The sequence below is a fragment of the Sceloporus occidentalis genome, unplaced genomic scaffold, assembly GCF_023333645.1.
Source record: "Sceloporus occidentalis isolate IW3139 unplaced genomic scaffold, rSceOcc1.0.p SCAF_19, whole genome shotgun sequence".
NCBI classification, from domain to species: domain Eukaryota; kingdom Metazoa; phylum Chordata; class Lepidosauria; order Squamata; family Phrynosomatidae; genus Sceloporus; species Sceloporus occidentalis.
The window spans coordinates 5131877-5203965 of NW_028316999.1; the positions used below are offsets into that span (position 1 = coordinate 5131877).

Sequence of the window (72089 nt, forward strand, 5' to 3'; positions counted from 1 at the left end):
TGGTGCATGGAAAGGGTTAAAATAACAGCATTTGGAATACCCTGGGGTGTCTAGTTTTCTAAAATATATGGTTTGAATGGGTTAAATTGAGTTAACCGGCTTCAAAGATATTCCAAAGAGGAGAGGGAGGCACAATGACCAAATGACCACCTGAATTACGCATGCCCCAAAAGTAGCCTTTTACCAGCCAAACAATCTGACAAACCCATGCATGTGGGGTATCGCTGTACTCAGGAGATGTTGCTGAACACATATTGGGGTGTTGTTTGACAGTGACATATACCAGCACCTGTATATCTATAACTAAAGTACAATTTGTGTGGAAAAAAAAATAAAAAAAATTACTATTACAAAGTTTGACAAAGTGTAGTTGTATAATTGGTGCATGGAAAGGGTTAAAATAACAGCATTTGGAATACCCTGGGGTGTCTAGTTTTCAAAAATATATGGTTTGAATGGGTTAAATTGAGTTAACCGGCTTCAAAGATGTTCCAAAGAGGAGATGGAGGCAGACTGACCAGATTTGTTAAAAAAGATTTGGAAATCATAAAACGCTGCTTGTACTTATTGCCCTATAACTTACAAAAAACAGCAAAAAAACATAAAAACATTGGGTATTTCTAAACTCAGGACAAGTAGTAGAATCTATTTAGCTAGTTTTTTTACTTGCTTTTTTAGGTGAGTAAAAGATTTTTCAAATAAAAGTCATAAAATGTGTTTTTTTTTCAATTTTGCACCATGTTTTTTTTATTTTTTTTATAGTAAATAAGATGATATGATCAAAATAATGGTATCTGAAGAAAGCCCATCTTGTCCTGAAAAAAACAATATATAACTTATGTGGGTACACTAAATGGGTGAGGAGAAAATTACAGCTGAACACAAGCACCACAAAAGTGTCAAAACAGCCTCGGTCCCACAGGGTACAAAACGAAAAATGAGCCCGGTCCTTAAGGGGTTAAATTAAAACATCGGGGGGGTTTTGTTGGTTTTTTTTTACTTTATTTAACATCCTCCATGTTAAATAAAGTTAAACAAACTTTATTTAACATGAAGGATGTTAAATAAAGTAAACAAAAAAAAAAAAAAAACCCTGGTTGGGGCTGCCCGGCCCCCTAGAGTGGCGGACCCGGTCGCAGTTGCTGCGGGCTTAACTGGCAGGTGCCCCTTATGCCCTGCGTTAATGCGGCCGCATAGGCCCAGTCAGTCCGGTCCTGACTGAGTCTATTTTAAGGTAGGGGCCTGGAGCTGCAGCTCCATCAGCCCCTACGTCAATCCAGCCCTGGGCCTGCCCGGCCCACCGGGAAAATGCCCGATGGCCAGTCCGGGCCTGAGTATATTCTAGGAACCTCAGGGCTCAAACCAGCAACCTGAAGCTAAGGAGTTGATGCACTTACCATTGTCAATACTAGGAGGCTCTGTGGGTACCGCAATCTCAGTATCCCCACGTCCCCTGGACTATGTGCTAAAGGCCCTTATGTATCCAGGCTTTTGTGTTTTGCTCACTTTCTCAGTACCTTGTTTTGGATCCTTGATTGCCTGGTATTTGACCTTGACCAGGACTTGGAATATGTATTTGTCTTATCCTTGTACCATGCCCTGGTTCCCTCCATGTATGACCTTAGTTAGCCTTACCATGATTACATCTCTGCTATTCGCCCTAGTGCCTGTCCTGCTGATCAAAGATGTGCTCCTGGTGCTTCCTGTCATAGCCTCCTGCTATCTGCCAGTCTCCTAATTTGTATCTGCCCTGCCATAGTCACATGTTCACAGGTCATCCTGTGACAAAGGCCTCTTGTGTCTTCCAACTAGTTTAGAGCAGATGGCTCCCAAGAGCAAAGCTAATCTGCAATTAGAGGCACACAGGTCTAATTGTCCTGCACAGGTGCCTTTCAGAGTTCCTGCGGCTCACCCGATAACTGCAGTACAACTATATATATTACACACACACAGTATTATACACATAATGTTGTTTTTGTCTTGTATGCGTTTCAAGGGGATCTAGACACATTTTTTCTGTTTAGCGGAATTGTACTTGTTTATTTACTAATTTATTAATCATCTCCTAATGTCTTGCTACTTGAAGACATTATTGCTCTGATTTGACAAATAGTGATTTTTAATTGAAATTAGCATGCATTGTGTGGAGATACAACATTGTGTGTTAAATGTGAACACAGTTGAAAAACTTAGCAAATGTTATATGACTGTACCATAGGAAGTGAGTGGCACTAGGTAGACAGGTCGTTTTATAGGACCCATTATTGCCATGAATCTTCAGCAATGGCTTGGGTCCCACACAGAAGAGGGAAAAGAGTGTTCATATATGATGAAGCAGTTGCTTACTTGCTTATGGTCAACATTGGTGTAAAGAGCCCCCTTAGAGGATGTGGGATTGCCTTACTAAACCTAGTAGCTGCAGTCGAGGAAATCAGTAAAGAAATCCACATGCTCTAGAGAAAAGTGTTATAATAATTTTCTTGTTTTAGAACTTGCATCCATTCATCTCATCTCCTAAAACAATGACATCTTTAGTTTAAGTTGATAATGCATATCCATTGGGATGAACAAAAAGTTAGTAGTTGAGTGTACAGGAGTTATTCTGTTAAACGTCACAATAAGCGTCAGCTGCTGATTCACTAGCGGTATTGGATACCATAAAAATAATTGATTATGATTTCTGTAAAGTTTGAAAGGAAATAAAGAATATTTGTTTTGCATTCATATACTTGTACATCCACATATTCCATACCAGACAGACTACTCATCAAGCTTAGGAAGTCACATCAGAGCTTTTATTAAAGTACCTAAAGTCACATTATAAAACAAAATCACAAATACCTGGCCCTAAAATAATAATTCAGCAATTTGTGTAGGGATGAGTTTCTAACATCTAAAAGGGACAATGTCTGCGTCACTGGCAAACTTTCTTAAAAACCTGTTTGCATACAACGTCTCCTGTAGACAGAACACAGAGAAATAATTAAAGTCTTATTAAACACTTATAGGAAAATAATACAATTTTCGTCTTTCAAATAATTTCATTTTAATGTATTCATACTAAATGTTGTACTATACAACTAAAAATGGAAAAGAAAGCTATCGGTCCTTGAAAAAATATCATATATATTGTATGGGTGAATGCAAAATTAAAAAGGAAATTCATGGATATATTACGTTAAATGTATTTATATAGGGCCAGTGGAGCATGAGCTTGTAATGAGTAAAATCTCAGTCTTCCTCTTCAGGTGCTCAGCAGTACGTGAATACCTTTTTTAGGAGACGGGTCTATGTAGAGTGCCATGGCTGAGGTGAATGGCATGGGGGGGGCGGCGAACAGTTACAGGAGCGTTCATGGGCCTTGCTGTCTGTAAGCTGTAGAATGTGGAGGTTTCATCAGGTTTGTGGTGGGGTTTTTGGGTAGAGGAGGTGTGGGAGGCATGTCAGGGTTAAATGTTAACAGGCTGTGGACAGACATAAGAGAGGGTTGGAGAAATACCATGTTGAACAAAGATGGGAGAACACTCGGTCGATTTGATGACCGTCATGGTGAGAGAGGGAATTGGTGGAAGACATCGAAAGGTGCATAGGTAGTGGCCCTCGACGCAGAGAAGGCTTTTGATAGGGTCAACTGGCCGTTTCTTTTAGAAACATTATATGCATATGGCTTTAAGAGGGGGTTTATTGAATCAATACTGTCACTATACTCCAATCCGAGTGCCAATGTGATAGGACAAGGTTTTGGTTCAGACTGGATTAAAATATATAACGGTACTAGGCAGGGTTGCCCCTTATCACCCCTTCTATACATTTTAACTACTGAACCTCTTGCGTCTAGGATTAGAAACAAAGATATTAGAGGCTTAGTTATAGGAAATACTGAAAATAAGATTAGCCTGTATGCGGACGATATTTTAATATCAATGTATGATCCCGTTAACTCACTAAGTAAGCTGATGGAGGAAATTACAACATTTAGCAAGTTCTCCAATTATAAATTAAACGCAAAGAAGACTCAAGCTGTCATAGTGAATTTATCAGAACAGATAAAAATGAGACTAGAGAAAGAATATGGTTTTATATGGGAGACTATAAAATTTGAATATTTAGGAATCATTATTCCCCTTAAAATAATGCAAATAATAGATATTAATTATGGGAAACTTCGTGATCAATTAATAAGACAAACAGCAGAGTGGAAAGGGCTATTTATATCTTGGTTGGGAAGAACGAATGTCGTAAGAGCATATATAATCCCAAAATGGTTTTACCTACTGGGGATGATTCCTATTAAATTGCCTCCTTTATGGATTCAAGTGTTTCAAAAAAACATCGAAAAATTCATATGGGCAGACAAAAAGCCCAGAATATCAAAAAAAGTTCTCTATGCCAGCAGAAACAAGGGAGGATTAAACGTACCAAGTTTAGGAAGATATGCTCAGGCTAGTATATTAACTCATATAATGAAGCTACAATATAAAAATAGCCCTAAGGAGGATTGGTTCTCGATCGAACAAGAACTGATAGGTATGGCAAATTTAGAATGCTTACTCTGGAAACATCAGGATAAAATAAAATCAATTATAAATATACTCCCCATATCTTTAAAAAGCGCTATAGAGTTCTGGATCCGTTTTAAACACCGCATAGGACTTCATGATAAAGTTATTCTGTCGGCTCTGCTGGAAGCCCTTCAAAACAACATTCTACAATTAAGTTTTAGAAACTGGGAGAATTTTAGAAACAAGAGAATAGGCGATATATACACTTTAAATAAAATCAATTCTCTTTCCCGCCTTAAGGAAGATTTTAAACTGGGCAACTCTGAACTTTTTACTGTGTATAGAATTAGCCACTATCTAAAGACCCATTTATATGAGGGAGATAAATTATTGATGAGCCAAAAAATAATTGACATGTTCTCGTCAGAAGTAACTACTAAAGGTATGAGAAAGTGGTATCTCTTGTTGGAAGCATTGGAAACCCCTTTTGAAAACTCTGCTCTAAAGTCTTGGCAACAAGACTTTAGAATTTTAACAGATCAGGAAAGTTGGATAACTATCTTAGCGGAAGTCAGCAGATTCTCTCATTGTTTAAACATGGTATAACTCCATTATAAGATTACATTAAAATGGTATATGACACCCGTGAAATTAGCTAAATTTAATCGGAATGCCACATCTACATGCTGGAGATGTGAACTGGAAAAGGGCACATATGCTCATATATGGTGGAAGTGCAATCTGATACAACATACCTGGAAAGAGCTATTTAACCCCTTGGCTGCTAAGCCATTTCCCACCCTGGTGCTAAACTGGTTTTCGGCATTTTGGTGCATCTCACGTTTAAACGCGTTTAGAAGTAAATTTCTTGGGAATAAACTATACAAACCATATATTGTTTTTTTCAGCACACCCAGCAGATTCCAAATATACAATTTTTGTATGTGTATGTCTCATTAGGTTTGAAAAATAAAGCCAAAAAATGGGAAGAAAGTGTAATTTTTCACTTCCGACTCAATAAAAACTAGTTTGTAATGTTATTTTTCTAAACGCTAATATCAAAAGCTGTGTTGCTAAATATTTGTAGTAGGTAACCTGTCTAAAATAAACAGTAGACTGTGTTTTTCTAATATTTTATAGCTAAAAGTTTAATTTATTAGACTATCACAAAATACATCTTTAAATTTAATGCATGGCTGCCGTCAATTAAACAGCTCTAGCTGCCCGGGATGTTAAAATATGCCAACAAAACGATATATTTTTACAAACTACACTCCCAGCTGCAGCAAATGAGGTCTTAGTTGTATTTGTATCACAAATCTGACATGCACAACAAATAAGTGAATATCACACTTCTCAAAATAAAAAAAAAAATTTAAAGCGACAAGTTCATTTATGTCTTGCGCAGTCCAGTCTTGTGCTACGAATACATGCAGCCCCTCATTTGATGCGCCAAGGTGTGTAGTTTCTGAAAATATATACTTTATGTACCATAATTTAACTTTCCAGCTGTCTAGAGCTGTCTAGAGCTGTCTAAATCCAGGCATCACCCCTAAATGTTTTAAGACAATTTTTTTAACAAGATTCTCCAATCTGCCATATCTGAAGTTAAAGTGGTCTAGACATCTGGGAAGTTAAATTAGGGTACATAAAGTACACATTTAAAGAAACTACACCCCTTGGAGCTTCAAATGGTCTTTTAGTCATCTGTTTGGACCCAGTCCGTGACACCCTATATGCCCTGAAATTCATAATACCCCCCATACACCACTATAACTCATATACATCAGTGTATGTGAGACTGTCCGAATGCGACGGTGGTGTCTGTTGGCACAACCGGCCCGGAATTGACGTGGTTTGAGTGTATGTGAGATTGGCCGATGACGGAGGTGGTGTCTGTTGGCGGCAACCAGCTTGAGGCGGTCAAGGTAGTGGTGGGTGTGAGACTGGCTGAAGGTGACGGTGGTGTCTTTTGGCACAACCAGCTTCAGGCGGTCATGGTAGTGTTGGTTGTGAGACTGGCTGAAGGTGACGGTGGTGTCTTTTGGCACAACCAGCTTCAGGCGGTCATGGTAGTGTTGGTTGTGAGACTGGCCGAATGCGACGGTGGTGTCTGTTGCCACAACTGGCATGAACTGAACGTGGTTTGGGTGTATGTGAGATTGGCCGATGACGGCGGTGGTGTCTGTTGGTGCATCCAGCTTGAGGCGGTCATGGTAGTGGTGGTTGTGAGACTGGCTGAAGTCGACGGCGGTGTCTTTTGGCACATCCGGCCTTAGGTGACTGTGATATGGGTGTATGTGAGACTGGCCGATTGCGACGGTGGTGTCTGTTGCCACAACTGGCATGAACTGAACGTGGTTTGGGTGTATGTGAGATTGGCCGATGACGGCGGTGGTGTCTGTTGGTGCATCCAGCTTGAGGCGGTAATGGTAGTGGTGGTTGTGAGACTGGCTGAAGGCGACGGTGGTGTCTTTTGGCACATCCGGCCTTAGGTGACTGTGATATGGGTGTATGTGAGACTGGCTGAAGGCAACAGTGGTGTCTTTTGGCACATCCGGCCTAAGGCGAACGCGATGTGGGTGTATATGAGACTGGCTGAAGGCGACGGTGGTGTCTGTTGGCACAACCAGCCTGAAATGAACGTGGTTTGGGTGTATGTGAGATTGGCCGATGACGGAGTTGGTGTCTGTTGGTGCAACCAGCTTGAGGCGGCCATGGTAGTGGTAGTTGTGAGACTGGCTGAAGGCGACGGTGGTGTCTATTGGCACATCCGGCCTAAGGCGACCGCGATGTGGGTGTATATGAGACTGGCTGAAGGCGACGGTGGTGTGTGTTGGCACAACCAGCCTGAAATGAACGTGGTTTGGGTGTATGTGAGACTGGCCAAATGCGACGGTGGTGTCTTTTGGCATAACCGGCCTGAACCGAACGTGGTTTGGGTGTATGTGAGACTGGTCGAATGCGACAGTTGTGTCTATTGGCGTAACCGGCCTGAACCGAACGTGGTTTGGGTGTATGTGCGATTGGCTGATGATATGAATGTATTTGAGACTCGACGAAAGCAACGGTGGTGTCTTTTAGTATAACCGGCCTGAACCGAACGTGGTTTGGGTGTATGTGAGACTGGTAGAATGCGACGGTGGTGTCTTTTGGCACAACCGGCCTGAACCAAACGTGGTTTGGGTGTATGTGAGAATGGCTGAAGATTGAGTGTTTGGGTGTGTGTGAGATTGGCTGAATGGGACGGTGGTGTTTGTTAGTACAAATGGCCTGAACCGAACGTGGTTTGAGTGTATGTGAGATTGGCCGATGACGGCGGTGGTGTCTTATGGTGCAACCAGCTTGAGGCGGTCAGATGGTAGTGGTGGATGTGAGACTGGCCAAAGGCGACAGTGGAGTCTTTTGGCACAACCGGTCTGAACTGAACGTGGTTTTGGTGTATGTGAGACTGGACAAATGCGACAGTGGTGTCTTTAGGCATAACCATCCTGAACCGAACGTAGTTTGAGTGTATGTGAGATTGGCTGAAGGCAATGGTGGTGTCTTTTGGTGCGACTGTGATATGGGTGCAGATTGGCTACTGTGATATGGGTGCATGTGAGAGTGGCCGAAGGCGACGGTGGTGTCTGTTGGCTCATCCTGCCTGAACCGATCGTGGTTTGGGTGTATGTGAGATTGGCTGAATATATGAGTGCATTTGAGACTGGACGAATGCGACGGTGGTGTCTTTTGGCATAACCGGCCTGAACCGAACGTGGTTTGGATGTATGTGAGACTGGTCGAATGCGACGGTAGTGTCTTTTTGCATAAGTGGCCTGAACCGAAAGTGGTTTGGGTGTATGTGAGACTGGCCAAATGCGACGGTGGTGTCTTTTGGCATAACCGGCCTGAACCGAACGTGGTTTGGGTGTATGTGAGACTGGACGAATGCGACGGTGGTGTCTTTTGGCATAACCGGCCTGAACCGAACGTGGTTTGGGTGTATGTGAGACTGGTAGAATGCAACGGTGGTGTCTTTTGGCACAACCGGCCTGAACCGAACGTGGTTTGGGTGTATGTGAGAATGGCTGAAGATTGAGTGCTTGGGTGTGTGTGAGATTGGCTGAAGATATGAGTGTATTTGAGATTGGACGAATGCGACGGTGGTGTCTTTTGGCATAACCGGCCTTAACCAAACGTGGTTTGGGTGTTTGTAAGACTGGTCGAATGCGACGGTGGTGTCTTTTTGCATAAGTGGCCTGAACCGAACGTGATTTGGGTTATGTGAGACTGGCCGATGACGGTGGTGGTGCCTGTTGGTGCAACCAGTTTGAGGCAGTCATGGTAGTGGTGGATGTCAGACTGGCCGAAGGCGACGTCCTTTGGCACAACCAGGCTAAGGCGACCGTGTTATGGGTGTATGTAAGATTGGCTGAATGCGACGGTGGTGTTTGTTAGTACAACTGGCCTGAACCGAACGTGGTTTGAGTGTATGTGAGATTGGCCGATGACGGCGGTGGTGTCTTATGGTGCAACCAGCTTGAGGCGGTCAGATGGTAGTGGTGGATGTGAGACTGGCCAAAGGCAACAGTGGAATCTTTTGGCACAACCGGTCTGAACTGAACGTGGTTTGGGTGAGAACCCTGTGGATTCCTGTGGGACTTCCCGGTAGGCAAACAAGAGATGGGGCAGGTGGCGCTCCCAGTTCTTGTGCTCTGCGACAAAGGTCCGAAGCATCTGCTTCAGAGCGCCATTAAATCTCTCGCATAACCCATTGGTTTGCTGATGGTATGGGGAGCTATAAAGGGGTTTAATGCCGCACAACTTCCAGAGCTGTTGGGTTACCTCTGCGGTGAACTGTGTCCCTTGATCGGACAGCAGCTCCTGGGGAAACCCCACCCGGGAGAATATTTGCAACAGCGCCTCCGCTATGGTTTCGGCTTGGATGTTGCTTAATGCTACAGCCTCAGGGTACCGGGTGGCATAGTCCACCACGGTAAGTATATATTTCTTCCCCGTGGGGCTTGGCTTAGCTAACGGGCCAATAAGATCTACTGCAACCTGGCTGAAGGGTTCTTGCACTATGGGCAGGGGTCGTAATTTAGCTTTCAGATGATCCCCTCTCTTGCCTACCCGCTGGCAGATCTCGCAAGTGCGGCAGTAGTCCCTAATGTCCCCGGAGATACCAGGCCAAAAAAAGTTCTGGGTGATTCTATACCTCGTTCTTCTGTGTCCTAAATGTCCGGCCAAGGCAATGACATGTCCGATGCGTAGTATGTCTGCCCTATATTTCTGGGGTATCACTAGCAGCGGCCTGGGCGCTTTACCAGTCTGTTTCCCCCCATCCGCGGCACTACAATAGAGTCTGTCCCCTTTCCAATGGAACCAGTAGTCGTCCATCCCCCCAGGCTTACTAAGAGCCTTCTGTCGGTACACTGCTAGGGAGGTGTCCTGTTGTACTTCCTTACTGAAGTCTGTCGGGGAGTCCCAGGTGAGGAGGTCGGGGCCAGAGTCAAGGTCAGTGGGTCTTACCTAGGTCTCTTCGGAGGGAGGTGGCTTGGTTTGTTGGGCTTGTAGCCGGGTGGTTACAGGGTGTGCTTCCGCAGGCTTGGAGGGGCCAAATGTGGAGGTGAGATGGCCTAAGTCGTTGCCCAGTAGAATTTCCTCTGGAAGCCCAGTCATGAGTCCCACTTCTAGGGTGCGGGCAGCTGCCCCCCAGTCCAGATGCACCTGAGCCGTGGGGATTCGATCTACTTTGCCCCCTGCGACTCGTACCGCCACAAATTTTCCAGTTCTTACCGGGACTGGTACCCTCTAGGGATCCACCATGGTTAAGGTGGCTCCGGAATCACGGAGCCCCCTGGCAGCTTTTCCATTGAGTAACACAGGCTGGCAGTGATGATGGCGGTTGTCCCCCGCAATGGCTTGTATGATGTCAGCCTCGTGTAAAATTCCCCAGTCTTCTTCCTGACCAACACATTGAACCACTGTGCGCCGGGGCCTTCCTCGATATGGTCCCGATGGCTGGGGTTGCTGGGGACAGTTCAACATAATGTGTCCCGTTTGGTTGCACGAGAAACACCTCCGAGCTTCGGCTGGTGGGGGGTAGCGAGGACTTCTCATGGCTGTAGCTTGCGGTGGGGAATGGGCTGGCAGAGTGTTGGTCAAGTTAGCCCGGCGCGTGTCCTGGTACTCATCTGCCAAGCTGGCGGCTTAGGCTAGGTCTCGGGGGTGACGGTCCCGGACCCAGTCCCAGACATCAGGGGGAGTGTGGTTAAAAAACTGCTCCAGAAGGAACAACTGAGTCACCTCTTGGGCGGTCACTGCTCGGCTTCCTGTAAGCCAGTTTTGCACTGCTTTCTGCATCCGATGCCCCCATTCTTGGTACATCCTCCGTCCTCCGCAGGCTACGGAACTTGAGTCTTTGTGCCTCCGGGGTGATGGTGAAACGAGCTAGTAATTGTTCTCGCACTCGCTCATAGCTGTTACAGTCCTCGTCGGCCACTGCTCGGTAGGCTTCAGCCGCCCGGCCAGTGAGCTTGCTGGCAAGGATGGTTACTTTATCTGCGTCTCTCACTTGTTGCAACAGACATTGCCGCTCGAAGTCTTGGAGATATCCTTCGATGAAGGATTTGAAGGCTGCATAGGGGAGCTTTCGGCGGTTACTCGCCTCAAAGTGGGACATCTCGTCTCTTTCCCCTGAAAAACATGCTTGTTGGGGATACCTTAGCGCAGTCACCTCTGCTATCACCCGGTTCACTATCTCTGTGGGTGGATGGGGCCCGTAGCAGGACAAGCAGAACAGAACATCCCTCTGGAACTCATCCTGGTCTGCTGGGGTAACAGGGCCGGCTTGAGCCTGGTCGTCCGCCATAAGTTCCGCAATGAGGGTATCCCTGGTTTTGTTGCTGGCAACCTTTCCATGAGCCTCCAGGAGGTCTTTCAAAGTATTCCGCTTAAGTTTAGCATACCGCTGGTCCATGCACTCGTAGGGTGCTCTCCGTCTCGGCTTCTTGGTCCTGGTAGTGGTTTGGATGTCCCGTTTAGCTAGGAGCAAATCCCACCGCTGCCACCAATGTCACGGAGCTGGCTAGTCCGACCGACTACCTCCGCTGTCTTGTGCTCCCTTAGCCTGGGACACCACACACTTTCCCCGACGTCTGAGTAACATAACCGCCCCCTTAAACTGGGGGATTCAGGTCTCCCAGGAACAATAGGGGAGATAACGGGATTAGCCTCTGATATCTTCCACCGATATTCAGGCTGGAGCCCTGGCTGGGCACCCTGCGGAGATAATCCTGTCTGGTACACATAGTGGGACAGGAGGCTATTCTAGCCGCCCAGCAGTTCCAAAAGTAAAACCTGTATTTCCTGGTACTGGGCCTGGCGGTGTGAGCGGCAGAGGGCAGCTTCTGGGCAATAGGAAAAAGGGGTGAACATAGAAACTGGGTTCCAGGGGAACGGGTGGTTGGGCTGTATAATATCCACAGCGGTGTGCCTGAAGGGACGAGTCCGTCACAACCGGCCTGAACCGAACGTGGTTTGGGTGTATGTGCGATTGTTCGAATGCGACGGTGGTGTCTTTTGGCACAACCGGCCTGAACGGAACGTGGTTTGGGTGTATGTGAGAGTGGTAGAATGTGACGGTGGTGTCTTTTGGCACAACCGGCCTTAACCGAACGTGGTTTGGGTGTATGTGAGACTGGTCGAATGCAACGGTGGTGTCTTTTGGCATAACCGGCCTGAACCGAACGTGGTTTGGGTGTATGTGAGATTGGCTGAAGGTGGTGATTTTGTCTGTTGGCATGATGGTGATATGAGTGTATGTGAGAGTGGCTGATAACGACAGTGGTGTTTTTTTGGCACAACCGGCCTAAACTGAACATTGTTTGGGTGTATGTGAGATTGGCCAAAGGCGGTTGTGGTGTCTGTTGGTGTGACCATGATATGAGTGTATGTGAGACTGACCAAAGGCGCAACCGGTCTGAAATAAAAGTGGTATGGGTGTACGTGAGACTTGTCGACAGTGACGGTGGTGTCTTTTGGCACAACCGGCCTGAACCGAACGTGGTTTGGGTTTATGTGAGATTGTGTGAAGGTGGTGGTTTTGTCTTGTGGCATGATGATGATATGAGTGTATGTGAGACTGGCGGAAGGCAACTGTAGTTTCTTTCGGCACAACCAGCCTGAGTCAAACTTGGTTTGGATTCATGTGAGATTGGCTGAAGACGACGGTGGGGTCTTTCTGCGCAACCGACCTAAGTGACTGTGGTGTGGGTGTATGTGACTCTGGCCGAAGGCGATGGTGGTGTTTGTTGGTGCAGCCGTTGTAAGGGGACCGTGATATGGGTGTATATGGGTCTGTCCGAAAGGCGACGGTGGGGTCTTTCTTTTTAACCGACCTACCTGACCGTAGTGTGGGTGTATGTCAATGTGGCCAATGGCGACGGTGGTATCTGTCGGTGAAACCAGCCTAAGGTGACCGTGGTAGGGGTGTACGTGAGTCTAGCCAAAGGCGACGGTGGTGTCTGTTGGCACAGTGACCCGAACGTGGCTTGGGTGCATGTGAGACTTGCCGAAGGCAACAGTGGTGTCTGGTGGCACAACTGGCTTTAACCGTACATGGTTTTCTAGACTGGCCGAAGGCGACGGTGGTTCCTTTTGACATAACTGGCTTAAGGCAAACTTGGTTCGGGTGTATGTGGTATTGCCTGAAGGCGATGGTGGTGTCTGTTGGCACATGTGACCTAAGGTGACCGTGGTAGGGGCGTATTTTAGACCGGTCAAGGTGACTTTGCTGTCTTTTGGCACAACCAGTATGAGGCGAACTTGCTTTGGGTGTATGTGAGATTGGCTGAAGGCCACGGTGGGGTGTCTGTTGGAACATGCGGCCTAAGGTGACCTTGATATAAGTGTATGTGAGGCTGGCCGAAGGCAACGTTTGTGGCTTTCTGCGCAACCGACCTACCCGACCGTGGTGTGTGTGTGTGTGTGTATTTGAATGTGGCAGAAGGCGACTGTGGTGTGTGTTGGTGCAACCGGCCTAAGGCGACAGTGGTAGAGGTGTATGTGAGACTGGGCGAAGGCGACTGTGGTGTCTTTTTCATATGGAGTCTGAGGCGATCATGGTAGGGGTGTATGTGAGTCTGGCACAACTGGCAAAAGGTGACCAAGATGGGGGTGTCCGCGAGTTTTCACTTTGTTTTTCCCCAAGTTTTCTCTCATCTGCAGGAAATCAGCAGGGATCACTCAAGGCGAAGGGGCAGCCTCATACTGCCAACATATCTTACTCTTAAGTGAAAATAAGGAAAGCAAACTTCACCAGCAGTAGACGTTTGGACCATACAGAGATAATGAAGTAATAATGTGGAAATTTAAAAGTAAAACTGCATTCTAAAACATTCCACATGTAATCAATCAACCTCTTAGTGCCCAGAGGGAAGGGCTATTCTTCAGACATGGTTCCCCAGAGGTTTCCCCCATTAAATAGGGGTTTTCCTCTCCTGAGTGTTGAAGAATGACTCTTTGTGAGTCCAGAGGTGGCAATTTGTTTAAAAAATCTTTTGCTTTTGTCTTCAGGTGTTGACTTAATAATAAAGTTTGTTTAGTCTCTTAGTTCTGTTTGCGTTTGAGTGCTTCTTTAAAAATTTTCCTGGAGGGGCAGGCTGTGTGGTGATAAATATGGCACATTCAATCTGTGGGCACAGATGACACAGACAAGGTGTCTGGGGCACTGACAATTTGTTTGGGGCAAATATGTCACAGTCAATCTGGGGACAAATATTGCACTAACAAGCAATTTGGTGGCAAAGATGGTGAGGCAAGCTGTTTGTTGAAAATATGGCAAGGGAGAAACTCGCATAGAGCCGTGACCTTAAACCCAATGAACACCTTTGGGGTGAATTGGAACGCTGATTGCAAGCAAGACCCTCATATCCAACATCAGTGAATGGGCACAAATTCCCACAACAATATCTTGTTGAAGACCTTGCCAGAAGAGGTGTGGGGGGTTTTAGAACTAGTGTGTGTACTAACTCTTATCCAATAGATGTGCTCATATATGCATGACGAGTGTACACACATTAAATGTAGGTGACAGTACATAATATAACACAGGTTATGCATACATAAGAAGGCGGTTAAGTTCCAAAATAAATAAAAAAAAATATAGATACAGTATTTCCAGATTTTATGACATTACCGTATTTGCTCGATTATAAGAAGAGGTTTTTTGTAGAGCAAATGCTCTGAAAAATACCCCTCGTTTTATAATCGGGGTCGTCTTATAATCAGACCTCAAATAGGTCTTACTATGAGACTAAGATCCAGATTCCCCGCAACGCTGCAAGGGACCTGGATCTTCCTGTCCCCCCCCTCCCCAACTTACCAGTGCTTCTGACTCCCGGTGTGTAGCGATTCACGTAGACAACTTCCGCTGCAGCTGGAAGGAGGTGCGGTTAGCAGCGGGGGTTGTCTGCGTCCATCGCGCAGACCTTCCCCGGCTGTCAGAGATCAGAGTTCCCCTCACCGGGGAATCTGGATCTTAGTCTCATAGTAAGACCTATTTGAGGTCTGATTATAAGACGACCCCGATTATAAAACGAGGGGTATTTTTCAGAGCATTTGCTCTACAAAAAACCTCTTCTTATAATCGAGCAAATACGGTAATGTCATAAAATCTGGAAATACTGTATCTATATTTTTTTTTTTTTTTTTTGGAACTTAACCGCCTTCTTATGTATGCATAGGTAGAGTGCTCTATGATATGCCTTTTGACCCCCTTAATGTCACTCTGCCTCCAGAAATGCCTTTTAACCCTCTATACACCACTCTGCCTCCTTAAATGCCTTATACCTCCCTATATGCCACTCTGCCCCATAATATGCCTTTTAACCCCCTAAATACCAGAGTGGCATATAGGGTATAAGGCATTTCTGGAGGCAGAGTGGCATATAGGGGGTCAAAAGGCATTTCTGGAGGCAGAGTGGCACATAGGGGGTCAAGCCTGGGGGCAGATGTACATAACTGGGGGGCAGGTTGGAAAATAAAAGGAATTAAAAACAAAATTTTTCTCAATCATAGCTTTTATTAAAAAAAAAATAGTTTACATAGTTTACATGAATTAACATTTACTGGTAAAACTTTTTTCCTATAAGGTCGTCTTATATTCAGGCTTTTTCTTTTTTTTTTCCCTAAATTAATATATCAGGGGGGGGGTCGTCTTATAATCGAGCAAATACGGTATTTCCTACCAGATCGCCAGCTTTTGAGAGCTACAGCTCTGACCACCCTCATCATCATACTGGCTGAGGGTGATGGGCATTTCTTAGTCCTGTGACACCACAGTTACTGATCCCCGCATGTTTCAGGTATTAAGTTGGTTGTTGATTTTTCCTTACTTGCCTGCTAGTCTCACAATATATAAGCTTGCAGTGTGTTGCCACATTTTTTTTTATACAACCCAATGTTAGAACAAAATATTGATTTGCCACAGTAAGGAAGGCGATAGATTAGCAGCAACAGAAATAGGGCACTGGACCCGGGCAAACAGGCATTGGCAGATGAAGCCCTTTGAAACTGGACTGAATTTCCCCAATATTCTTATGCACACCTGTTCAATTACTTGTCAACACAAATAGCTAATCAGCCAAACTAATTGCAGCAACTCAATGCATTTAGGCATGCAGACGTGGTAAATGCAACTTTATGAAGTTCAAACCGAGCATCAGAACGGGGAAGAAAGTGGATTTAAGTGACTTTGAACGTGGCATGTATGTTGGTGCCAGATGGCTGGTCTGAGTATTTAAAAAACTACTGATCTACTTAGATTTTCACACACAACAATCTCTAGGGTTTACAGAGAATGGTCCAAAAAAGTGAAAATATCCAGTGAGCGGCAGTTGTGTGGACGAAAATGTCTTGTTGATGTCAGAGGAGAATGGGCAAACTCGTTGGAGATGACAGAAAGGCAACAGTTACTCAAATAACCACTTGTTACAACCAAGGTATGCGGAATACCATCTCTGAATGCACAACAAGTCAAACCTTGAAGCAGATGGGCTACAGCAGAAGACCACCACACTGGGTGCCACTTCTGTCAGGTAAGAATAGGAAACTGAGGCTACAATTCGCACAGGCTCACCAAAATTTGACAATGAAAGACTGGATGAATGTTGCCTGGTCTGATGAGTCTCGATTCCAGCTGCGACATTCAGATGGCAGGGTCAGACTTTGCCGTAAACAATATTAAAAAAGCATGGATCCATCCTGCCTTGTATCAATGGATAAGGCTACTGGTGGTGTCATGGTGTGGGGGACCTTTTCTTGGTACACATTGGGCCCCTTAGTACCAATTGAACATCGTTTAAATGCCAACCTGAGTATTGTTGCTGACCATGTCCATCCCATTATGACCACAGTGTATCCAGCAGGATAATGCACCATGTCACAAAGCTCACATCATCTTGAACATGACAATTAGTTCACTGTACTCCAATTGCCTCCACAGTCACAAGATCTCAATCCAATAGAGTACCTTTGGGATGTGGTGGAATGGGAGATTCGCATTAAGGATGTGCACCTGACAAATCTGCGTGATGCCATCATGTCCATATAGACCAAAATGTCTGAGGAATGTGTCCAGAACCTTGTAGAAACTATGCCATGAAGAATAAAGGCAGTTGCAAAAAGGAGTCCAACCCGGTACTAGCATGGTGTACCTAATAATATGCCCAGTGAGTGTATATTATACATATTACAATTCCTGGTTTTGTCCTCAATATTTATCAATGAAAAATAATATATAATATGATAAAATGATAATTTAAAAAATTACCTTGTCCACAAATTGAAGGTTTGGCTGGTAGGGTAAATGGGCACCTATCTCAAACTACACAGGAACAGGTTTTACATTTTAAACAACGGAAAGAATAGTAGAATGCCTAGTTTTGGCACCAATATTTATCAATGAAGATAAAGAATAGTATATGATAAGATAATAAAAAATATTTTGTGTTTTCCCTAAAATTGGTAAAAAATGCCTGCTGCAGTCCCTACAGCTGGATTACCCTTAAACAGTACATTTTCTGCACTAAATTAAATTATTATTATTACTTTATTATTATTATCTCAGCCACTGCTAAGCTCACTGTCAATGATTGCTTTCTTCACTCAGCTGGTGTTGTTGCAATGCCTCGACATTGAGACATCCAGCAACACCAAAAACAAATGTAGGGGCATGGTACGATCTCTCCTAAGAGCAGTCGTGTTCACTGTATTGAAATGCTTGATGCCTTTTAGTTATTGTGGCACCTAGGTGTTAAAAAATATATTTAGGAGGTGTAATAAGGAGGGCATTTAGATCGCTTTCTAGGAGTGTTTCAAATCGCCACCTGTTAGAGACAGATGGCAGCACCCATTCAAATAAAGGAGTTCCCAAGAGGTCACTGTAGACTCTTCTGAGAATCCTGCAGGTCGATTACCGGTAATGCAGCTAAACATGTAGGTCAATAGAGCCCAGGTCACTATGTGATCAATGAAAAAATGTTTTTTTGGGGTTTTTTTAAATATGAAAATAGTAAAAGAAAAATGTAATGAAAATAAAAATGTTCATCATTTTTTATAGTAAATTGCAAAATGATCAAAATAATGATATCTAAAGAAAACCCTTTTTGTCATGAAAAACACAATATATGAGTGTGGGTTCACTAAATGGGGGAGAAACAAATTACAGCTAAACATGAGCACAGCAGAAAAAAACTGCCATTGTCAAATAAACAAATAGCTCTGTCCTTAAGGGGTTAATGGTTGTTTATTAATTTAGATTATTATTATGTTGATTTTTTTTTTGGAGGATGGATATCCTCCTCTTTTGGTCTTTTCTACCAAGCCATTATTGGGATCTCCCAGGTATCCAATTCCTATATATAAAAAAACTGAAAATGCTTACTTTACAACATATTGTATACCCTGCTAATATTTTACTGGGTGCACCGTCAAATACTCCTGTCCTCTGTGTACATTATACATGTGCAAATGGGCCAAAAGTCGGACACATTTTTCAGGTTTTTGGCCCAATAACCAATAGACACAATGATTTGGCATATGTTTATAACATAACATAAAACCCATGTGGCATTCATTGGGTATAAACAAACAAAGAAAAGATATAACATGAGTAACAGAAAGAGTGTATACAGTGAGTGTATGGGATATGTCTAAAATAACAAGGTCAAATTTCCTGCAGATCTAAGATATAGAGAGGTAGTGCTAAATATGTGGAAGCCATGTACACCTGGTACACAAAACATATATAAAGAAAACCAAGAAAATACACATTTCTTATATTGCTATTTAAAGGTTTTAACACAACTGATATTATAGCTTAATCTAACTCAGGTTGTATGGTCATGTCCAACAACATTTCAGGTGCACAAATCAAGACACCTTTAGTAGGGGACTTCAAGCCACTCAGCTAAAATATATTGCAAGGTGGCCTCATGGGAGCTTTGATTATCGCAGATAATCACAGAACTCAATCTCACAGTTTGCTGGACCAGTCAGGGGAGACCAGAGGATCTCCCCAGCCCATGATCCCCATTCTCTAAAAGCAGAACAGTGTGGATGTTTGGAAGGACAGTGCCTGAAATCCATGACTGTCCATTGAAAAACGTAATAGTTGTATGGTACAGTTCACAAACATTAAACATTTTTTCTATTTTACTTTGTGACCCTGTCCTCAAGGGCAACATATAGCAAAATCTTCAGCATGACACAAAATACATTACTGGGTTAACAATCCCACACAGTCTCACTAACAAATAATCCATAGTAAAGTAGTTCCCAACCGGGCGCGTCACTAGAAGCCTCAGGGCCCCGGTGCGGCATCAGCACGCAGCGGCCATTTAGATTTACATTTCCAGCAATCTGATGGCCGCATAGTGATGGGAGCAGCGTGAGGGGTGAAAGGTCCGTACGAGGGGGCGGAGCTTTCACCCCTCACGCTGCTCCCATCACCAGACGGCCATCGCACACGGCCGCTGGGTGCTGATGCGGCCAGCCGGCGCTACTTTAATATTTTTTTTTTAAAATTTAAAAGCCGATTCAGCTTGCCATATTAAATAAATAAAAAAAAAGAGAATTAAAGTAGTGCCGGCCGGCCGCATCGGCCGTTTAGATTAGATTTTGGCAATTGTCCCCCTGCCCAGCCCGCTCCTTCCAATCCCGCTCCGCCGGCCGCCAGGCCCACGAATCTGCGGGCCCACCGGGAAATTTCCCGGTATCCCGGTGGGCCAGTCCGGCCCTGCTTGGGCCCCCCTGAGTGGCAGAACTCCAGGGCCCGGTTGCAGTCGCGACCCCTGCGACCCCGGTAGTTCCGCCACTGGTTCCCAAGTACTTGAATATGCATTATTTACATGTAGAAGTAAAATAAAAACAGAATTTCATAGTTTTAGAATAAACTGCAGCTTTTCTGCTACAGCACAATGGCCCATCACCAGTCTCATTTTTAAAACACTTTTGGCAACTAAAAGGCAGGAACAGTAGAGCTTTCGGAAAATGCTTCCTTGGACTCTGTCTCATTAAAACCCCTGAAACTTTCACATGACCCAATGCTGGAGCTGGTTGCATTTGTAAGGGGTAGAAATTACCGTATTTGCTCGATTATAAGACGAGGTTTTTTTCAGAGAAAATGCTCTGAAAAATACCCCTCGTCTTATAATCGAGGTCGTCTTCTAATCAGACCTCAAAAAAATGTCCGCTGGGGCCAGGCTGCTTACCGGTGCTTTGGTCGCGAGCAGCGTCTCTTGTACTAGCAGCAGGAGAACAGGAAGCCAGCAGAGTCGTCATTCTTCCTCTGGGGGCGGGTCCAGAGAATTTGGAAAGGGAAGCAGCCGGGCCTCTGCAGAAGTCTGCGAGTGAGAGATTTGCAGTTCAGGTTAGGGGGTGGGGTTTTTCGAGCAAGTATGTGTGATTAATGGAATGAATGAGTATTTAAATGTTTGTGAATGAGTGTGTGTGTGATAGCATGGATGTGTAAGGGGGGGGGTGGTAGCATGGCATAGGGGCTGTAATCACACTCCTATCATCCCCAGGTTCCAGCATGTACTGACTGCCTGTGCTTGATAGGAGTGTGATTGTTGTTAGCAGTTATATACCTCCAGAAATGCCTTTTAACCCCCTGTATGCCCCTCAGCCCCATGATATGCCTTTTAACAAGGCATATCATGTGGCATAGTGGCATATAGGAGGGTATAAGACATTTCTGGAGGCAGAGTGGCATATAGAGGGTTAAAAGGCACATCATGGGTCAGAGTGGCAAATGCGGTAAAAGGCATTTCTGGGGGCAGATGTGCATAACTGGGGGGGCAGGTTGGCAAATAAAAGGAAATAAAAACAAAAATTTTTTCTCAATCATAGCTTTTATTAAATATGAAAAAATAGTTTGCATGAATTAATATGTACTAGTATATATTATGTACTAGTCTTATATTCAGGCTCTTTCTTTTTTTCCTAAATTAATATTTAGATTTTGGGGGGTCGTCTTATAATCGAGCAAATACGGTAAATAGAACATGCAGCTATTGTACAGCTGCAGGGAAATCATATGAACCATTTCAAATTACCTGGATATATATTTGCCCCTTTCCCCATCCAATCGCTAGATGCAAGGCAGGAGATCTCTTCCGTCAAACACATTTCCCGACACCATCTGTCAGCACCAGCACTAGTTTGGCAAGGAGGGTTCTCATGAGATGCCTCACAGAAAGTAAGCCCATTGATTTCACGGAGGACACAGGAAGCTGCAGCTTCTCTCTAAAAAGTAAGTAACTGATTTGTTTTATATTTTTTACATTTTAAAAAAATGCATATTAAAATATTTACAAATTACTTTAATATGCATTATTCTCTGGTCAAGCTGTCTATAGGACTTTAAACTGTGCCTTTACTTTTGAACTTACAGACATCCAGAAAGTCATGCAGCACAATGAGTGGCAAAAGTTAGAAGAGGAACCTATCAATCTTGTTAAAGCAATACTTTTTCAGTTACTGTTAGAATTTTGATTAAAAAAAATTATTTGGGTTATACTGTCAATTACATTTTCAAGCTAAATATAACTTTATATCTGCAAACACATTCACTCAAACCTTTTAAAACAGAAAGAGAATAAACAATGCAAACTTATTTACTTAATTTTAACAATGTACCCTATTAATGGGTCACTAAAAACTTACAATAAGAAAGCAGGCAGCTAGCATGACTGCTTTAACTTTCACATCAAGGTCCATTGGAAACCAAACATCAAAGTTGTCTGCATCTGTTAAGGCTTCCTTTACAATACCTGTCCACTGTTTGGAAACTCGTCCAATTGTAGAGGTTTCATCTAAATTTGTCGGGTAACGTTCAAAAATAAAATAAATAATCCAATATTTAAAAAATAAATATAGCTTAATGCACACTCATAATAATCGCAAGCCAATTTATGAAATAAATTATAACATGATTTTAGAATTGATATATATTATTTTATATAGCGCCGACAGATTCCACAGCACCGTACAAGATGAAAATCTTACAGATAACGACAAGTATAATACAGCAATTGACATAAGATACAAGAGGAATGAAGGGCCCTGTTCTTGCAGGAACTTACAATATAGGTGGATAAGGGGTGAGAAACAGGAGGTGAGGACTGCGTGGTAGTGAATGATGTTAATTTAGGGTGAGATAAGGGTTGTAAGTGGGTGAGAGGGAAGTTTTGATGTTTATGTCAGTGGTAGGCTTCCCTGAAGAGAAAAGTTTTTAGGGAGGGTTTGAAGGAGATTAGAGTTGGTGAGAGTCGGACAGCACGGGGAAGAGAGTTCCCGAGGGTTGGTGCTGGGCGAGAGAAGTCCTGTAGACGGGCATGGGAGGAGGTGATAAGTGAAGATGCAAGGAGCAGGTCATTGTTGGATCTTAGATGGTGGGCTGGAGTATATTTGCAGATGAGGGAGGATAGGTAGAGAGGAGTGGCGTTAGTGAGAGCTTTGTAGGATAGAGTTAGTATTTTGATTTTAATTCTGCTATGGATGGGGAGCCAGTGGAGGGACTCGCAGAGAGGTGCGGCAGATGCAGAGTGTCGGGTGAGAGGGGATAGTCGGGAAAGAGGGAGGCCGATAAGTAGGTTGTTGCAGTAGTCTAGATGGGAGATTACGAGGGAGTGGACTAGTTGTTTTGTGCTGCTAGCAGTCAGGAATGGACGAATTTTGGAAATGTTGCGTAGTTAGTTGTGGCAGGATTTAGAGAATGATTTGATGTGAGGGATAAAAGGGAGGAAAGAGGGAGGGATTAGAAGGAGCTCAGTCTTAGACATATTTATCTTGAGGTGGTGAGAGGCCATCCAGGAAGAGATGCCAGATAGGCAGCTGCTGATGTAATAGCGCAAAGTTGATATCTCTGCAACATCTGCAACGAACATGTGGGCCAGAGATTTTAAGCAAGTTTTCGTATCTTTCTGGATGGTAAACTTTGTCAGGCAAATATGCCAACATAGCCAATTGTGACAACTGGAGGAGTCTGCACGTCAAGCTGTATGAAAAATTTTGAGAATTAAAAACACACACGCAATTAAATACTGCATCATGTTTGGGAAGTTGGGCAGTTATCACCCCCATTTTTTTATATCAATGTAGCAATGGGGCAGGGACCTCTCTTTTAGGTTGCAATGTGACATTTTGCATTTAAAGTAGCAGGCAACTCGCACCTTATTGAGTAACTGCTTTTGTGTATGCAAGTCCTTTATTTTTTGCTAGTACTAAAGCGATTTGGATTTGGTGAATTTGCGAGTTAGACTTTTATCCAATTTTGCAAGCATTCGTACTTTAGTGAATAGATGCCTGTGAAAGTACTTTTCCTATTGAGATATAAAAGAGTTTTATAAACTTTTGCACATTGATAATTAATGTTTATGGTTAAGCATTAACAACCTTTACGTAGTTGTACCAGGAAATATAGCATTTTTTTGTAAAATAAAGGGGTGTTTATACCATGAGAAGGTTGGCAACATTCAATTTGATGAGCAATTACACCACAGTGGCCCAGTAATAAAATCCCAAAACACTTTGGCAGACAATATTAATCTCCCAACCCATCGTACAGCTCTGTGTAATATGTTAGAGCTATATAAAATAATGATGACAATAATAATAAAGCCTGATGAGTGAGTCCAAACACATTTTCTATTACTTTCTTAGAAAGGGCCATCAGTGGCCAATCCCAATAAAATACACATTGTTTGTATTAAGCCACGACCCATCTACATCATACCCACTTTACCCTGAGCATCTCTTGTAATGCTCCTTGCCAAGAGCATAATACACTACTATTAAATTATGACTATTAAATTGGTCATGCAAAATAATCAGTAGTGCAGGCAGTGATTAACCATTGCCCCTAGAGACAGCTTTATACTCACTTTCTGTAAACAGCATGGGCAACAGCATAAGGAACATCTGCAGGGACAGATTAATTTCATGACTTCACAGCCTGTGTTGTCAGCAATGTTCATTATAAAGCAACGGGCTCATCCACAGCAATCGTTTTCCTCTGTGGCAGAGTATACCTTCGTTCACATACTGTTTTTTTATTTGAAACATACTGTTTGCTATACAAGTAAGGACTGTAAATGGAGCACCTTTAATACAAAAAAATACAATAAATTAAGTAGTCATGTGCCAATTAGCAACCTAGTAACCAAACTATGACCAACCCTAAGAGGTGGTAATTGTCCATTCATCATATTTCAGGGAGTGAAAGATAAGCCCCGATATCAACTGCTCTACAAATGATGATGAGACTATGTAGATACAGAGGGATGGCTACTCTTTCAGTTAACATAGTGCAAAATAAATGAAGGTTTCTAGAAAAGGTTCGCACATTGTAATATGTATATAGTGTAGGAAGGTAAGGGTAGACATTTTTTAGAGAGTAAGTCAAAATTTAATAATTCAAGTAAATTAGAAGAATGGTACATTTAATGTTGGTAAGTTTAATGTTGGTAAATCTAAAAATGTACTTGGGATGTCAAATTCCAAAGGCAAAATACAGCATTGTCTATACTGTACTTGGGACTTAACAGTAATTATTTCTGAGTTAAAGAACAAACAATTAGAACGAGCAAGCAGGGTGATAGGTTGTGCAGCTAGAGGCATTAGTAGTAGAATAAAAGAGGTGGTCTTACCACTCCTCAGATCTCTGGTCAGGCCTGAGGCTTTACCTAGAGTTCTGGAGACCCCATCTACTAACATTCTAGAGAGAATACTAAGTCGTGAATGGTTTACCAGATAACAAATATCAGGAAAGGCTAAGGGAAATCAATAGCTTTGACCTAACTGTATAGCTTTGAGAAGAGAAAGAAGATAGAAACGTAAAGGCATTTAAAGTACAACAGGGAGATTTAAATTAGTAGAAATATTAAAACAATAGGTCTAAAAATCTAAAACTAGAGGGTCAGAGGAAAACTAGATAGGATAAATGATTCTTATCTGGTGTCAAATTCTTTGTTTTATGCATCTATGTAAACTCCAGTCTGCACAAGCATTTTTGCAGGGGGCTTAACCTGTACACTTCAGTGCACACTGTAAAAGCCAGAGTTTTGCTTCCAATGTACTAATTCTTAATCATAAATGGCCTTGGTAATCTCCAGGTGGGGCCTGATATCCATGAGTTGTCTGCACATTTGCAGCAGGGTATCCCAGTGCATGGTAACCAGGAGCAGGATACTGGCGGATACTCATGACCTTGATTTACTGGTGTAGGGTTATCAGCACTTGCAAACCCATGATGCTTAACATACCAGACTGGCTAAGAGTTATGGGAAATGTAAACTCAGCAGTCTCTTTGTCCAGGATGGGACTTGCCTGTGAAGAAGCAGCTTCCAGAGTGAAGGAGAGTAGATCGGCTAGAGGGAAAGAGAGCAGACCTAAACACCACAGAATTAAATAAAACCCCTTTGGCTGCACTACCCTGACTGCCCAGAATTTTTTCTGCTCTCTGTGTCAAGTAACCCTACTCTAAACAGCCTACTGCCCCCCCCCCTCCCCTGCTGCTGCTCTAGTAGGCCTCTTTGAATCTGTGGAGGTAGGCAAGAAATGTTTCATGTTTGCGCAGGTTGAACCAAAAAAAGATCAAAAAATGATAATAAAGGCCGCAAGAAAAAAGTAGATAATTGCACCCCACCCATTAGTCTAAATAGAAGTAGTAGTAGAAGCACTAGTAACAGCAAAGGTACGCCATTTTATATATTTTACATATATCGCTGTAGAATATGACGGTGCCATATGAATCAAATAATAATAATTTGCACCATTAGACATATGCATATGCATGGAATTCAGATAAACTCTGCCACTTACAAAAAGAATGGAACCAATCTGATTCTAGTTCATGTCATGGAAGGATTAAGTAATAGGTGCTGGGACACAGCAATGTAAATGCATAATCTACTACTAGGTTAGCAGTTGAAGGTGGTTTATACCTACCTGATTTGTAGGTAGCTAACCATTGAATAACAATAGTATTTTATTTAGGTTGATCCAATGACCTTGACCTAACGCCTTTACCTCATATTGTTTTAGATTCACTGCAATAATCGCATCTGTGTTAAATACTAGCGGTTGAATATAGCCAGTTGTTCTTAAACTACGTTGAGTTATTACCGAATTAGACCAGATCTGAAGGCTATTTATATGTGCATATAGGTAGGTCTATGGGATTAGAGATTAAACATAAAATAATTAATGGAAGATATTAGATGCTCACCTTTCTTATCTGGTCACAAAACACAGGATTTAATTAAACTTCTTTAAAGCTTTACCTTAGTTGCGGAGAAACTGTGCCAGCTAACTCTATTGCACCTATTCCAATCTCTTATGCACCTTGTAGGATGATGGGGAAAAAAAACTAAAAACTGCAAATTGAAACAAAAATGCATGTGTCCTAAACTCCCACTAACATTAAAAAAGAAGGGTGGGGAAGTTCAATACTGAGGCAGGATGTTATTTATATATGTGATGCATGCTATCGAGTGATAGAGGTATTCACAGAGAAGCATTTGTGAAGAAACAAAACATAAGAAAACTCATACTCCCTGTACCACTGATGCATGTCTAAACACCTCCAGCACTTAACCCCTTCAGGACCGGGTTTTTTTAATTTATTTTTTGCCATGCTTGCACTAAATGACCAGAGAACATTGGTTTTTTTAGCACAAGTTGGGCTTTATTTTGAAATAATTATATATATATATATATATATATATATATATATATAAACCATTATTTAGTATAAAAAATATCTAAAAATGTGGAGAAAATTAGGAATTTTAGAATGTGCTATGCTTTTCATTATTTATGAAATTTAGCTATATCTAGCCCTGAGAAATGCATAGTAAAATCAGTGAAAACTCAAACAATATCAATGCAATATATGGGACTAGCTCACGCAAGCTCACACTTTAGTGAATACATCATCAAATGTATGTTTGGAAAGTGTAATTAAATATGAACTTCTTTGATACCAACATCTAAGTTTTTGGATATACTTAATTACTCACAAATTAGGCATGTTGACTAGATGTGTGAAAGTTTTTCCCCTTCATGCTTCTAGAAATGATCTGATGGCTTAATGAGAGGACTTAATGAGTTTAAACCCACCAAGACAATGTTACTTGGTAATGGAATATATCTGAGACAAAGGGTGAAATAGGGCTTTTATATAAATGAGTTTGGAAAATGGAAGTTCTCTTTGACCTATGGGTTAACTATGGGCCATATTAACATTAATCCTTGGGTGTTATATGCAGGGCTGAAGAAAACAGGCTGTCTCTCCCATTGAGCATCCATTACCCTGGGTGAAAGTGGAAGACACAGAGCTGGTAAGAGCGCCAGATTTATTGTTAAAGCGTCTTTTATGTTTGTATTGTTTTGACTGGAAAGCTAATGTTTAGCCAGTTTCCTAAACAGGAGTAGGTTTTTTGGATTGACTCCTGTTGCCCAGTCACTTCTAAAATGGACAGTGTGCTAAGGTTACAATTCTTTAAATAAACATGTAAAATCTCATCGGGTCTCTGAAAGCTTCACTGAACTATGGTCCTAGATGTATCCCGACAAGTGCCATACCACTAGGGTCAGAACTAATGTAAAACCATTTAGTCTTCTGCTGTTGCAATTTTCTTTGAAACTACTACTACTATCATGATTTGGAGTATTTTAACTGGTTTAGGTGATGGGGATCCCAGCACATTTGAGGAGAAAAGTGTATTCACTCAATGACAGCATGACAGAAAACATATTACTTACCTTCTACTAGATATCCAGATTCAGTCATTGGACAGTGACTTTGGCACAGGTCAGTGTGGCCTAACACAGATTGTCCAGTTAAAAAATCAAAAGGTCACAAGTGACTGGTGTTAGCTCCCTATTGATTTTTGAAACCTAGCTCTAAGTTTAGTATGAATTTAACTGTGCCCATTGATAGAAATAAAATGCTTTGTTCTAAATATGTTTGCAACTCCGTAACTTAATGTTCAAAAGAGGTTTTGCTGCAAACAATTACCAAAACAACTGAAAATTCTGTAAACTGTTAAAATATGTTTAGGTACTAACAAGAAAATGATTAAAAAATAGTTTGTTGGCATCTACAGATGAATATCCTTCACAGCATAGCGGCAGAAATCCTGAGAAGCAAGTTAGAGAACAATATAATTATTTGGGATGGTTTAGATAAGTTTTTTCTTTTTGGTCAGTTTAGGAATTCTTTACATACTTTTACTACAAAATTAGTAATGACACAGTAGGGAAGACCCTGGGGGCATCTCTGATGATCCCCCTGTTGCTGACCACATGTACGGCAAAGACATCAAAGTGTGAATAGGTGAAAACATAGTCCTTTCCGCTTACAAAAATGATACCTGGGTAGTGGAAAAAAAAAAATGTAATAGAGCGCACAAAATATTCTAAAAAAAGGACTCAGGGTTTTTTGTGATCTCAAATCATATTCCACTGCTCTTCAAAAGAACAGTGAAAAACAAGTGGAGAAATGTGAAAAAGTAAAAAAAAAAAACATTAAAAAGGTAAATACAGTTTGCAGATTTCTGTCCACAGCCATAAATAATATTTTAAGATGAATGGGACAATTATGGTTGTGACAAACAAAAAATGCTAGATGTTAAGTTTACTGCTTTAAGGACTAAGGCTATTTTACTATTTTACTTATGTGTAAACACTGTAACTGTAAAGGCAAAGAAATGAGACACATACCAGATTAGTGCTGATAAACATAATACATTTTATTTTACAGAGAACAAAAAAAAATAAAAAATAAAAAATGCAACAGATTACACACCCATCACAGTCCATGTGATGAGCTGCAGGTAGGCAGCAGAGGTAGAAAAGGCATTTACATATATAGTAGGGGTACTACTGTAGGCCTAATCCAGGACAGCACTCAAATCAGCCATTTCCCTGCACGGTTTATCCTTGAGATCAGGGCCGGACTGGCCCACCGGGATACCGGGAAATTTCCCGGTGGGCCGGAAGGTCCGTGGGCTGGGCGGCCGGCAGACTTACCATGAAGACAGCCGCTGAGCGGCTGCAAATGGCAATGAACGCCTCCCTCGGTGCCAGGGGCGGGCTGGGCAGGGGGGCAATTGCCCCCCAGACTTCCCGAAATCTAACCAAAGCGGCCGCTGGGTGCTGATGCGGCCGGCCGGCATCAGCACCCAGCAGCCGTGTGCGATGGCCGTCTAGTGATGGGAGCAGTGTGAGGGGTGAAAGCTCCGCCCCCTCGCACTGACCTTTCACCCCTCACGCTGCTCCCATCACTATGCGGCCATCAGATTGCTGGGAATGTAATCTGAACGGCCGGTGCGTGCTGATGCCGCCGGCCGGCTCTGCTTTAATACTTTTTTTTTACTTTATATGGCAAGCCGATCCAGCTTACCATATAAATTAAAAAAAAAAGTGTTAAAGTAGCTCCGGCCGGCGGCATCAGCACGCACCGGCCGTTTAGATTACATTCCCAGCAGTCTGATGGCTGCATAGTGATGGGAGCAGCGTGAGGTGGAAGCTCCGCCCCCTCGCACTCAGACTGCTGCAGCACCGGATGTCAGGTCAGTGGCATCCTGTCAGCATAGAGGAGAACAGTGTGCAGCTACCAGGAAGTCAAGACAAGTAGAAGGTGAGTAAAATAATGTATTTTTTGTACTGTATAATGTTCTTTGTATTTGTTAAAAACAAAAAAAATCGGCATGTGTGTGTATGTAAGTGTGTCCCCCTATATGCCACTCTGCCTCCAGAAATGCCTTATACCCCCCTATATGCCACTCTGTCCCATGATATGCCTTTTAACCCCCTATATGCCAGAGTTGCATATAGGGGTATAAGGCATTTCTGGATGCAGAGTGACATATAGGGGGTCAAAAGGCATATCTGGAGGCAGAGTGGGATAAAGGGGGTTAAAAGGTATATCATGGGGCAGAGGAGCATATAGAAGGGTATAAAGCATATCGGGGAGGCAGAGTGGCATATAGGGGGCATAAGGCTTTTCTGGAGGCAGAGTGCCCCATGATATGCATTTTAACCCCCTTCATGCCACTCTGCCTCCAGAAAGGCCTTATACCCCCTATATGCCACTCTGTCCCATGATATGCCTTTTAACCCCCTATATGGCAGAGTGGCATATATTATTTTTTATTTAATATGGCAAGCTGGATCGGCTTGCCATATAAAGTAAACAAAAATGTCCCATGATATGCCTTTTAACCTCCTATATGGCAGAGTGGCATATAGGGGGTTAGAAGGCATATCATGGGACAGAGTGGCATATAGGAGGGTTGAGGCATATCAGGGAGGCAGAGTGGCATATAGGGGGGTATAAGGCTTTTCTGGAGGCAGAGTGCCCCATGATATGCCTTTTAACCCCCTTTATGCAACTCTGCCTCCAGAAATGCCTTATACCCCCCTATATGCCACTCTGTCCCATGATATGCCTTTTAACCCCCTATATGCCAGAGTGGCATATAGGGGTATAAGGCATTTTTGGATGCAGAGTGACATATAGGGGGTCAACGGCATATCTGGAGGCAGAGTGGCATAAAGGGAGTTAAAAGGGATGTCATGGGGCAGAGGGGCATATAGGAGGGTATAAAGCATATTGGGGAGGCAGAGTGGCATATAGGGGGCATAAGGCTTTTCTGTAGGCAGAGTGCCCCATGATATGCCTTTTAACCCCCTTTATGCCACTCTGCCTCCAGAAATGCCTTATACCCCCCTATATGCCACTCTGTCCCATGATATGCCTTTTAACCCCCTATATGGCAGAGTGGCATATAGGGGGTTAGAAGGCATATCATGGGACAGAGTGGCATATAGGGGTATAAGGCATTTCTGGATGCAGAGTGAGGGTATAAAGAGAGGGTATAAAGCATATCAGGGAGGCAGAGTGGCATATAGTGGGGCATAAGGCTTTTCTGGAGGCAGAGTGCCCCATGATATGCCTTTTAACCCCCTATATGGCAGAGTGGCATATAGGGGGTTAGAAGGCATATCATGGGACAGAGTGGCATATAGGGGGTATAAGGCATTTCTGGAGGCAGAGTGGCATATAGGGGGTTAGAAGGCATATCAGGGGGGCAGAGTGGCAAGCCTGGGGGCAGAGGTGCATAACTCGGGGGTAGGTTGTCAAATGAAAGGAAATAAAAACCAAATATGTCTCAATCATAGCTTTTATTAAATATGGAAAAAAATAGTCTACATGAATTAATAAAGAAATAAAAGTTTCTTACCAGAATATCGTGAAGAATAATGTGATCAGTGTTTTGTTCCACTAAATAAAATGGAACTCTTTCATCTAACAATGTTCGCAGTAGTAAATGTTTTGATCCTATTATGTGTAATGTATTTAATTTATTAGGGCCTTTTAACACTTTTGCTTTCTGGCATTTTAATACAAATAATGAGATAAAAAGAATTGCACATAGTGTGACGCGGGTATGTATAAGGGGTGCGTGTGGGTATAAGAGCTTCACCGTGAGATAAACTATATGGGACTGGTCTCCAAATTTTTCCAGGGCTGCTTTTCAGTCCCAGTCCGGCCCTGCTTGAGATGCGATATCGCATCACCCCAGCACAGGGCGATTACGGGAGTCTGTCTTTAGCTGACCAGTTACAAGGGAGAGCATTTAAACCAGCACACAGAGCCGCTATCCCCATAAACCTGCCTCGCTAGACAAAGATGGATGACTAAGGCACAGGTTTCATTCTTAATGGAATTATGTTACCAGTCACTAGTCTGATCACCGTACCAGGGTGTATTCACTAAAATGGATATTTCAAGTCTTGTAGCTTCCACTTCACATTTTGAATGGCATACCCCGTGAGAAGTTCAATCCGCCAGGCATCTTTTAAGAAATCTTATTGATTTGGTTATGTATAATAAAGTCACAGCTGAGCCCTTCTAACATTATTATTTTTGCAATATTTCATGGAGAGAGAAAAACACACACATTGCATTATTTTCAGGCATTACAGTTATACATATAAGTAGGATACAAACATAACAAAAAAACATACAAAACCTGAAAATGCAATTTTAACAAAACCTGACATTTGTCAGCTAGGCACTTCAATGAGTAAACAAAAAGACGTTAATATACCTTGGCTGCGTTGTCAAAATTAACCAGATCAAAATCCTCAAAACAAAATTGAAACACTTGTAACCTATGAATAAGGAGATTACTTAAATGGATTCATGTAATATTTTCATTTCTTAAAGCTAATTGAAATCAAGCAAGCCCCTATGAAGCACAGGTACAATATAATGCCCAAACAAATACTAAAGCCTACTGCATAGGTGAGCACAAAACACAAAATATTTTAAGGCCATCGTGACCCATTCCTCACAGTGCGTTTACTATTCTAGTAAACATCATATCAAATGCCAGTTTATTTCTTGCTATAGTTGGCTCCACAAAATAAAAAAATAAAATATATATATATTTTATATATATTGTATTGGAAGCTGGATAAAGCTTTTTATAGACACTCCTTGAGTGTGCCTTGTCTGGAACCTGCTGTTGTAGTGACAGGGAATATTTAGTTCTTATAGGTAATGCCAAATGCTATTTTAGCTGGTTATGGATTTAGCGCAAGAGTCCAAGGCAAAGCGCAGCAGAATTAGTTAAGGGGTTGGTGCTATTTATACTCACTTTGTACAAACTATAAAGACACGTCTGGCTTGATCTGAAGATTATTTAGTATTAAAACAGACTTAAAAGGTCTATACTTCATCTGGGAACAGTGACAGAGACAGGGATTAACCCCAGATGCTACTGTTCTGAGCTGGTAGGAAAAAAGCTAAACATTGAAAATATATGACCACTCACATTAAGTATGGATGCTCTTCACTCACTCCCCGGATCAGCATTGTTAAACTATCTCATGAATCAATGACAGAAAATGAGATTGCTTTTCCTGAAAACATTCCCTTTATCTCCCACCAAAATGACACAATTTCAGGCCATGGATACAGGAGCATCAGTGTAGAGCCCTGCGCGGGACTGCTTTTTGAATCCCGCTCCCGCTGTTTTGAATCCTGCTCCCGCAATGTGGGTGTTCCGCTCCCGCGGCCAATCCCGCCCGCTCCCGACACATTTGTGGCCAATCACGCCCGCCTCCTTACCCGATTTCCTGCGCAGTCCCGCAAGGCTGCCCTCGAGTAGTTCGCACACAGCGTCTCTTCTCTTGCTCCGCCCAGGAACAAGGCGGAGTCACAGGAAGTGACGTCACATCACGTGACTCCGCTTTGTTCATGGGCGGAGCAAGATAGGAGACACTGTAATGGAGCAGCGAGAAGGCATCCTTGCGGGACTGCGCGGGATTACCGCGACCCGCAGGTACAGTGCCTGACCGCCCGCTCCCGCCCACAGCCCCAATGCAGTCCTCTACATCAGTGCATCAGATTGACACAAAAGTATAAACTTGTAGAAGGCAAAAGAAAGTGTATAGATTATAACCCAGGTTTAAGAAGGACCTAATGTATGTGTTAAACCTATGCAATGTAATATGTGGTTTTCCAAGTATTTTCTGGCTGTTTGATTCCACACCACTTTAATACTCTGGTCGTTTCCAAACCAGTTTGGTGGTTTACCGTCTCCTCGCATGTTTCAATGGAGTATTGATACCACTATAAAACATCACTTACAGCCTCCTTTGGAGTTAAATTCGCTGACTGCAGTATTTCATGTAGTGTTCATCATGCTGGGCAAGGAAAATGGTTTTGTGCATAGTGAAAAAATGCCCAGGTTATACTTATACAAAGACTAGCAACTCTTCAATCAACTAAAACAACCAACTTAGTTTGGAATGTACCAAAATTCTAGTAAGACTTTACACAAGGTCACTCTCAGTCTCAGATTTTGTCCATCAATAGACAGGGATGAATTTTTACTGTTGGAGGTAGACTGGTTGCAATTAAGTATAAAAAAATATATATATTTAGTGACTGAAAACATGAAATAGAAAAACAATATTTAACGGTCACAATCGCAGTAGAATAATCCGGTCATAGATATTGGTCATATATGATATATAAATGTTAAAAAGAAGGTCTTGTCTTGTAAACTTTCACCTCATAGGTTCTATTCAAACATATATACTGTGCTAATTGTTTAGATATATATTTTACTTTTAACAGACATTTGACTCAACAACCTTTATGCTCTCTATACAAAAAATATTTATGGTAGGGGTAAAATATAAGCGAATGTCCAGTGGGTCTGAAATACGCCTAGACCCTAAAAATGACCCTCTTTTGTAGGTAGGATAGGAGCCTACCTCTCAAAAGGAGAAGGAAGAGGATTAGGAAAGGGAGAATAGAGACGAGCAGAAAGAGTGAACTAAGGGGGGCAGGCAGGAAAGGCGCTACTGAAACACCCTGAAGGAGAGGGTCCTAAAGGGGGGTATACATATTCCCCGAGACATCTCCAACAAATACCAAAAACATGCTTTAGATTTATGGTACGGGTAAAACATGAGCAAACGTCAAGTGAAATGTGCCTAGACCCTGAAAACGCCACCATTGTAGGTAAGATAGTGGCCAAAGTAATGACCCAATGCTGAATGTAGGAATAGAGTATGATTTGATAATAAATGCTGTGTTACAGCTGTGTTATCGTTTGCAAGGTCTTTAAAGGAATGTTCCAGGTCCGGGATGTGTGCTAAGAAGGAAAGCCCTATCCAGGTGTAATAGTGAAACCTAATGTTGTATGCCTGCTATGTATAGATGATAGAGTTGGGGTAAGTTTTAAATGAGTGTGGCAGAAGATGGCAAATGGTATAGCCACATTTAAGAAAGGGGTTGTTTTTTTTTTGTGTAAAGCAAAATGAGTAGAGGTGCTCTGGATACACTCCTCTAAACAGGCCCTCTTCCTTCCTGCACATGAAACGAGTCAGTCCAAGATTCCCCCTAAATGAGCCCTACCTGCACATAAAACGATACTGAGCAGCTCTGCTTAAACAGGAGCCCCTCCCGCCCTGCAAGCACTAACGAGATGCTCAAACAGCGCTAATGAAATACCCTGAAGGAGAGGGTCCTGAAGAGGTATAAACCCCTCCTCCAAATACAGACTTTACATTTGGCATGGATAGTGCACTTCAACATCGCAACAGAGCATGTAGATGGGTATTAAACAAATACAGCCCTCATAATCTATAAATTTAGGAAGCACAATGTACGGATCAAAAAAAAAAAATTCTTTTTAATATTCCCGTTGGACTGTTAACACCAAGTGGAGATAGTTAAAACATTTGGAACCTCTTAAAAAGATGAGTTTGTAGAAAAATTGAAATAGCCTTGCTTCATGAATTCCAAATACTATAAATGAAAAGTACAGGTGTTAAAACCAGTAAAAACATAACTCATTAACAAAAAACAACCCACGCCCTTCTTTCATGGGTATCTTCAGAAAGTTGTCTTCAATCTTGGCTGTGCTCAAAGAACATGAAATCCTGAGGGACAAAAATATTCAATATAAACATCAGCCTGATGCAGAATATAATGTAGGACAACATACCATATTTGCTCGATTATAAAATGACCCTGATTATAAGACAACCCCCCAAAATTTCAGTATTAATTTAGGAAGAAAAGAAAAGGCCTGAATATAAGACTATCCAATAGGAAAAAAAAGTTTTACTAGTAAATATTAATTCACATGTAAAGTATTTTTTCATATTTAATAAAAACTATGATTGAAAAAAAATGCGTTTTTTGATTTTATTTCCTTTTATTTTCCAACTTGCACATCTTTCCCCCGTCATGCCACTGCTCCCCAGATATGCCTTATACCAGCTTACATGCCACTTTGCCTCCCAGATATGCTTTATACCCCCTATATGCCACTCTGCCCCCCCCCCACCAATGTATCAGCAGACTTGTCCCCCGTGCTTCAAACTCCCTGGTATCTAGTGGGGGCAGCCGGTGAACGTCTGTATGATGTGCGTAGACAACCTCTGCTGCTGCCCAGCGCTTCCACTGGGGATTCTATGACTGAACACTGGAAGGTCATGTCACGCTGGCTCTCCGTCATAGAAGCCCCAGCGGAAGTGCCGGGCATAGTAATAAAGCAAATTCAGTTCAGTTAATACATTCCCAGCTACTGGTAAATCACTTACATTTCTAAGATCAGGATAACTTTAAACGGACAAACACCTTCATTGCAATCTTTTAAAACAGCAAGATTAGGAAACGTACATGTAGAGGAAAAAAAATCCTTATTTGAAAGAATAACCCTTCTGAATAAACAACCCACTACTTACAATAAGGAAGCAGGCAGCAAGCACAACTGCTTTGACTTTCACATCAAGATCCATTGGAAACTGAACACCAAAGTTGTCTGCATCTGTTAAGGATTCCTTTATTAGACCTGTCCACTGTTTGGAAATTCGCCCAACCGTAGAGGTTTCATCAAGAGTCTTCAGCTAAACAACAACAACAACAAAAAAAATTACAGTGCATACTCACAAATCTCTATCAAGATTATTTATTAAATAAGCTTAAATATATATATTTTTTAAACATAATATCAATGCTGTGTTGTCTGTTGTAATCTTTGATTTTGTTTTCTGGTTAATACATTGAATAAATATCTTCCGAATAAATTCAAATTCAGCATCTACGCGTTGCTAGAATTCTCCGGGCATACATTTTAAATGGTAATGGTTATTCAGTGTTCAGTTATGGATATATTATATGAAAGTTAATGAGAAGTCAGGATACAAATCCAAGACTGATGCCAACGTTAAGCTACCCAATTTTGTAGCTCAATGTTCTGCAACCTTTCTAATGTGACATAATGCATATTAGCAAATCCCATCCCGTGGAGAGCTGCATTAGTACAGGAATGCAATAGAACTTTCAACTTCACGATTGCCAACTTACTATGATTAACTATAATGAACCCTATTGCTAAGTAAGATGTTTGGTATTATTATAGGGTTTTAAAATGGCAATTTTTGTTTCACCGGCACATAAAGAAAAGGTTGTTAGAATGTATCTACGGTTCTGTACCTCAAAGTTGACATCCGGGCAACATCTACAAGGAATAAAGGGCCCCGTGATTCTTAACAGATTTTCTTTTCTCTCATTCTGGATGGTAAACTTTGGCAGACAAGGATGCCAATTCTGTTTTACATAACCAGCTACGACACCTGGAGGAGCCTGCACTTCAAGCTGTAAAAAAAATAAAAATAAAAAAAAAGGATTTAGAGAGATTATTGAATATACGCATATTACCTATAAAAATATATTACTTTTAAGTAACTCCTTCCAGAACAAATTCTCAATTCATACCCAGCTATAGTTACATCTCAAATTAGAAAAAATACTACAGATCAATACACTCAGATGTTACCCTCTTTACTGTTTGAGAACACAGACAGATTAAGGAATACTCTTACATCAGCAGCCCAGGCACAACCTCAACTGGACCACTGATGCTCAAGGAATCCCGGTGTCCAGTGATGTAAGATTAGTGAATCCATGTCCCTCATCCATTTTAAAATTAACTTTTAGTCTTATTCCTAATAAAATACACTTTTCATATTTCCCCATGACTCATTCTGTTTAGCGTTTCTTTCTATAGTGCTGTGGGACTTGACCATAAGATACATCTATGTTATTGGTCAAGGAAATGTGTGTAGTGTGATGTTAACCCTTGGGCCTACCAATTGCTTCACACTTACTTTTTGTAAGCAACACGGAAAAACAGGAAGAACATCTGTACGGTTGGACTAATTTCATCACTTCACGGCCCGTGTTGTCAACAATGGTCATGGCAAAGGAACGAGCAGGCCCACAGAAATTCCTAGTGCAGCAATTGTTTTCTTCTGCAGCAAAGTAAACCCTTTGCCCCAAGCTGTTTTTTATTTCATATTTATTGTTGGTTTCAAATCCAGTCAAGGCTGAGAAGTTGAGAGAGAAAAAAAATAAATGTATGGAAACAAAAAACAGCTATTTGCCAATTCATGGGGATGATGGAAATGGCAATATAAATGGAAATGCAGTGCACATTTTAAAAAAGTGGTTAAAAAATAAAGATTAGCCTCCTGTTAATAAAGCATAATAATCTTTAAGAATAACAAAAAACAAAACTATGAACTCATCAATGTAAGTGTGACATCTGTAAAGGAAATAGAAAAAAATGACATACCTTCTAACAACTCAGCTTGCTGGTGAATTAAAAGCTGGTCTATCTGGGAGGGAAAAATATAATAGTGTTATTAACAAAGGACTCTTACCTCCACCCAAGGGGAAGGTTTGCCCAGAACCATTATCCCTGCAGAGCCTCTCAAAGAAAATAGTATGGGGATTCTCGTTTACCCGCACGGAACAGACTTATAGACTGTCTGCTTCCACTAAAATAACCTCTCAAATCTATGGTTTGCAGACTTCAAGGGTGGTTTATAAATTGGTAAAAATACAGTATTTCTTGTCTCACCAGTACCTGTGATGATCTTAGGATATGAGGATACTGATCATGGAAAACGGATTCCATTACAGAGAAAACAAACTTATTTAAAACTTGCATCAAGCACATGGTAAACAAATTTGGTATTACAGATACCTGGCTTAGATACTCCAGGCCCGGTGGACAGTTGGGGATTGTTGGAGGTGCAGGCATCCAAGCTGCTGCAGGGACTCTGGGGCCACCTGGCTGGTTCTGGACAGGAGGCACCCCTACATATGCTCCATAGGGAGGCTGACCAGGTGCACCTGTTAAGTAAAAGAGTAAGTAGTTTTATGTAAAAAAAAATAAAGTTTACAAAATAATAGATTTTATTAATAAAATTAGAAGATGTCACTTTGTAGGGCTAACCAATTTTAAATGCCCCCTCCAATTATACACACACACACTATACAGATTAAAGTATTGGGACACCTGACCATTACACTAACAGGGACTCTGACGAAATTGCATGCTAAATATATAGACATCAATATGTAGTTGGTCCCCCATTTGCAGCTGTAACAGCTTTCACTCACCTTGGAAGGCTTTTCAAAGTTGGAGCATAGCATTGTCCTAAGTGTCTTGGTATGCTACCAAGACATTTTGGACAATGTTATGCTTCCGTTGCACAACTACAGGGGGTCACAGCTCTAGGTGGCCTGGGGCCTGCAACCCATTGTTCCTGTCTCCTTGTACCGGTTCAAAATTGTTTAGAAACTATTTTGAACTGGCATTGACAGAAACGTATGTATATGTGTTTGTATTTATATGTATGTATGCGAACATGTACGTGTAAGTGTAAAAAATAAAAACAAAAAAACAAAGGTTCGTCATTTCTGAGAATCCACGTCATGTTACTTTTGCTGGCAGCAAATTCTTGCCAGTTGCAATATCATTAATGACCCAAGGGTCACATAATGTGTACGTGTGTGCTAGAAAGTATGAGTAAATGTGTCTAATTTGTGTAAGTGTGTTTATATATGTGTGCCAGAGTGTAGGTTGGAACTGGGTGTGGCAAGGGACAAAGAAGGCACAGGCAAGTTGTTTCAGGGCAATGATGGCACAGACCAGCTGTTTGTGCCATCTTTGCCCCAGCTAGTCAGTACTCACAAACAGGCTGTTTGGTGGTTAGGATGGCAGTGATAAGCTGCCTGGGGGAAAATATACTCACAAGCTGTGTGGAGTAAAGGTGGCACTGTTGGACATGTTGCATAGTGAAGTTGCAATTTTTGCATCAGGGTCCTGTGGGTTCTAGTCACACCCCTGCTATGCTTCCAACTTTGTGGGAAAATATTTCTATTCCAGCATGACTGGCCCCAGTGCCCATGCAAGGTCCATGAAGACATGGTTGGATGAGTTTGGTGTGGAAGAACCTGACTGGCCCGCACAGAGCCCTGACCTCAACCCCATCAAACACCTTTGGGATGAACTGGAGCGGCAATTGCGAGCTAGGCCTTCTCATACAACATCAGTGCCTGACCTCACTATACTGGGCGAGTGGGCAAAAATTCCCACAAAAATCTTGTGGAAAGCCTTCCCAGAAAAGTGGAAACTGTTAGCTGCAAACGGGGGCCTAACTTCATATTAATGTCTATGCGTTTAGAATGTGATGTCATCAAAGTCCCTGATGGAGTAATGGTCGGGTGTCCCAATACTTTTGTTCATGTAGTGAGTGTGTAAAATGAGATTATATATATATATATATATATATATATATATATTATACACACACACACACACGTTACCAATTTTACTGCCACAATGTGTGTATATGTTTTATACTTGCAGTTAACCGTGTCATCCACACTTTAAAAGGAGAACTCCTACCCAATTATTATTATTTTTTTTAATTAATAGTATCAGGTTAAGGTTTTTTTTATCAGTTCTAGTTTTTGTATAATATGTTTTGAGACAGCTTTATACATATATATTTTATTGTAGCTCTAGTCTGCTAGACACATCACTCCAATTCCTTATCACACAGCCAGTGGTATAAAATAGAATCACTCAGCACAGTATTTTATGCTCAAGATTCTTTTCCCCACGGGAATGTTGAATATTTGTGGTAGTGTGAGTCAGTTTCTCTTCACGATGAGGTTCTGAATGGAGTGATTTGTATACCTCTAGATCGGGTTGTATGTAGCCATTGGATGAGAAGAAATTTAATTACATAAGTACAATTTGGTCAATCAAGTCTGCATGTTTATAGGTCCTTGAAAGGACCTATACCTTAATCAGTCCTTGGTCTATTAGAGTCAGGGTAGCTTTTTTGCCTGTCCCATGCATGTACCGCATTCAACCTGCAGGAGGAGCTCGAGAGTTCTCAAGAGGCTCTGGATAGACCCTCTGCGAACTCAGATCTATTGTTAATGCCGTCGTGTGAATGACGGCAACGTCATTTACAGGATGGCACCTGTGATTGCTCTTCGAAGCAATCACGAGGCTATTGAGGTAGGGGGTTGTGTTACCGACGCAACACAGTTTATGCTTAGGAAGAGATTTCGATCGCTTCCTAAGCTGTTTTAGCTGTTTAACGGCAGCCTGGAGGCTTTGTCATTAAGGGGTTAATTTGTTCTCTGAACATTTCAGCTCTAATCTATTTACAGTGTAATGTGTTGATATTATTAGTTTATGTACAGTATAGTATATGCCATCTCTTAATAAACTCTCAAACAATTTCCCCACCACAGATGTTAAGCTTACATGTCTGTAGTTCCCAAGCTCAGATTTGGATCCTTTTTTAAAAATGTGAACCACATCAGCTTTGCCAATCCTTTGGTACAATTCCCGACTGGAAAGAATCTTTCAAAATCAGAAACAGTAATCTGGCTATTGCTTGACTAACTTCCTGTGGTATGCTCCTGTGTATCCCATCTAGCCCTGGAACTTTATCTACTTTCTAGTGTTCTGGTGATTAATTATCAAACACTTGTTGTTTAAATGCTGTTAATGGCTTTCCAGACACTTATTGCAATACTTTTAGGGCTGAAACAACGAATCGATAAAATCGATAATTATCGATTATGAAAATAGTTGTCAACGATTTGTTGAATCGATTTTTATCGATTTATAAAATTATGTTTTTCAGAGCAAATGCTCAGAAAAACTCCATCCTTCTATAATCCGATCTCAAATAGAGAACAGTAGAATCCAGACCCCCCGCAAAGCTGCAGGAGACCTGGATCCTCTCTGCCACCCCCGGTGAGGGTCTGTGCAAAACGCGCAGACATCCTCCGCTTCTCCCCTCCACTTCCGCCGGGGCTTCTATTACTGAACCCGGCGTCACATGACCTTCCGGTGCGGCTTCCATCATGGAAGCCCCAACGGAAGCGGAGGGGAGAAGCGGCTGTCTGCGTGCATCGCACAGACCCCTACCGGCTGCCAGAGTGGATCCAGGTCCCGTGCAGCGCTGCACGGGATTTGGATTTTAGTGCGCGATGTGCGCAACCTCCCTACTTCCCTTCACTTTTACCTTCCCCACCAGGGGTTAATATAACAGCAGAAGAAAAACGGAGCAAGTAAGCACCACTGGGTAAGGTAAACATGGAGTATTATCTTTACTTTTATGCTTATTTTCCCTGTGTTTCTTTTGTTGATATATTAACCCCTGGTGGGGCAGGTAGATTTTTTTCAGGATCTATTAATTATGTCTTTGCATTCTTTAATTTGTGTTTTTTATTTTTTTTCGATTGAAAACTTTTTTATTGACCTCCAGGCACAGCATACGACAGAATATGCAAAAAGAAAAATCATACAGGTCAGAGTAAAGCGGCGCCTAGACATAATTTCTTTTTTTTTTTTTTTGTTCGCGTGATAACGATGTGCAGGTAGCAGAAACATCAGCAGTCATCAACATAGGTATCATTGAACCAGTGCATACAAAAAGTAATATCGACATCACTAATGTCGCGGAAAGGAACAGGCCTCAGCAAGATAAGGTGGTAGTGAGGAGACAAATAGGAGAAAAAAGGCCCATAGACAGCGACCCCCAGGACCATGCCCAGAAAACAAGAACACGATAACTCGTATTGTGAACAAACAGGGGAAGGGAAACCTCAACAAGGGACGGGCCAACCCGTAGGCAGAAACCCCAGGCGGACACCTCGCAAACCACTGGGCAGCAAAAAAGAAAGGCGGAGCAGCCCTGTTGGGCAGAGGTCCCAGCACAGGAACCAGGGGAAAAAAAAGGGGGATGTGTTGTTTTTTTTTGATTGCTGTAATATATGATTTGTTTGTATTGTCCATATATTTATATATATTTATATTGTATTGTGTATCCTTTTTTTTCTATATTCATTAAAGCATATATTTTATGCCTATTTTAGCGCTGTCAGTTTGTTTTATATCAGGGGGGCACAGTGGCATAAAGGGGCTATGAGGCATATCAGGGGGCACAGTGGGGATATAGGAGGTGTAAGGCATATCAGGGGGCACAGTGGCATATAGGGGGTATAAGGCATATCGGGGCATGGTGGCATATCGGGGGGGTAAGGCATATCAGAGGGCATGGTGGCATATTGAGGTAAAGGGCATATCAGTGACATATTGGGTATAAGGCATATCGGGGGCTATAAGGCATATTGGGGCACAGTGGCATATAGGGGGTATAAGGCATATAGGGGCACAGTGGCATATCGGGGGCATAAGGCATATCAGGGGGCATGGTGGCATATCGGGGGCATAAGGCATATCAGGGGGCATGGTGGCATATAGGGGGCAGAGTGGCATGTCAGTAGCATATAGGAGGTATAAGGCATATTGGGGGGCACAGTGGCATCTCTGGTACATAGGAGGTATAAGGCATATATGGGCAGAGTTGCAAGCTGGGAGTGAGATGTGCATAACTGGGGGGCAGGTTGGCAAATAAAAGAAAATATAAACAAGAGGCAATTTTTGTCATAGTTTTTATTAAATATGAAAAAAATATATTTTACATGAATTAATATTTACTTGTAAAACTTTTGGTATTAAAACTTAGTTAGAAAAATAGTGTGTTTGGGTTCCTTTAAAATATAGCTTTATTATTATGTCAGTGTTAATGACACATCGTAATGTAAATGATACGTTTTTATTTTAAACGAAATTTGTATAGTTTTTTTTATCCGATTAATCGAAAAAATAATCGGCCAACTAATCGATTATGAAAATAATTGTTAGTTGGAGCCCTAAATACTTTTACAAATTTTTTAACTAATTCAGTCCACCAATTATACATGAAGTGTATTTCCCTAGAGTATGTATACAAACAATAATGATTGCTAATGAGAAACATAATTCTTTCGCATTTAAAAAAAAACCCAAAAAAACAAACCCACAGGGAAAAGTGAATCTTCATAAATCCAGTTTCTACCCTAACAAGGCATTATCAGTAAGTAGGTCATTGGATACTACAGGATATACTAGGATACAATAAGCATCATTAGTACATTAAAATGGATTAAAGTAAAAGGGAAATTGGATGTGATGCTATTATGGTACAAGGGAAAGCCAAGTAAATATTTTTTTTTATTATTTTTTTTTTTAGACATAATAGTTACATTTTTGGAAAATGGTCTTGGATTACGCGTTATGATTGTTTTTTTTTTTTTTTTAATAGATAAAATAAAATTTTCATTACACATTGTGTGTAAGTAAAAAAAAACAAAACAAATATATATATATATATATATATATACACACATGCATACATACACACACACACACACACAGGAAAAAAAATGGTCCTGAGATACTAAGTACCAAAGCCCAATGTTTCCAGATCTTACATTCTATCACAAAAAGGCTTAAAAACAAAACCAGGAAAACATGATTGACCCTTGGGTCATTAGTGATATTGCAACTGGCAAGAATTTGCTGCCAGCAAAAGTAACATGACGTGGATTCTCAGAAATGACAAACCTTTGGTTTTAAAGCTATACAGATCAAAATTACAATACTAACTAACTAACTGAACTCTTCCTGGCTTCTAAATACTAAATTGCACTTTTGTTTTCATAAATATATGACCCATCTGATAAACATATATAGTAAAAATGTCAGCAGAATAAAAAATAAATAAATAAATAAATAAATACAAATCAGGAATTCTAAAAACCAAAAATAGTTTATTAGCCTACCCCTGGGAAACACTTTACCAGTTCAATGCATATTTTTGTAAAGCACAGCAGCCAGAGAATGGGAAGACTGAATTAGCCAAATGGTTCTTATCTGCAGACATTCTGTGATCTACATTATTCATGGTCCCACCCAGTATGTTTCAACAGACTAAAGTAATTATGTGCTTTGCTGTCAAAGTCCCTAGGGACATTTCTCTGATGGTAGTTAAGAGTCCTGGAATCCTATACAATGCTATAATGGACTCACAACAATGTTTAAAAGGGGATTCTCTGAACATTTGAGCTCTACTCTATTTACAGTGTAATGAGTTGATATTATTAGAATATGTACAGCAGGAAGAAGAAGGAAGTAGAAGGAAGAAAGGGTAAAACACTCTTCAAGACTCTTCCATTAAAATCTTAAGGGCCAGAGAGTTGCTTTTGGAAACCATGTAATAGTATTTACCTATTCGTAGTTCTGGAATCAAACCCATGTGGGTGTTTTTCATTTATTCTAGTGTAAATGCCACAACATAATGTTGGCTAATGACCTATGTCTAGTTTATATGGAAAATCCTGTAGATACTTCTACATCCACTGGATTTAAGCATTTAGATTTGCGCTTAATTCCGTGTTAAAATTAAAAACCCTCTAAATTGCATCGGTCCTGCTTCTTGAGCGCCACCTGTTAGAAGGAGATCATTTATCTCCCCAAAAGGCTCTTCTCCTCCAGCAGTGGGCGGGCTAGCCTGCCGCGGAGATCAATGATCTCCCCAATCGGCTCTTCTCCTCCAGCAGTGGGCGGGCTCGCCTGCCGTGGAGATCAATGATTCCCCCAATCGGCTCTTCTCCTCCAGCAGTTGGAATCCCTGTGTAGAAGAGGGATCGGGCTTAGCGCTCGGCTGGAGGCAGACAGGTTTTCCTCTGTTGAGTTGCAGACGGCTGTCTGCTGCAACCTTGGGCTTTCTCTTTGGCCTCATCTGATTAGCATACCTGGGAACTTCTGGGCTTCCCTTGTGGGACGTGGCCCCGCTGAAGTCGGGGGCGTTCTCACTGACCGCAGCAGGAAACACTCTCATTTAAAGGAAAAATGGGTGGGGAGCAGGGCGTGTCAAGAATCGGAGGATTCGGGTCTTGACCGGGAGAACTGGAGGAGCAGCGCTCACCCGACAATCTCCGGGTCAAACCTGGAGAGTTCCCAGGTATGCTGATTAGGCGATGGGGGGGGGGGGGGGGGTGCCTGCAACCATAGTTCTTCAACTTAAGTCAGAAATATGATAATCATTCGTAACAGAAAATATTTTAGCATTTCATGTTTCAAGATATGGCTGTTAGTGCAAGATACTTATTGCCAGACCTCCTTTTTGAAGTCATAAGAATTTTATCCAGTTTATTGCAGGCTGTTTTAATGGGCTGTCAGTGAGGGATGTTCTGCCTTTGCATTTAATTTCTATTTCAGTAAAACCATCAGGGAAAGTGGTACACATTTTAGTATTGAAGAATTAGGTTCCATTCGCTGCAAACGTTAACCATTACCAACAATTTTGTTTGTCAGCGCTTTTAACAGAATACAAATTCAACATCAATGTAGTTAAGATGTACTCAACCTTTGGACTCCTTTTTTTTACCATTCAGGCCATAGCCATAGCCATATCCAGCTGCAATTAATGTTTCTCAACATTACTTGTGTATCTTTAATGTTTGGTGGACACCATTAGCAAGGACCAAAGCGCATGTGAAGCAATAGTGCTATTCATACTGTTTGCAACCCATACGTCCTGCCAATAGACCAATGCACTAAAAGCAAATTTTCATAATCGATTAGTTGGCCAATTTTTTTTCCATTAATCGGATAAAAAAATAAATGTAAATTTTTCATTTATTTAAAATAATTTAATAAACAAACAGGATGTTAAAAACTAGGGCTGAAACAACGAATCGATAATAATCGATAACGGAAATCGTTGTCGACGATTTCCGTTATCGATTAATCGAGTGATCGATTCGTTGTTGGAGCACTCGGCTCCTTTTACTTACCTCCGCGAGCGTTCCCCGCTTCCGCTACACGCGCCTTCTTTTAGTTGCGGTTCGCTCTGTGCGAGTGGCTCCGTTCGCACAGAGCGGTTCGCTCTGTGCGAGTGGCTCCGTTCGCACAGAGCGATTCGCTCTGTGCGAGTGGCTCCGTTCGCACAGAGCGATTCGCGGGGGTGGGGGTGGGGTTTCAGGGGATGCAGGGCAGAGTGGGGGTGGGGGGGGCAGGCCAGGGTAGGAGACTGAGTGCAGGGTGGGGGTGGGGATGCAGGGCAGGGTGTGAGTGTGGGGGCAGGGCAGGAGACTGGGTGCAGGGCAGAGTGGGGGTGGGGGTGCAGGGCAGAGTGTGAGTGTGGGTGCAGAGCAGAGTGGGTGCAGGGTGTGAGTGTGGGGGCAGGGCAGAATGTGGGGGCAGGGCTGGGTGCAGGGCAGAGTTGGAGACTGGGTGCAGGGGCACAGTGCAAAGTGCCAGGGCTGGGTGCAAAGTGCCAGGGCTGGGTGCAAAGTGCCAGGGCTGGGTGCAAAGTGCTGGGTGCAAAGTGCCAGGGCTGGGTGCAATATGCCGGGTGCAAAGTGCCGGGTGCAAAGTGCTGGGTGCAAAGTGCCAGGGCTGGGTGCAAAGTGCTGGGTGCAAAGTGCCAGGGCTGGGTGCAAAGTGCCGGGTGCAAAGTGCTGGGTGCAAAGTGCCAGGGCTGGGTGCAAAGTTCTGGGTGCAAAGTGCCAGGGCTGAGTGCAAAGTGCTGGGTGCAAAGTGCCAGGGCTGGGGCAAAGTGCCGGGTGCAAAGTGCCAGGGGTGGGGCAAAGTGCTGGGTGCAAAGTGCCAGGGCTGGGTGCAAAGTGCCGGGTGCAAAGTGCCGGGTGCAAAGTGCTGGGTGCAAAGTTTCTTGAACAGTAATAGTCCACCTCTTTTCAGAATGTTTGGGGTTATTTTGTTTCATAAATATTGTGTTTGGGTTTTTGTACTTTGAAAATATTGTTTTTTTATTACATCATAACAAAATAAGAATGTTAATGTAAATTTTAAGTTGTTTTTTAACATCCAGTTCATTAAATTATTTTAAATAAACAAAAAATTTGCATATTGTTTTTTTTATCCGATTAATCGATTAATCGAAAAAATAATCGGGCAACTAATCGATTATTAAAATAATCGTTAGTTGCAGCCCTATTAAAAACAAACAGCAGAATAAAAAAAACTTTAATAAAAATGCATTTCCCAACCTGCCCCCCTAGTTATGCACATTTGAGCCCAGGCTTGCCACACTGCCTCCCACATATGCAACATACCCCAGATATGCCACTCCACCCTCCTCACATATGCCACTCTGCCTCCCACATATGCAACATACCCCAGATATGCCACTCCACCCTCCTCACATATGCCACTCTGCCCCCCACAAAGACTTACCCCCCGTGCTCCAGACTCCTTGGTGTCTAGTAGGGGCAGCTGGTGAACGTCTGTGCGATGTGCGTAGACAACCTCTGCTTCTGGTTGGCACTTTTGCTGGAGCTTCTAGGACTGAGCACAGGAAGTTCATGTAACACCGGTGCTCCATCATAGAAGCCCCAGTAGAAGTGCCGGCAGTAACGGAGATTGTTTCCACGCTATATATACCCTATATGCCTAATACTCCCTGATATGCCACTGTGCCCCCTAATATCCTTATACCCCCAGATATGTCAACCCGTCCTCCCCAGATATGCCATATAACCCCCCAGATATGCCATAGTGCCTTCATAGATTCACAGACTCGTTCACAGCACACCGACACCATACTTTTATAAATACATTAATAATCTTCACTGCCCCCAGGATTTAGCTTCCCCTTAGTTTGCCCCCCCTTTACCTCTAACTGCACCTTAAGTTAACCTTATTAAATTAATTAAATTAACCCTCAGTCCTCAGCATTAAATTAACCCTAACAACCCCATCAACAATACCTGCCCCTAAATTAACCCTAAACACTTCATCAACCATAACTGCCCCTAAATTAACCCCCACTTCCCCTAACTTTCTGTAACCCAAATATTAATTTTATACTCACAATTAGATGAATTGATGGGCCATGTGGACGCTATAGGAAATGGGTGGGGCCAATATTCAGAGTGACTGCAGGGAGGGACTGGTAAGTAGTAACTGCTGTGAGTCACACTGAGTGAAATGGATTATAAAACGAGGGGTTTTTTTTCCAGAGCATTTGCTCTGAAAAAAACCCTAATCGATAAAAATCGATTCAACTATTCGATAATGAAATTCGTTGGCAACTAATTTCATTATCGATTATTATAGATTAGTTGTTGCAGCCCTAATATATATATATGCAATGTATAGAGAAGATGCCAATTGCTCTCCGGTAGTGAGCACAAAGGGCAATATTTGCAATCTTGGGGCAAAGTTTAAAGAAAGCAGCAATAGCATATTTAAGCTCCATGCCCAGCATTTTTCTTAATATGGCTCTATGGGAGCTATTTATAAAAAGAGTTTGAAAAGTGGTTTTAACTTCAAAAAGTGTTTTTTTTTTACCCAGTAGCCAATCTTTCGTTAAAATAAATGGGTCATAACTTGTCTATGACTAGGTAAACGGCCATCACTAGTCTTCTACGTAATTCAACTTCACAGTTAGCTATTTTTTGTTCTTAAAATTATGAGATTTGTAAGTGCACATAAACCTATAATTGACATGATGTAAACTCATCTTATCCCAGTCCTTCTCAGAAATATTTATCTTAATTTATGTGTCAAGCAGATTGATGTTCTGCCATTAATGTAATCAGATAGCTATGTCTCCCTATTATCCACATATACGCTCTCCTTCATAGCCACATAATAGATGTGAGATTAAGTACTTTTTTGTGAGCAACACCCAGGAGATATTAACCCCTTCAATCCCAGGGGTTTTTGGTACCTCAAGTCCCAGAGCAATTTTGCGCTATGCCGGTTCAGCGATTATTCTCTTTTCCTGCGAATAGTGTACCCATGTAAACTATATATTGTTTTTTCAAGGAGAGATAGAGCTTTCTTTTGATACCATAGTTGGATGATTAGGTGAAAATTTAGAATGAGAAATTTAGTAAAAACTAGCAAAAATTTGAAAAAAAAACTTTTTTTTTTTTTACATTTCCCCTCTGAATCCTCACAAAATTAGGTAAAAGTGATGGAAAATTCCCTCCAAATTTATCAATTCAGGTGTCCTGATTTCAGAAATACCTAATTTATATAGATTTTCCATACTTTCCCAGCACTTATAGGGAACATACTAGAAGGTGTACATGATTCGTAGAATTTTTATGCTTATGGCTTAACGGGTTTGGGGGTTGTGAATGGGGGCAGGAGGGTTATACTGGGTAGATGTTAGGGCAATGGGATGTAAGGGTTTTTTTTTTAATTATTATTATATTTTATATATATAAAAATGGTTAGAGATCCTCTTAGGGACCTCTTGAACATGTTATTAATGCCAGTGATGTCACAATGACATCACTAAGCTCACTATTATTTTTTTATTGTATTATTTTGGTGATTTATTTATGGGTTTTTTTCTTCAATCACTAACTTTTTTCCCTTAGTTGTCTGTTTCAGCATGGGAGAAGAGTGAGAAACATGGTTTCTCACTCTCCTCTCTGCGATCCCCCTGCACCGATCACACTGTGATCTCTATGCAAGTCCCCACAGAGTCTGTGCCTCATCGGAGGACAGGATATCCCCTGCAGGGTCTGCGACCCGGAAGGGAATGCCTGATCATGCGATCAGCGTTTAAAAATGTAACAGTTTTCCGGCTTTTGTGCCGGAAGCTATTACATCAGATTGGACAGCAGAAAGCTGGCGATGCCTGATCTCCCGTGTAGGGACACATCCCTGCCACTGCAAGGGCAGGATGTACCGGTACGTCCATAGGGGATTCTTGGGATGCATTTTTTAGACATACCGGTACGTCCATAGGGGACTGAAGGGGTTTAAAGAAGATCTGTCACTTTTCCAAAAATCTACATGTTGTAGTTCTATACTCTAGTGGTGTTTACAGATTATATATAGTTCAGAAATCCCTTTTTTGTGGGAGCAAAACCTTAACTAACTGTAATTTGGATTTGCATGATTAATCCATTATATTATGTTATCTCACCGCTATGGTTAAGTAAAATCCAAAAGAGTGGGGTGAGGAGAAGGAAGATAATTTTGGGACAGAAAATTATTAATATCTCCCAGGGAAATCTGATAACTATCCTCAAAACAATTACACTACTTGATAAGCAAAACACTTATTGGTAGTTTTAATAAGTGGGTTAAAAGTGACAATTCCACTTCTAGACCATATTTTCTTTTTGATCCCGTGCACTAGAATATTGAGCCTACAAAAGAAAAAACCTTATATATGTGTTAGGGTACTCTAGGGACTTTTTGTAAATGCTAAATTATGGTTAAACAAACATATATGCTTAAAACCATAGAAAGGTGTTGCCTTCTACTCACTACATGTATTAGGCATAATGAGCATTATATAGAATGACTGAACCATTGCTCTGTTTCAACAGAGCACAAATTATTTATAACATAACTATACACATCCAACAACCCATTGTTAATTTTATATATATCTCCCCTTTAAGACCCACAATCACTCTAAGCCAGGAAAAAAAAAACAAACAAAAGAGGATTGATATCCAAAATACATACCCTTCCTCGAAAGCAGCAACATAGGCAGCAGAACGGTCAGTTTTGCATATGAAGTCAGCCCAGAGAGCTACAGGATGATTTAAACAAAGAGTACAACATCCTCTGAGTATACTGTAATGAAATGTGGTTAAATGTAGGTTTTATAAACACGTACTAAAATTCGGTAATGCAAGTTAAGTATCCTTTTCTTATCTGAGAACCCCTTATCTGAAATCACATTTTTTTTTGCAGATAAAGGCAGTTTAGCTTGAGAGGAAAGCTCCTGTTGCTGGTGTCTAACCACTCCTGTACTTGGTAGAGCCTCCTCTTCAGCTTCTCTGCCGCGATGCTGTACACAACTGGCCAGAGAGCGGAGAACGGGAGTAATACATTCCCACCCAAAATCATGTGTGTGCAAAGCGGTTTCAAAGCAAAAATGAATGGCCTGCAGAGATGAATCGAAAAGTATACCTACTGATAATCTCAGAACACCCATTTCCATTTCTAAATTGCCAAAAGAAAACCCCACAAATCTCTGTGGGGACCGAAGGTGGCCGTGATTGCAAAGTAACACTTAATGCACACTAGCTCTTACAGAGCTCTCATGTAGCAGGGAGCGGTCAGGGTTGGGGACTCTACATTAGGAGCGTAACTAGAAAACACAGAGCCCTGGTGTGAAAATTGTCTTGCCCCCCCCATCAGCCGGTCTCTGCTTTTTTGGCACCTGATGAGGGTTGTGTATTAGAGTGTATTGACTGGTCCTCATTCGTATTGCACACATAAGGACTTGCGCAAGCAACCAGATTACACGTAGACAGGACACTTGCCCAGGCTGCATCCACTAGAATTACCCAGCATCTATATTGCACGCAGAGTGGTTTCCTCAGCTTCTCAGGTCTCCTCTTAGTCTGGCTCAGGTGCACCATTGATTTATTGCATAACCTTTAGGCCCAAAACAGGAACAGATGCACTACTCTTACTGCCTGCCCATAAACACACATACATACTCACACACATTCACATTTGCCTTACACATAGACATCCTGGCTTACGCTTGTCCTTGCCTTAACACACTTTCTCTCCCCTTTCTCATAATTTCCCTGTCTCATTATCTACTTCCTGCCCATATCTCTCTCGTTTCTCTCTCTCTACATACTCATTATTGTAATCGGCCTCTCCCTCAGTAACACACACATACTTTCACAGACTTACGCACTTACATCAACATACATACACACTACATACATGCGTGCAGACATCCTCCACTACTGTCCTCCACTTCCGCCTGGGCTTCTATGATGGAGCACCAGCTTGACATGACCTTCCGGTGCTTCTCCATAGAGGCCCCGGCAGAAGTATCAGCCAGCACAGCGGAGGTGGTCTGCGTGCTTTGCGCAACGTTCACCAGCTGCCAGAGAGGAGGATCTCCTGCAGTTCTGCAGAGGAGCCGGATCATTCTCTCTGGCAGCCGGTGGGCGTCTGTGCGATGCATGGAGACAATCTCCGTTACTACCGGCACTTCTACTGGGGCTTCTATGATGGAGCACCGGTGTCACATGACCTTCCTGTGCTCAGTCCTAGAAGCTCCAGCAAAAGTGCCAGCCAGAAGCAGAGGTTGTCTACGCACATCGCACAGACGTTCACCGGCTGCCCCTACTAGACACCAAGGAGTCTGGAGCACGGGGGTAAGTCTTTGTGGGGGGCAGAGTGGCATATGTGGGGAGAGCAGAGTGGCATATGTGGGGGTATGTGGCATATCTGGGAGGCAGTGTGGCAAGCCTGGGCTCAAATGTGCATAACTGGGGGGGCAGGTTGGGAAATAAAAACAAGAAATGCAATATTTTTTTCTTTCTGCTGTTTGTTTTTAACAGCCTGAATGCGCACACATCTGTCGCTGAAGTCTCAGTGCCCCAGGCTCCAAAAGGGGGTTTGGGCTCCAGCCTCCTCCATACAGACTACAGGCCCTGGCCTTCGCAGGGGTTCTGTTTTCAGGGAGGTGTGTACAAAGCTTCGTTGGAACTACTTCCCAATTTCCCAAATTACCAGAGACTCTAACTACCATGGAGCTCGGACATAGATTTGGAGTACCTGCGTTTTGGGAGGGGGTTTCATGTGTTCACCCCCTTGTAATTAAAATGGATTTTTATTTGGATTTCATGCAATAGACATACACAAAATAGCCCAAATTGGTAAGTGAAATGAAGAAAATATATTTTTTAAAATTATTCTAAAACATGAAAGAGGGAAAAGTAGCATACGTATTCAACTCTTTGCTATGAAGCCCCCCCAAATATCTGGTGCAACCAATTACCTTCAGAAGTCACATAATCAAAGACCACCTGTTTGCAATATAAGTGTCACATGATCTCACTATATATACACACCTGTTCTGAAAAGCCCCAGAGTCCGCAAACCACCGAGCAAGGGGCACCATGAAGACCAAGGAACTTTCCAAACAGGTCACCGACAAACTTGCAGAAAAGTACAGATCACCAGCTTAAGCCACGCCACTCTGCAGACATCAAACGTGCCGCCTCCCTGCTGGACACACATGAACGCACCTGCTGCCACTATATATTAGCGGCAGCGGCATATTTCCAGCAGAGGGAGTGCTTCAAAGCAAGCATCCCTCACCCGCAGCTTTCCTCTTACCTGGGTACATGGGGATCTCATAAGAGGGGGAGAGCTCCACAGAGCTAGGCTAAATACATTTCCTGTTCCCAAAAGGCATGTGGGAGACTTGCCGAACATAGGGAAGAAGGTACTCTGATCAGAGGAGACAATTGAGCTTTTTGGCCATCAAGAAAAACATTACGTTGTCTGCAGCAAACCCAAAACCTATCACCACCACGAGAAAACCATCCACAGTGAAGCATAGTAGCAGCATCATGCTGTGTTTTTCTTCGACAAGAACAGGGAAACTAGTGAGAATTGATGGATGCCGCTAAATACAGGGAAATCTGTTTCAGTCTCCCAGAGATCTGACACTGGGACGGAGGTTCACCTTCTAGCAGGACAATGACCCTAAGCACTCATGTTGTTTAACTCCTTTGTGACAAAGGCTGATTTTATTTTTTGTACCCTTCGTGACAATGGCTATTTTTAACATTTCTGTGCTGCTCGTGTTTAGCTGTGATTTTCTTCTTTCCCGTTTACTGAACCCACACAAGTTATATATTTTTTTTTTTTCAGGACAAGGGCTTTCTTTAGATGACATTGTTTTGATTGTATCATATTATATACTATTTAAAAAAGTATAAAATATATTCGTATTTTTAGTATTATGAATTTTTTATACGGGACTACGAACCCAAATAAAGGAATTATTATATTTCAGCAACACACAGTTTGGCTCTCATCTTCATTGAGTGCCAGCGTTTCACTTTTTGTCTTTGTATATACATACATACATATATATATTCAGACTCACAAACAAACCTTTCTTCACCCCCCTCCCCTTTCCTTCCATCTTTAGCAGCAGTCTGCAGACCTTTTTGGCTGGCCGCACACTTCACGGGTATCCTCACGTTTAACCGCGAGGTCACTCACAACTACACACACTACTATTATTATACCCACACACTACTACTACTACTACTGTACCCACACACTACTAATACTACTACTATACCCACACACTACTAATACTACTACTATACCCACACACTACTACTACTACTACTACTACTACTACTACTATACCCACACACTACTACTACTACTATACCCACATACTACTACTACTACTACTACTATACCCACATACTACTACTACTACTATACCCACATACTTCTACTACTACTACTACTACTGTACCCACACACTACTACTACTACTGTACCCACACACTACTACTACTACTGTACCCACAAACTACTACTAATGTACCCACAAACTACTACTAATGTACCCAAGCACATGTTGTATGTTAGTGTTTCTGATTTAGTATCTTAGCGTGTCTAATTTACCAAATGAGACACACTGACGCACACCCACGCGGACACACTGACGCACGTAAACATACCCGCGCGGACACACAACCAAAGCAAAACACACTGAAGCAGCTCACACACTTAACTCACCGTGTTGACCTAGCAGGCGCTTACTGCAGCTCCCTCGGGGTCACGCAATGACGCTGCGTGACCCGATAGACCCCGCCTCCTCCAGAAAATTAAAGCGGTAAAACCGAGTATCGGGACTTACCTCTTTATTTTTACCGGATCCATCAGTGACTTTGGGGCGGCATAGTGCTGCCTGCGTCCCATAGATGCTTCTGGAGCACTGCCAACCGGCTCTTCTCCTCCAGCAGTGGGCGGGCTAGCCCGCTGCGGAGGAGCCCCTCCCCCAGGCTGAGTGCTCTGTAGGCCGGCGGCCATCTTGCGTGTCTGTTGTGCCGGACCTGTGCGCCACTGATTTTAATGTCTGCGATCCATCCCGGACGCCATGAAGTCATCACGAAGAATGATGGCAATAATTAGCATGTCTTTGTTTGTGTGTGATTTTGTGGTGATTTTTATATTCATATTCACATTAGCTTCTGCGTAATGGGATGGTTAAGATGAGTTCTCTAGTTGCCCCAACTGGCTGTTTACAGTATGGAAAACAGAGCATCCATGGGCCAATTATATATATATAAGTTTCAGAGTCCGGTAGCTTGCTCCATGTATGGATATGCAGCCGTTTTAATATGGTCTGATAAGCAGAGCGGTAGTATAACCCAAAATCCACAAACATAATGATGAATTGGTGAATGGTTTATTCAAAATATTATTAATCTCAGCAGCAACCAAGCAGTATAACTCAACAAATTATCGGCCATCAGGAAAATCCTCTAGATATATGTTTTAAGCCTTGATTTTCTAAAGTCTTGTACTCTCTGATAAAGTGTATGGACTTCCCATCTACTCAGATTATTCAAGCAGAATCTCTAACATTGGAAGTAAATTATCTCTGTCTAGAATAGATAAAGAATATAGTTTGATTTAAATAGCTGTGTTAAACATCATTTTCAGATGCTGAGAACAGTGAATGATGTCATAGACACTGATGATGTCAGTGCGATGCAACAATAGGCACTTGCATTCTGAAAATCTTCTCTGCACAGTCAGATGCGTCTAGATGGAGACATAGATGTTGCTAGCTACCTGGCAGTGTATCAGGATTCCAGTTGGTATACGCGAAGGTCGCTTCTTCTACAGGATGAAGAACTGGTGGTCTCAAACAAATACAGGTATGACATTTTATTTTCTTCATGGGAACTTTCTGTTTTAACGGGATAACAGCAATGGAGACTGTCAGCCACGCGGGTGCTGGCTCAGGTTCGACTCCCTGTGTAGGAGCAGGATTGGGTTTAGCACTAAGCTGGAGGCAGACAGGTTTTGCTCTGTTGAGTTGCAGAAGGCTGTCTGCTGTAACCTTGGACTTTCTCTTTGGGCTCATCTGATTAGGCGATGGGGGGGGTGTTTCTGTGCAACAATACTTTAAGTCAGAAATATGATAATCATTTGAAACAGAAACTATTTTAGCATTTCATGTTTCTAGATATGGCTGTTAGTGCAAGATACCGTATTTGCTCGATTATAAGACAAGGTTTTTTTCAGAGCAAAAAATCGGGGTCGTCTTATAATCAGACCTCAACTAGGTCTGACTATGAGACTAAGATCCAGATCCCCCGCAGCGATGCAGGGGACCTGGATCCTCCTGTCTATCCCCCCCCCCCAACTTACCGGTACTTCTGAGTCCCCGGTGCTTAGTCCGGGCAGCGTGTAGAGCTCTACGCGATTCGCGTACACAACTGCCGCTGCAGCGGGGGGTTTTCTGCGTCCATCGCGCAGACCTTCAGTGGCTGTCAGAGATCAGAGTTCCCCGTGAACCCTGACAGCCGGGGAAGGTTTGCGCGATGGATGCAGACAACCCCCGGTGCTAACCGCACCTCCTCCCGGCTGCAGCGGAAGTTGTCTACGCGAATTGCGTAGAGCTCTACACGCTGCCCGGACTACGCACCGGGGACTCAGAAGCACCGGTGAGTTTGGAGGAGGGAGGGGGTGTTAAATGGGGGGCATAAGGCATTTCTGGAGGCAGAGTGCTCTGTGAAATGCCTTTTAACCCCCTTAATGCCACTCTGCCTCCAGAAATGCCTTTTAACCCTCTATACGCCACTCTGCCCCATAATATGCCTTTTAACCCCCTAAATGCCACAGTGGCATATAGGGGTATAAGGCAGTTCTGGAGGCAGAGTGGCAAATAGGGGGTCAAAAGGTATGTCATGGGGCACAGTGGCATTTAGAGGGTTAAAAGGGATATCATGGGGCAGAGTGGCAAGCCAAGGGGCAGATGTGCATAACTAGGGTGGCAGGTTGAAAAAAAGGAAATAAAAACAAAATATTTTTCTCAATCATAGCTTTTATTTAAAAAAAAAATTGTTCACATAGTTTACATGAATTAACATTTACTGGTAAAACTTTTTTCCTATAGTGTCATCTTATATTCAGGCTTTTTCTTTTTTTCATAAATTAATCTTCAGATTTTTATTCAGGGTCGTCTTATAATCGTGCAAATACGGTACTTATTGCTAGACCTGCTTTTAGAAGCAATAAGGATTTTATCCAGTTTATTGCAGTATGTTTTAATGGGCTGTCAGTAAGGGATTCTCTGCCTTCACATTTAATTTCTGTTTCAGTAAAACTAACAGAGAAAGTGGTACACATTTTAGTATTGAAGAATCAGGTGGCAACAGTTTTTTGTTTGTCAGCGCTTTTAACAGAATACAAATCTAACCTCAATGTGGTTAAGATGTACCCAACCTTTTGAACTCCTTTTTTGAAGTCCAATAGCCATAGCCATATCCAGCTGCAATTAATGTTTCTGAACGTTACTTGTGTATCTTTAATGTTTGTTGGACACCATTTGCAAGAATTGAAGCTCATGTGAAGCACTAACGCTGTTCATACTGTTTGTAACCCATACATCCTGCCAATAGTCTTTGACAGACAGTGTAGAAGCAATTGGTTAATGGTTAACTTTTCTTTAGGTCATGGAAAGAAACTAAGGCTATTTTTTGGATAAATAGACAAGCCTTAGTTTCTTTGCATGACCTAAGGCTTGTCTATTTATCATTTTTGATGTGTACTCTCACTTGATGGTTAAAGTTTATTATCTTTTATTGGTGATTTAAAGGGTTTTTATGGCACAAGGGGGGATTTGCTGTGCTGTACAAATAAGTGCCAATTATCATGCACTGTAATTATTAATGTATTAGAAAATGTGCATTTGTGTATATATATATACAAATATATATGTATGTATATATATATATATGTATATTTCTGAGTCGGGTAACCTACTTGATGTAAAGATGTGCGCAATATTAATATGGTCTGGTAATCAGTGCAGTAGTGTAACACAAAATTCTGGAACTCTTAAGCTCTGAAATACCATATTTATCCTGTTTTGTATACAAATGTCTGTGTATTGGAACATGTTATTTTACAGTGTGTGAAAGTTTTGCAAAATTATTGTAAGAGTTGGTGTGTAGCCTTAGACTAAGGCAATTGTGATATGGGTGTATGTGAGACTGGGTGAAGGTGACAGTGGTTTTGTTTGCAGAACCAGCTTGAGGCGAAAGTGGTTTGGGTGTATGTGAGATTGCCAAATGCGACAGTCAATCAAGGCAGGGGTGTATGTGAGACTAGCCGCACACAACAGTGCTATCTGTTGGCACATTTGGCCTAAGGCGACCGTGATATGTGTTTATGTGAGATTGTCTGTTGAAACATCTGGCCTAAGAGTACGGTAATATGGATGTATGATTGGCGATTGGTGACATTGGTGTCTTTTGGCACAACCGGCCTTAGGCGAACTGGGTTTAGGTGTGTGTGAGATTGGCTGAAGGTGACAGTTAAGTCTTTTGGCACAACCGGCCTGAACTCAACGTGGTTTGAGTGTATGTGAGATTGGCCGATGACGGCGGTGGTGTCTGTTGGTGCATCCAGCTTGAGGCGGTCGTGGTAGTGGTGGTTGTGAGACTGGCTGAAGGCGACGGTGGTGTCTTTTGGCACATCCGGCCTTAGGTGACTGTGATATGGGTGTATGTGAGACTGGCTGAAGGCAACAGTGGTGTCTTTTGGCTCATCCGGCCTAAGGCGACCTCGATGTGGGTGTATATGAGACTGGCTGAAGGCGACGGTGGTGTCTGTTGGCACAACCAGCCTGAAATAAACGTGGTTTGGGTGTATGTGAGATTGGCAGAAGACGGAGGTGGTGTCTGTTGGTGCAACCAGCTTGAGGCGGTCATGGTACTGGTGGTTGTGAGACTGGCTGAAGGCGACGGTGGTGTCTTTTGGCACATCCGGCCTTAGTTTACCGTGATAAGGGTGTATAGGGTGTATGTGAGACTGGCAGAAGGCGACGGTGGTGTCTGTGAGCACAACTGGCCTGAACTGAATGTGGTTTGGGTGTATGTGAGATTGGCCGAGGACGGAGGTGGTGTCTATTGGTGCAACCAGCTTGAGGCGGTCATGGTAGTGGTGGTTGTGAGACTGGCTGAAGGCGACGGTGGTGTCTTTTGGCACATCCGGCCTTAGGTGACCGTGATAAGGGTGTATAAGGGTGCATGTGAGACTGGCAGAAGGCGACGGTGGTGTCTGAGAGCATAACTGGCCTGAACTGAACGTGGTTTGGGTGTATGTGAGACTGGCCGATGACGGCGGTGGTGTCTGTTGATGCAACCAGCTTGAGGCGGTCATGGTAGTGGTGGTTGTGAGACTGGATGATGGCGACGGTTGTGTCTTTTGGCACATGAGGCCTTAGGTGACCGTGATATGGGTGTATGTGAGACTGGCTGAAGGCGACGGTGGTCTTTTTTGGCACATCCGGCCTTAGGCTACCGTTACATCAGTGTATGTGAGACTGTCCGAATGCGACGGTGGTGTCTGTTGGCACAACCGGCCTGAAATGAACTTGGTTTTAGTGTATGTGAGATTGGCTGATGACGGAGGTGGTGTCTGTTGGTGCAAACAGATTGAGGCGGTCATGATACTGGTGGTTGTGAGACTGGCTGAAGGCGACGGTGGTGTCTGTGAGCACAACTGGCCTGAACTGAACGTGGTTTGGGTGTATGTGAGACTGGCCGATGACGACGGTAGTGTCTGTTGGTGCAACCAGCTTGAGGCGGTCATGGTAGTGGTGGTTGTGAGAATGGCTGAAGGCGACGGTGGTGTCTTTTGGCACATCCCGCCTTAGGTGACCGAGATATGGGTGTATGTGAGACTTGCTGAAGGCGACGGTGGTGTCTGTGAGGACAACTGGCCTGAACTGAACGTGGTTTACGTGTATGTGAGATTGGCCGAATGCGACGGTGGTGTCTGTTGCCACAACTGGCCTGATCTGAACGTGGTTTGGGTGTATGTGAGACTGTCTGAATACGACAGTGGTGTCTGTTGGTGCATCCAGCTTGAGGCGGTCATGGTAGTGGTGGTTGTGAGACTGGCTGAAGGCGACGGTGGTTTCTTTTGACAAATCCGGCCTTAGGTGACCGTGATAAGGGTGTATGTGAGACTGGCAGAAGGCGACGGTGGTGTCTGTTGGCACAACCAGCCTGAAATGAACGTGGTTTGGGTGTATGTGAGATTGGCCGACGACGGAGTTGGTGTCTGTTGGTGCATCCAGCTTGAGGCGGTCATGGTAGTGGTGGTTGTGAGACTGGCTGAAGGCGACGGTGGTTTCTTTTGACAAATCCGGCCTTAGGTGACCGTGATAAGGGTGTATGTGAGACTGGCAGAAGGCGACGGTGGTGTCTGTTGGCACAACCAGCCTGAAATGAACGTGGTTTGGGTGTATGTGAGATTGGCCGACGACGGAGTTGGTGTCTGTTGGTGCATCCAGCTTGAGGCGGTCATGGTAGTGGTGGTTGTGAGACTGGCTGAAGGCGACGGTGGTGTCTTTTGGCACATCCGGCCTTAGGTGACTGTGATATGGGTGTATGTGAGACTGGCTGAAGGCAACAGTGGTATCTTTTGGCACATCCGGCCTAAGGCGACCGCGATGTGGGTGTATTGAGACTGGCTGAAGGCGACGGTGGTGTCTGTTGGCACAACCAGCCTGAAATGAACGTGGTTTGGGTGTATGTGAGATTGGCCGATGACGGAGTTGGTGTCTGTTTGTGCAACCAGCTTGAGGCGGTCATGGTAGTGGTGGTTGTGAGACTGGCTGAAGGCGACGGTGGTGTCTTTTGGCACATCCGGCCTTAGGTGACCGTGATAAGGGTGTATGTGAGACTGACAGAAGGCGACGGTGGTGTCTGTGAGCACAACGGGCCTGAACTGAATGTGTTTTGGGTGTATGTGAGATTGGCCGATGACGGCGGTGGTTTCTGTTGGTGCAACCAGCTTGAGGCGGTCATGGTAGTGGTGGTTGTGAGACTGTCTGAAGGCGACGGTGGTGTCTTTTGGCACATCCGGCCTAAGGCGGCCGCGATATGGGTGTATATGAGACTGGCTGAAGGCGACGGTGGTGTCTGTTGGCACAACCGGCCTGAAATGAACGTGCTTTGGGTGTATGTGAGATTGGCCGATGACGGCAGTGGTGTCTGTTGGTGTAACCAGCTTGAAGCGGTCATGGTAGTGTTGGTTGTGAGACTGGCTGAAGGCGACGGTGGTGTCTGTGAGCACAACTGGCCTGGACTGAATGTGGTTTGTTTGTATGTGAGATTTGCCGATGATGGCAGTGGTGTCTGTTGGTGCAACCAGCTTGAGGCAGTCAAGGTAGCGGTGGTTGTGAGACTGGCTGAAGGCGACGGTGGTGTCTTTTGGCATATCCGGCCTTAGGCTACCGTTACATCAGTGTATGTGAGACAGTCCGAATGCGACGGTGGTGTCTGTTGGCACAACTGGTCTGAAATGAACGTGGTTTGGTTGTATGTGAGATTGGGCGATGACAGAGGTGGTGTCTGTTGGTGCAACCAGCTTGAGGCGGTCTTGGTAGTGGTGGTTGTGAGACTGTCTGAAGGCGACGGTGGTGTCTGTTGGCACAACCAGCCTGAAATGAACGTGGTTTGGGTGTATGTGAGATTGGCCGATGACGGAGTTGGTGTCTGTTTGTGCCACCAGCTTGAGGCGGTCATGGTAGTGGTGGTTGTGAGACTGGCTGAAGGCGACGGTGGTGTCTTTTGGCACATGAGGCCTTAGGTGACCGTGATATGGGTGTATGTGAGACTGGCTGAAGGCGACGGTGGTGTCTGTGAGCACAACTGGCCTGAAATGGACGTGGTTTGAGTGTATGTGAGATTGGCCGATGACGGAGGTCTTGTCTGTTGGTGCAACACCTTGAGGCGGTCATGGTAGTGTTGGTTGTGAGACTGGCTGAAGGCGACGGTGGTGTCTTTTTGCACATCCGTCCTTAGGCTACTGTTACATCAGTGTATGTGAGACTGTCCGAATGCGACGGAGGTGTCTGTTGGCACAACCGGCCTGGAATTGACGTGGTTTGAGTGTATGTGAGATTGGCCGATGATGGAGGTGGTGTCTGTTGGCGCAACCAGCTTGACGCGGTCATGGTAGTGGTGGTTGTGAGACTGGCTGAAGGCAACGGTGGTGGCTGTTTCCACAACTGGCCTGAAATGAACGTGGTTTGGGTGTATGTGAGACTGGCAGATGACGGCGGTGGTGTCTGTTGGTGCAACCAGCTTGAGGCGGTCATGGTAGTGGTGGTTGTGAGACTGAAGGCGACGGTTGTGTCTTTTGGCACATCCTGCCTTAGGTGACGTGATATGGGTGTATGTGAGACTGGCTAAAGGGGACAGTGATGTCTGTGAGTACAACTGGCCTGAACTGAAGGTGGTTTGGGTGTATGTGAGACTGGCTGAAGGCGACGGTGGTGTCTTTTGGCACAACCAGCTTCAGGCGGTCATGGTAGTGTTGGTTGTGAGACTGGCTGAAGGCAACAGTGACCATGATAAGGGTGTATAGGGTGTATATCAGACTGGCAGAAGTGACGGTGGTGTCTGTTGGCACAACCGGCCTGAAATGAACGTGATTTGGGTGTATGTGAGATTGGCCGATGACGGTGGTGGTGTCTGTTGGTGCAACCAGCTTGAGGGGTCATGGTAGTGGTGGTTGTGAGACTGGCTGAAGGCGACGGTGGTGTCTTTTGGCACATCCCGCCTTAGGTGACCGTGATATGGGTGTATGGTGCCTTTTGGCACATTCGGCCTTAGGTGACCGTGATATGGGTATATGTGAGACTGGCTGAAGGCGACGGTGGTGTCTTTTGGCACATCCCGCCTTACGTGACCGTGATATGGGTGTATGCGAGACTGGCTGAAAGCGACGGTGGTGTCTGTGAGCACATCTGGCCTGAACTGAACGTGGTTTACGTGTATGTGAGACTGGCTGAAGGCGACGGTGGTGTCTTTTGGCACAACCAGCTTGAGGCGGTCATGGTAGTGTTGGTTGTGAGACTGGCCGAATGCGACGGTGGTGTCTTTCGGCACATCCGACCTAAGGCGACCGTGATATGGGTGTATGTGAGACTGGCCGAATGCGACGGTGGTGTCTGTTGCCACAACTGGCCTGAACTGAATGTGGTTTGGGTATATGTGAGATTGCCCGATGACGGCGGTGGTGTCTGTTGGTGCATCCAGCTTGAGGCGGTCATGGTAGTGGTGGTTGTGAGACTTGCTGAAGGCGACGGTGGTGTCTTTTGGCACATCCGGCCATAGGCGACTGTGATATGGGTGTATGTGAGACTGGCTGAAGGCGACGGTGGTGTCTGTGATTTCAACTGGCCTGAACTGAACGTGGTTTGGGTATATGGAAGAATGGCCGATGACGGCAGTGGTGTCTGTTGGTGCAACCAGCTTGAGGCGGTCTCTGTAGTGGTGGTTGTGAGACTGGCTGAAGGCGACGGTGGTGTCTTTTGGCACATCCTGCCTTAGGTGACCGTGATAAGGGTGTATGTGAGACTGGCAGAAGGCGACGGTGGTGTCTGTGAGCACAACTGGCCTGAACTGAATGTGGTTTGGGTGTATGTGAGATTGGGCGATGACAGAGGTGGTATCTGTTGGTGCAACCAGCTTGAGGCAGTCATGGTAGTGGTGGTTGTGCGACTTGATGAAGGCGACGATGGTGTCTTTTGGTACATGCGGCCTTAGGTGACCGTGATATGGGTGTATGTGAGACTGGCAGAAGGCGACGCTGGTTTCTGTGAGCACAACTGGCCTGAAATGAATGTGGTTTAGGTGTATGTGAGATTGGCCGATGACGGAGGTGGTGTCTGTTGGTGCAACCAGCTTGAGGCAATCAAGGTAGTGGTGGTTGTGAGACTGTCTGAAGGCGACGGTGGTGTCTGTTGGTACAACCGGCCTGAAATGAATGTGGTTTGGGTGTATGTGAGATTGGCCGATGACGGCGGTGGTTTCTGTTGGTGCAACCAGCTTGAGGCGGTCATTGTAGTGGTGGTTGTGAGACTGTCTGAAGGCGACGGTGGTGTCTTTTGGCACATCCGGCCTTAGGTGACCGTGATATGGGTGTATGTGAGACTCTCCGAAGGCTATGGTGGTGTCTGTAATTACAACCGGCCTGAACTGAACGTGGTTTGGGTGTATGTGAGATTGGCCGAAGACGGCGGTGGTGTCTGTTGGTGCAACTAGCTTGAGGCGGTCATGGTAGTGGTGGTTGTGAGACTGGCTGAAGACGACGGTGGTGTCTTTTGGCACATCTGGCCTTAGGTGACCGTGATATTGGTGTATATGAGACTGGCTTAAGACGACGGTGGTATCTGTGAGCACAACTGGAATGAACTGAAAATAGTTCTGGTGTATGTGAGACTGGCCGAAGGTGACAGTGGTGTCTTTTGGCACAACCGGCCTGAACCAAAAATGGTTGTGGTGTATGTGAGAGTGTCCAAATGTGTCGGTGGTGTCTTTTGGCACAACTAGCCTGAGGTGAACTTGGTTTGGATGTATGTGAGACTGGCCGAAGGCCATGGTGGTGTCCTTCTGCACAACCGGCCTAACTTTGTAACTTTCGCTGAAGTCTACGGTGCTGTCTGTTGGTGCAGCGGGCTTAAGACGATTGTTGTAGGGGTGTATGTGAGATCGGCTTAAGACGATTGTGATGCAACCAGCATAAGTGACCTTGGTAATTATGTATGTGAGACTGGACGAAGGCAACAGTGATGTATTGATACATCCAGCCTAAGGTAATTTTGGAGTGGGTGTATACGAACTTGTCTGAGTGCATCTTTTGGAGCAACTGGCCTAAATCAACACAGGTGTGGATATTTGTGAAACTGACCAAAGGCAACTGTGGTGTATGTTGGCACATCCGACTTAAGGCGAATGTGGTGTATCTGAAACTGGCTGATGGCAACGGTGATGTCTGTCCGACCTTAAATGACATGTGTTTTTCTGTGCAACCGGCACAGTTGAGAGTCGTGTCTGCGCAACTGGGATTGTATGTGAAACAGAATGAAGGTGACAGTGGTGTCTATCTGTGCATCAAGCCTATCTATGTGTTTCTTTGTGCAATTGGCTGAATGCTATGGTGGTGAGTGTGTATGTGAAAGTGACCAAAAGCGACAGTGTTGAGGGTGTCTGTGAGCTTGCACATTTTGTTCTCCCCAAGTTCTCTGTCATCTGCAGGAAATCAAGGAACACTCAAGGCGAGGGACAGGCTCTTACTACCAACATCTCTTACTCTTAAGTCCTAGTCAAAATGAAGGAATGCAAAGTATGTCACCAGCTGTAGAAGTTTGGAGCATACAGAAATGATGAAATAACAACAATGTGAGAATGTAAAAGTACAATTGCATTCTAAAATATTCTACATGTAATCAGTAAACCTCTTAGTGCCCAGAGGGAAGGGCGATTCTTCAGACATGGTTCCCCAGAGGTTTCCCATACAAAAGGGTTTTTCCTCTCCTGCGTGCTGAAGAATGACTCCTTGTGAGTCCAGAGGTGGCAATTTGTTAGAAAATCTGCTTCTGTCCTCAGATGTTTATTTAATAATAAAGTTTGTTTAGTCTCTCAGTTCTGTTTGCGTGTGTTATTCTTTTAATATTTTCTTGGGGACCCCCTGTGTGCCTCCTATCCATGTATACAGGGGCGTAACAATCATAGTAGTAGAGGTCATAACTGTGACAGGGCTGCCACTCTACGGAGCCCAGCAACTGCTCTGACCTCTTGGCCGTCCCTTTAAAGCTGCTAGATGCAGCTGGCTTCACAGAGAGTGTAAAGATCATCCAGTCGGATGTTTGGGGCCACTGGCAAGCTGTGAGAACAGTAAAATGGCACAGACATGCTGTTTGGGGACAAAGATGGCACAGACAAGCTTTTTGTGTAATATAATATGTCTAATATGTGTAACTTGGTTATATTTTTTAATGACATCTATATATTTATATATATATATGTGTGTGTGCATATATGCGCACATCTATTGAATAAGAACTGGGAACAGGGGGACGGATGCCTTTCATCTAGGTTAGGATAAGTCACAATGTACAAAATTCAGTGTGGATAGCTGTATTTCTAACGGTTAATGGTAGTTAAGCTGTGCTGGTGACAGTTCCACAGGTACATTCCATCTAAAAAAGCTTATGTGATGCTACATATTTTTTCTATATGCCCAATAAAAGGTGTCCCCTTCTGCTAAAGACTCCCTTCATCTTATTAATATGCAATCAAACTATCAACAGTGCACAAGACTGGGCAATTTATTTTTAAATACATTGGAGGATGAAAACACCCAGGTATAATTCTCTGAATGTTTAGTTTCCAAAACACTGGTGTTGATCATGAGTTTGGTTGTTTTGATTTAGATGAAAGCTTAAGGCAAGGTCTTTGTGGATGGCTGAAAGATAAACTGAATCCCAGCACATGAGCTGTAGCAACTGGGTTAATCTGTTTTTCATAACCATATTTTTTCAAACAAAATCATTAAAAACATTTAACATGTCACAGCACATCTTTAAGTCCAAATATTGGACAGCAGGGTGTATTTATAGGAGGAAGGACACGCTATAACTCAAGTAAAGTCAAATGTTGATGAAAAAAAGTATTTGTCCCCAGTCCGATCTCCCCCCATATTAAAAAAAAAAAGAAGACTTAATCCACCCGAGTAAGAAACGGCACAGGGCAGACACTGGCAAGAAAGGTGGAAGAGGACCAGCAGCAGCAGAAGGGCACTGGGTCAGAGCAAGCAGGCACTGGCAGATGATAGGCACATGCAGCCCCTTGGAGCAGGACTGAATTTCCCCAATATTACATAAATTAAAATAATTGATCATCCAGAGTAAGGATGGTTTAAGAGTAGCAGCAGTAGTAGTAGGGCAATGGTCCTGGGCAGGCAGACACTGGCAGATGCACATACAGCCATGGAACAGTGCCTGAACGTGCCTGCAGCTCCAGTCCTTCAAAGGAACAATCCTGTAACCTGGCTGGAGCTCTTAATCAGCCAGCAGAGCCCTGTTTTCCCAGACAGCACCCTTACTACAGGTGGGATAACACAGGTGGGGGAAGCCCATTGTATCCCTTAATCCCCTCCCCCCTGATACATTGCCTGTGTACCGATGGGATTTGTGATGGGATGTGAGTTGATGGGATTGGGGTTTGGGTTCGGTGCACATTGAGAACAAGAATGTTAATAGAATTAAGGATCCATATAAGTTCTGTGTGGTTTTAATAAAAGTTCTTGTTTTACTACGAATGGTAGTCTGACTGTTCCTTGGATAGCAGGAGCTATCTGTATGAGGGTGCTGACAGGCCTCCAACAGGGGTACCCAGCCTTGGGCACGGTGACCCTGTTACAGCTGGTAGTAGAATAAGTGCATGGAAATAGTTAACATATTATCATTTGAAATATCCTGGAGTGTCTAAATTTAAAAAATATATGACCGGCCTCAAATATGTCGCAAATAGCACAATGGCAAAATGGTTTTGAAATAGCAATATGCTACTTGTACTTGGTACCCTATAACTTTCAAAAAGACATAAAAGCATTGGGTATTTCCAAACTCAGGACAAATAGTAGTAGGGTTTTTTTATTAGCGGTAGATGAGTAAAAGATTATTGAAGTACAAGTCATAGTTAACCATAGTTAATAATTTTTAATAGTAAATTAGATGATATGATCAAACTAATGGTATCTAAAGAAATCCCTTCTTGTCCCGAAAAACAAACAAACAATATACTGTATTGTGTAGGTTCACTAAATGAAAGAGAAGAAAATTAAACACGAGCACAGCAGAAATGTTTAAACAGCCATTGTCAAAACAGGTACAAAAATATACAAAAAACAGCTCTGTCCTTAAGGGGCTCATATGTGTTTATTTAGATTATTATTAATTATGTTTATTTTTGGAGAATGGATGTCTTCTCTACCAATCAATGATTGGGATCTCCCAGGCATCCGATTCCTATAAGAAAAGAGAAAATGATGAAGTTAAATTCTTCTTACTTTACAATATATTGTATACCTTGCTAATATTTTACCGGATGCACTGTCAAATACTACTGTCATCTGTATACATGTTCGCACATCTTTTTTTTTTTAAATAATTATATTTAAGCAAGGCCCTCCTAACCTTTTGTTTTTGTACGTCTAGCAGATTTATGACAGCATTATATTTTTCACAAAGAAATAATATGAAAGGTTTTTAATTTGCAATAGGAAACGTAATAAAAATATGTAGAATATTAACCCCTTCAAGACCAGGATGCACCTGGTACTTCCTGGTCATAGGTCACCCCCAGACCGGGACATACCAGGTACGTCATCAATGATGCGCGATCCAGCGTCGCTATGAACGCTAGGCTCATGAGGGGTAGCTGCTACTGACCACTGGTTGTCCCCAGCGATCCGTAGCAGCCACTCCCCCTCAGTTCCGTGCATGTGATCGCTTTGAAGCGGAATTAAAATATTTAAAAAAAACTGCGGGATCCAAGGGAAGACGCAGTACGCAAATGCCGGTCCTGAAGGGTTAATACAATAAAATGACATATAACTGCACAACATGAGAATCACACAGGCATCTAGTGCAGGTCACACACACCAGTAATACACAGTATACTGAATAGCAAGCTTGGGCAAACCCTAGCCAAGGTATTCGTAAGAGTTAACCAGACCCGGAAGACTCCATAGTCTTTATCTATAAAGGTACTGATCCATTCTATTTGACGTCATATTCCAGCACTCAGCTGTGAAGCACCACGACACAGCAGTGAGGCAGAGGCCTTGCACTCCCACCGCAGTACTTGAGCAGGGTAAGTGGACTATAAAGGGGGAGGTGGTAGATAGAGTGAGAGAATGAATTAATGTGTGGATTAATTGTGCGATTGAGTGAGAGAATTAATGTGTGGATTGTGTGAATGAGTGAGAAAATCAGTTAATGTGTGGGTGAATTGTGTGAATGAGTGACAGTATGAATTAATGTGTGGGTGAATTGTGTGAAAGAATGAATTCATGTGTGGATGAATTGCTTGAGAGAATTAATGTTTGTGTGAATGAGTGAGTGACTCCATTTACTTTTTATACACTGATATCATTTCAGTGCTAAGGTTATTTAATAAAATCCTTTTTCACGAATAGACTCACTTTTCATGTGTTTTTCTGCTTGGGCAGATAGATGGGCAAATAGTTATTATCTGCTAACACATTTGATATTTCTATGCTTAGAAAACAAACAGACATAATATATATGGGCAAATTGATGCAAGCTGTTGTGTACACAATTTTGTACCGAAAAAACTTCCTCTCCATGTTTAATATGAAGTGTTGGCACTTTAAGGTCTACAACTTGGTTTCATGCTGAAAATTGGGCACTCGGGGCCAAAAATGTTCGCCATCACTGTTCTATACCCTTTAAGCCAAAATACAGGAGCAGTAATGGATAGACTGTCACAATACACACATATACACTACTCTTACAAATGAACCCCCATAAACACACATACATGACCTTACACACATACATACGCATATTCACACTTGCTCTTAAAAATAGACATCGTGGCCTTACCCTTGCATGCACACACTTACTTTCCCTAACAAACAAGCACTTTCAAAACACACTCACAAACACTCTCTCTCCCCTTTCTCATACTGATTTCCCTTACTCATAATTACCTCAACTACAGGAGAACTCCGTTAGAGCCTCAGATTAGTCTCTTTACCCGGGGGAGACTCACCATTCAGCTTTTTAGTGGTTCCTCAGCATGCCATGTGCTTTAAAGCATCTATGGTGCCCACACTAACCACAATTACAGATCTGCATTGGCCATAAGAACAATTCTGTGCTACATAGATGAAAGAACCTCACTTATGTGGCTCTACCAAAAATCCACAGTGTTGCAGTAATTCACTAACAAATGAATTCTTGGTGAGTGAGGAAACACTTAACCATACCATGCCTTAGATATGTCTACTTTGCCTTATTGTAAATCCGCCTACATCCCAGTGATGGACAAATAACACCTGACTTAGTTTTAAAGAGTGATGTTAAGGTGATATTTATATTGACCAGTTTCCTAATGATTGGACTATTCCATTGGTTGCTAATGAGATACCACTGCTTCTAACTTTGCTCCAGATATGCTCATTATCAATAAACCCTGGCGGGACTCTATAGCTAAAAAAAGAACGTGGCATTTTATGTTTTCAGTGTCTCACCAAATTGAGAAAACTGCTCAGTGGCCTTTAATGGTGCATGATGAGTTGATTCTCCCCTTTAAGTTCACCACCGATGAAAAAGGACTTGACGATGACAAATCCGGACACCCTGACTTGCAGTGAGATGAAGCTTTGTTACATTGGTTAAGTATAAATAAGGTATATATTTTTTTTTTTATAGAGAACCAACAGATGTTCCTTGTGTTTCATACTTAATACATTATATGAGGTTGGGTATACTCAGGACATATACAGTCAACCTGAAAGGAGTTGCAAATTTAACATATAGATTAGGATAGGTGGTCCCTGTCCAGCAGGGCTTACAATTAAGTCAATAATAGAAGACATACAGATACAATAAGTAACAGGAAGAGCGAGTGTAATTTATTAGTTGTGATAATGTGACAAGTTAAATTAAGTTATATTTAAGAAAGTTTTACTTTACTAAAAGGGTTGTAGATAAATGGAACAGCTTCCCAGTTGAAGTGACAGCGGCTGAACCAGTGAGAGAATTCAGCATGTAAAGCAAGATCAATGACTCATTAAGGTTTGAGTCTCTACATCAGAAACAATGGGCAGGCTAGATGGACGAATGGTTCTTATCTAGCATCAAATTCTATTGTTTTTAAGTTTGTTTGAGTTTAAGTTTGAGTTTCATCATTAAAAGTTTTTCCTTTTGTTTAGTTTTAAATTAATGAGGATTTGAAACATGTCAAATGTCAAGTAAGTTCCTGAGGTCTCTGCAGCAAGTGCTTCTCTTACATATCCTGAAAGACTTCAGTGGTTCCCCTCATCACAACATGTAGATAGCAAGAAAAAAAAACCTTAATGTAATCTAGATCAATATATTGGTTTTGTATGGCAGTATGTTCATATAACACTGTGTGTGTATATTAATAGGACAGCTTCCCATCTGACAAAACATTGTGTGCATATTATGGTTTGGTTAGGGCAGAGTATCCCAAAGAGTGGTGTATACATAACTACCGCATGTTAGTTCAGTGTTTGTTTCATTTTAGAGTTCAGTGTTATAAAACAGAAACCATGTGTTTTACAGAGCCAAGTGTCTGGATTACAGTGGACTTGGCCTATGCCATTCATACAGTACATGTATTATGGTGAA

General features: G+C 42.9%; 1 pseudogene; it reads right to left on the minus strand.

Moving 5' to 3' along the window:
- Positions 1-33180: 33180 nt before the first annotated feature.
- Positions 33181-55678, minus strand: LOC149302337 (phospholipid scramblase 2-like; annotated as a pseudogene).
- Between the last annotated feature and the right edge of the window lie 16411 nt (positions 55679-72089).